The sequence below is a fragment of the Megascapheus bottae genome, chromosome 4 (genome assembly GCF_031878675.1).
Source record: "Megascapheus bottae isolate mThoBot1 chromosome 4, mThoBot2.hap1, whole genome shotgun sequence".
NCBI lineage: Eukaryota > Metazoa > Chordata > Mammalia > Rodentia > Geomyidae > Megascapheus > Megascapheus bottae.
In genome coordinates, this window is record NC_143512.1 from 27,175,596 (window position 1) to 27,247,684 (window position 72,089).

Below are 72,089 nucleotides of genomic sequence, written 5' to 3' on the forward strand. Positions count from 1 at the left end.
AAGAGTTAGGCATTACACTGTGTCTATTACCTGATGAATCATACTGCCTCTTGGAAATGGACTATCTTTCTCATGTCTAACTGTATAAGATTAGGTAATAACACAATAACTTGCACATAGTAAAAGCTAATTAGTACATAGCTTAGGAAGGTATATTGGATGTGCTTTACTTTGAAACAGAATTGGACATCTGCCAAGTCTCACACAATTAACGCTTTTCTTGTACGTGATCTAAAAGATACAACATATTCTTAAGTAAATTTTAAACTATTTTCCTGCTCTCACCTTTGCCATATCTCGTTCCAAAGACAGACTGTCAAAAGAATACTTAGGTTCACAGAGGGAGAAAATACATTCAGAGACAAGTAAAAACAGGAAATGCCAATTTAGTATGATTTCACATTTACAGGTCTCAAAGTCTGATAAGAACCTCAAATTCCCACACTTTAACCAGAGAAAATACTATCTTTGTTTAATCTGTCTTTTATGCTGTGTGTATTTTTTAAAAAGCGGAGTAAAGTGATCTGGTCATTTTATGCTCAATTTAGTCAATGTAAACAATAAAAAGTACTCAATTCAAGTTCAAAATAGAATATGATATAGCCATTTGAGTTGTTCTTATAGACCATCTTAATGAGATTAAATAAGACCTCTCAGAAAAGCACAGAACAAAATCAGCAATAGTAAAATCAGTTTTAAAATAGATTTTAAATTGCTGGAGTACAAATAGCAATAAAGATATAGATTTTAATAAGGTCAAAAATGCTTAAGAGCCAGGCCAGTAGCTCATGCCTGTAAATCAGGAGCCTGAGATCTAAGGATCATGGTTAAAAACTGGCTTGGGGAAGAATGCCCCTGAGACTTAGCTTTAATTAACTACCAAAAAGGCTGAAAGTAGAGTTACTGAGAAAGTGGTAGACTTTTGAGCAGAAAAACTCAGGGACAGCACCAAAGCACTGAGTTCAAGCCCCAAGACCAGCCACCTGGCCCTCTCAAAAATCATCATCATCATCATCATCATAATACTTAAGAGCTTTTATTTCAGATAACTGGGATGTGGCATGGGTGTCTGCTTTTGTTTCTTCAACTCTTCAGTACATCAGTTCTTCCACATTCTACACTTAATCAATGTAACCCAAGCATATTAAGAGCTTATAATTTTAGGGAAAAGTGATTCTCATTGGAAAATGCCAAGCATTTTTCTGCAGCAAGAGAGATTTAATATTCTCCTTATCTAAACTGTTCACTTTAATAGAAAAATTTTGTTGTAAATTCCCCTGACCTATTTGATCATCAAAAGACCAGACAAAACAGCTCCATATAACTAGTTTGGTCCATTGATCATTATAATATCTTACAGATACAAGAATTTCCATTTATGAAATCATAACTGTACCAGATTTATATTTATCTGGCCAATTCTCATAGATGGTTGATTATCACTATGTAACTTTAATCCTGCTCAACATTTCTGAGAAAACCAATTAAAGTTCCACTGTATTAAGTGATGACAACATACAAATAACATTTGTAATATCAAAGAGATACAATTTAATAGTAGATAAAAAAGCAGGAAATGAGTGGGATACATTCCATTGTAATAGAGTATACTCAGACTTAAGAAGGGGGTGAATGTGTTGAAGTACTATGGTGGCAGATGAGGTTGTAAAAACCAGATAGCAAAGGCCTCATTTGTCCTTCTAATATAACAGCAGCAAAAATTGTACCAAGTGTTACATCTGTACCTGCACATTATTTACCATTTTAACTCTTACACCAACTCTTATGAGGAAAGAATGCTCATTATCTCCATCTTATAAAGAAACTGAAATTTCACAAGGTCAAGCAAACTGTGCAAGACCATGGCTGCAAATGGCAGAGTCAGAATCTGGGCTTACAGCATCTGTCTGACTCCAAAACCCATCCTTCCAGCCACTATGAGATTGCTAAGGAATTTGGATTTCAGCCTATAAGTAATGGAAAACAAATGAAGAACCTTAGACCCACATTATTCTTTTCTCACAGCATTCTGTGAGCTATATAATGGAAAGTATGACTGCTGTTTTATATCTGCAGATACCCAGAAAGTTAGGCAATTTCAGACAAGGCAAACAATGGGGTCAAGGCACCCAAATACTTCCCTATCTAGCTGAGGACTCAGGCTGGTTTTACATGGTTGGCACAAATTAGTTTCTGAATACTTGATGTGCTTTCAACAATCATACTGCTTCAGATTCAGAAATTCCAATAACACATTCCCAATTAAATCCTCTTCCCAGCATAACCCTAGTCATTTCTAGCCAAGCAGTTCCTAATTTGTGATATCTAAGAAGTACAGAATACTTTGACAAAGACATAGAGCAGTCATAAATTCCTCCTTGTTGTGCACACTAAACTATAAATGCTCCTGAATATTAATATTGAAATAACAGTACACTAAGAATTCTTTTATTGGTAGTTACTTAATAACATTCTTTGCATTGATTTATAATTCCTGCATTTGAACAAATCAACTTTCCAGTGTACAACCACATTTTATTCATGTCTGATAAATGTTTACACATGCTGTCTCAAGTTTTCCTGGAACAAAAATGTAATATTCAGGTCAAGACTAATAATTAGAAGGATTATTTATTTATAAGAGTGATTTCACCTGGATCAACCTGGACTGTTTCAAAGATGTTTCCTTGTCCATGGAGGGGAAAAAAATGAAATAAATGCAGTTATATTCTGTTAATGTGTGTTCCTTGGATATCCTATTTTTGCATCATACATATTTAATGCCTTACCGAATAAAAATTTCAGCTTCCTGTATGACAGAGATAATAGTCACTTGTTAACTATATACATAATTTGTGTGTGTATGTGTGTTATATGTATGGCTACTTATGTCTAGGGACCTTTTAAAGATAGTATACTATCTCAAAACACACACACACACACACACACACACACACACACACACACCTGCAAAAGAATAAAAAGGGGTAGGAGATAAAACACATGATGCATGTGAAAGAAGGACAGAAGACAAGTTTTCAGCCCTATTAATGGATAAATGGGAACACTTGGGAGACATAATAAACAATATCAGATTATAATCAAAATATAAAGTATTAACACCTAGGAGTTCATAAGTAACTTGTGTAATAAATATATAAATAGAACAAAATTCTAAGTAATGTACACCCTCAAATAGCTTAAGCATGGCTTCCTCATTTCCTTTCTTAAAATTTTTAAAATTTTATTGTTGGGATATGTAGAGAGGGGTTACAGTTACATTCATCGGGTAGTAGGGGCATTACTTCCTGCATTTCGATAACCCTTCTCATGGTTTTGTCCCCATTTCCCTCCTCCACCTGCTCCCAATCATCTTGTTTTCCCCCTTCCCTTCCTATTTCAAATAAATAAATAAACATATATACAATAGACTGGATAACAAAGTCAGATACAGTAACAACATGAGATAAACCATAAGGGTAAAAAAAGAGAAGAGAAATAACATAGTACATTAGAAACAACAATGATACAAGATAAAGCTCTTCTTTTGGCCACAAATAAGAATTTCTTCCAGAGACAGTGCAGAGAATGTAGACAGAAAAGAATAAGCTTCAGTGAATAAATATAACAAACAAGTCCTCATAGCCATTAACTACTAATGTTAAATCATGTTGAAAGAATTAACTTTGACATGACAAGACATAATAAAAATGGAAGTTACCTCTGTAGTCTTCCTCGCAAACACTCCTAACTCTAGTCTAATCATGAGGAAATCATTTACCATTACAGTACAATATTGTAAAACATTTTTAGTGGTGAAAATTAGATATAACTTTAATGTCCATCCACAGGGCAATGGTTCAATAAATTCTAGCATATGCAGACTGTAGAAGATTATCGTGCAGCTAGCTGTTTTAAATAGCATAATGTGCCATTCAATTGGAAATATCCATATGTCATTTTAAATAGTAAGAAAACATGTAAAATGTGGTAGTGTATTTAAAACTCTATGTTTCAGTATTTTTAGAATCCTTCACACCTACTAACATTAATTATCATAAGGTAATGGGATGCTTTTTACCTTTACTCTCCTGATATGCCTTACCTATATATAAACTAAACTAAAATAAATACCAAGGGTGATTGTCATGTTACATTTAGCAAAGGAGTGTTTGGACATAAAAAAAAAAAAAACAAGCCTGAGCTTTAACACCTAACTTAACAGAATCACTGCCTAGCAACATTACTGTAACACAGTAAAACAAGAAGGTATTCTCTTTGGGACCACAGTAACCTACTTTCCATACCCACTAAGTTGTTTATTTTTGTCAGTGACCTACATGAGAGAAATGGGCTCAATAGGTTTGTGTTTGATCCTATGTAGTGAGATTGCCAACTTCCTAGAAGTTGGGCAGAGTTCACATGGTCTGTAATAACTTAGAGTAAGAGCATTTGGAAAATAAAATGAGATTCTGTATCTATAAGCACCAAACTGTACATAGAAAGACAAAAAAAATCAATTCAACTCTGGTAATAAAAAAAAAAATGAGAAAGTCTGAAATGAGCAGTTAAGTCAGCAAGAGTACTCAGGCCAGGCACTGGTGACTCACACCTAATAGTTCGAGTTCCTCGGAAGGCTGGGATCTGAGGATCATAGTTTGGAGCCAGCTGAGGCAGACAAATCCAAGGAACTCCTTATCTCCGATTAACTAGTTAAACAGACAAACAACCTGAAAGTAGAGGCATGGCTCAAGTGGTATAATAGCAATGAGGAAAAAGCCAAGCAACAGTGAAATTTTCTGAATTCAAGAGTTCAAGCCTCAGTATTGATGCAAATCATCATCATCATCATCATCATCATCATCACCACCATCAGGATATTTTAATTGGGCTATGCCTGGAAAGAAAAGGTCGGAAAACAAAGTTTAGTAGAAAATTTTGCAACTATTTCTTCCACATGCAATACCAACAGAAGATGGCCTCACAAGGCCCTAAGTATGATTATCAGCAATTATAGTCAGCTGTATGACAAACACTGACACAGCGTGGCAATACCTACTCCGGAAACTGAGATCTGAGAATCATGGTTCAAAGCCAGCCTGAGCATGAAAGTCTGTGAGACTCTTATGTCCAATTAACCACCAGAAAACCAGAAGTGGTGTGTGGTTCAGCCGGTAGGGTGGTAGGCTTGACCTAAAGAGTTCAGGAACAGAACTCTGGCTCAGAATTCAAGTCTCACCACCAACACAAAAAAAGAAAGAAATATAACCTTATATCTGCATAATTATAGACATACAAAAGAAAAATTTCAATGGAGAAAGGAAGGATAAGCAAAGGTAGGCATAACATTGATTGTGCGTATGTGAAAAATAGAACCAGGTAAGGAGTGACATTGACTAAGATGCATTGTACCCATAAGCCAATTTGTTGAATTAAACCCCTTTTACAAAACCACTTAAAGATTTTTTAAGAGAATTTCTAATTTCTTCATGGACTGAAAGAACAAACAGATGGAAAGCCTCAGGAACTCTTCTATCCAACTTAGTAACACATACCTTACAAGTGAAAGAAATGATGTCCCAGTTGTATTAAAACCACAGAATATGACCAGGCTTGAAGCACACCCGCTTACCTTAGTAAAGTTCTTCTATATAGTAAGTTCTATACATGGAAACTAAAAAACAGCATTTTCTTTCTAGAGCACAAATGAATTCACAAACCAAGTAAAGTGTATCAGTGTGTTTCTGAATACTGCGTTAGAAATACTAAGCAGGCAGCAAGCGATAGATCCTTGAAGTGAGAGGCAGAAACATTATTGTGTTTTCTTTTGTAATGATCCCTGTCACATAACTCCAATATTCTCAGAAAGGAAAAGACAATGTACTAAAGAAAACATTTACTTATTTCCATTTGCTATAGCAATAAGAATAGAATAAAACAGAATACCAGACAGAAGAGAAAATAACATTAACAAAATTGCAAATGTACCTACAGTGACTTAAGGGATACTTTAAAAAAATAATAGGTTCTGAAAAAAACATTACTGTAGACATATTAAGTCCCTTTCAATAAGGTAATAAAAAGAGAGAAGTGAGGAGGAGGGAGAAAAAGGGAGAGTTGGGGGAAAAAAGTGTCAGAAAGGCTCTAGCTTAGTCAACAGTCTCTGTTTCATGTGGTAAGATTCCCTGGCACTTTACACATCTGTCTATAACATGTTAAGGATGCCCACTCTAATACTGTCTGTACTACAACTGTTTTCTTTTACTTTCAGTGAAAATTTACTCATGCTTGTGGTTCTGAGTTTGAGCCAGCTTCCCATATTTTACTTCTGAAAATAGAGGGTATAATCAGATCTTAGACAGTTGTTTTCATTAAAAATTCTTGAAATAGTTGAGATTCTTACCTGGTGCATCCATGGTCTATTTCAGTGGCTTTGAAACTAACTTTGCAATGCCCTTTGGTCAACAGGCTTGTTATAAGGAAGAAGGACATACCAAATTGAAAAGGGAAGCTCTTTGTTGAAGACAAGAATGGTGTGAGGGGCTGGGAGTTTGGCCTAGTAGCAGAGTGCTTGCCCTGCATGCACAAGACCCAGATTTGATTCCTTGGTACCACATACATAGAACAAAGCCAGAGTGGTGCTGTGGCTCAAGTGGTAGAGCTCTAGCCTTGAGAAAGCCCAAGGACAGGCTTACTGCTCTGTGTTTAAGGCCCAGGACTGGGGGGGAGGAATGTGGTGAGGGAAGGGAAGCGAGAGGTTGAAAGAAAGAAATGTGTTCACTCAACTTCTCTACTGGGAGTCCATGAATATCAACCTATAGGATGGGGTACATGTGTTATGAGAGAGTGTGACAGTGACAAAGCTTCAAGTCCCTACCTCAGAGCCTCCTCAGACTCAGAGTGAAAATCAAGGTTACCACACACAAGTAACACTGGCAATCATATCTAGGAACAAAGGTTGAGAAACAGGCCTCAGTTTAAGCTACTAAATGCCCCCTATTTCTACAGTGAGAAAAATAACATCATTTAGCATTTACTTGGTAAAAAAATTATAAAGAAAAAACACATGTAAAGGCAATCAATAGTCTGTAGTAATCCATTATAACCCGATTTTCCTGTTGACTCCAAATATACTCAAATGTGTTGAGAATACTACTAAAAAGAAATCTAAAATCAAAACTGGACTACAATTATAGATCTGTGAATATGCCCCTTATAACATAGACTACCTTGATGAAAACTGATTTCAAGAGGAACAGTCTTCCCCCTCAGAAGTTAAGTATGTATCATATCGCGGAAATCACTTTACTTTCATGGTAAAGAATGAGTAGTAAGAGCAGACTTTAATGATTAATTCACCAAGAACCCAGTTTCAGCCAAGCTATAATCACTAATGTGCCTTGGCCATGTCTAGGCTTACAGGACAACTAAAGAGGTTCTACACACACACCCAAGTTGAAGCCTATTTATGTAAGTGGATTTATGGAAAGTGTGTTCAATGGGAAGAGTGAGAAATATGAAAGTGATATGGAGGAGAGCAAGTCACCTGCTTTTCTCTGAGCCATAGAGAGAGAATGGCGATGAGCCGATGACATCCAAAAGACAGAAGGACATCTGCTAGAGTTTGGATATGGTTTAAGTGTGGTAGAAGCATGGGTCTTATGGTGGAAATACAGGAAGGTGGTAGATTTTCTAAAAGTGGCTTCTAGTGAGAGATGCCTGCATCACTAGTGAAGCTATCTTCAGAAGAGATTAAGGTCGTTCTTGTGGGATTCCTGAGCTCTCCTAATCAAGACGTTACAAGAGTGACACTAACCTCTGAATTGATCCCCAAGTTCCTGTTTGAAGATGACATATCTGCTTCCTACACAGGCCTCCACTGTTATGGTTCACTATGAGGTGACACAGCCAAGGTGGACACTTACTAAAGCCTATACCTGTTCAGACTTCTGGCCTCCAAAACTTTGAGCAAAATAAATATCTTTTTAAAAATTAGCTTTCCTCCATAATTTCATTATTCTAACAACACAATTTATTCTAACAACACAAAACTAATGCAACAACATCCAAACAAGAATTTTATTAACCTAGCCAATATTAATGTAGTGCTTTCTATATGTTCCTTCCATTGGTGTAGGCCACGACAGTACAGAGGTGAAAATCCCCAAGTTCTCATCACTGGTAGGAAAGGGAGCAGTATGCAAATATATTTTAGGTGACAGTGAGTGGGATAAGAGAAATAAAGCAATAATGTAGCAAATGATGATAACTTTAGATACTATAGAAAGAAAAGACACACTCAGAGAGAAAGATTTGAAGTGACATGGCGGGGATGAGTGAACAACTGGGATGAGAAGAAAAATGAGCTGTCCAAGAAACAGAACAAAAGCTGTAAGGCAGGAAAAATCTTGGCCCTCAAAGGACAAAAGGTAGGCAGCATGGCTGGAGTCTACTGAGAGCCTCAACAGAGCACTGAGCGCTGGACTTCCTCTAATACCACAGGAGTTTGTTTCCCTTCTACTTCAGAGTTATGGAAACCCACTGGAGGAATTAAGACAAGAAAGGGAGCTTATTTTACATACTGCTTTAAAAGATCAGTGTGCTGTGAAAAAAAAGGTATATAGCAGGCAAGAGTTCAAAAGAGGTGATTAGAATGGTAATTACAATGCTCTCCCTTTTGGCAGGAAAGAAAATGATAGTGACTTGGGATCAGAGGTGGCAGGAAGAAGGAGACAAGTAAATAGTCTCCACGTTGGTTTTGGAAACAGAACTGCAGTAAGGAAAAATGTGAAAGCAAGAATAATTCCTCCTGGAGTTTAGCTTTGGTAATAAGAACTAGTGGTGGTTTGAGTGAGGAAGACTCAAGAAAAGGCAAGGGAAATCCTGAGGAAAAACTTGAAATACTGAATATAGTTACCCAGAAATACTAGAGGTTTCCAACTTTATTTGTTTATTATTTATTTGCTATTAAGGTCACCCTTTCTGCTGATCTGTAGGTCTAGCCCTGACTTTTTTTTGAGATAAGGTCTTATTTTCGTCTCTCAACGCATGTCTAAGTACAAACCACCCATGCTAGGCTTTCACGTAGCTAGGACAAGAGGTGCACCAACACATTGATCTCTTCATTGAGAAGATGGCTCTAGAACTTTCCTGCCTCAGCTGGGCTGTCATCAAGATCCTTACTATCTCAGCTTCCCAGATTGCTAAGATTGTAGGTATGACAAGTTGAGGTGCCAGGTTGAGGTTTTCGAATTCTTGAGACCTAAGAAAGACATCATTGAACTCTCAGCTCGATACCATGGAGAGAACTATATCTCCCCCAGTGTCTCTATTTTTTCCCAAGGGTTTACAATGTCATTATCTTTTGTATCCTGTGTTCTCACGTACTTCCTCTACTCACCCCATCAACCTTTCACCCATTTTCCTTTTCATCATTTCATTTTTTAAAAACTTTATATTCTTGGCTGGGTGCGGTGGCTCACACCTGTAAGCCTAGCTACTCAGGAGGCTGAGATCTGAGGATCAGTGTTCAAAGCCAGCCCCAGCACAGAAGGACCTGAGATTCTTATCTCCAATTAACCTCTGGAAAATGAGAAGTGGGTCTTGACTCAAAGGTAGGGCGGTAGCCTTGAGCTGAAGAGCCCAGGGACAGCACCCAGGCCAAATTCAAGTCCCATGATTCACAAAATAAATTACATTCTTTCCTGGTGCACTTGTTTATAACACCACTAATATCATTGTATATAATGTTATGTGGTAGGCATACTGATTTCAACAGGGTAAGATTAATTTTTAAGAGATATATTATAATATTAAATTCTGGATTTTTAACAAATGTCATCAGGAAAATGCCATCATAGTATTTAGGATAAGATTCATAGTATCTAAAATGGTTGGATTTCCCCTTTTCCCCTGCTTGTTGAAGACAAGTCTCATTTGCTAAATAATTTCAGATCTTAACTGGAATTGCTGTCACCGAAGTCACATGGTTCTTACATATAATGGAGAGAAAGCACTTCTGATTTTGCTTTCAGCATAATTGTTTTCAAATGCATCTAGAAGTGGTACCAAGCTTTTCATTTAGATATTGCTGGAAGAGTTGATCACTTTTGTTTCATACTCTTCATATGACTGAACAATTTCTTTCCAATAAAAGCAATGACTCATGACAGCTTTGCATGAGCAGTATGGCCTAGTATAATCTGACTTGTCACATTTAATGTAACATTAGCCAAAGACCTAGAAACCCAGGACATCCTCCCCTTCTTTCATTGCCCCCCTCACCTAGCATGTACATAGAACAAATCCCCTCATCCTGGCATTCCCTTAGTGTTTATCTATTATAAGAATAATGTTTAACTTTCTATCTGGCAAATATCATGTAACCCTTTTATTAATTACAATAAAAAATTTTAAAAAAGAATAATGTTTAATAATTTCTAAATGAAAGGATCTAAAACTGCCTTAAATATTAAAAATGAATAAGTGTGATATATCAAGATGTATAGATGATAAGCTGTCCAAGTAGAATTGTAATCATTGCCTGACTTATGGAATTGTAAAACTCTGAACAACACTTTTATGATAACAGTCAAATCATAAAAACTAAAAGGCATTTATATTACATGTTACTTTGGGGGGGGGGAAATCTTGTACCTGTCATAGGCCAGAAACTACAGGTGCTAAGGATAGGGCAGAGAACAAAATGCATGGCCTCCTATCATCAGGTGGCACACGGCCTCGAGGGCATTGTTATATCATTCCACTGCAAGATCAACAAACCCACTTACTGGACCTAACTTATTAGCCTTCAAAATAAATAAAAGCAGGAGAGGGAAGACTGTATTAATCACATTTTGCATTATCTCAGCAAAACACAGTGATCACATCTCCAACAGTAGCGAAGGGTGGGTGTGGCTAGTTAGAGCTTTCATAACTACTCTCTGTTGAAAATTACTACAGCTTTTGCCGTAGAACTAACAAGTATCCCATGAGAAATGCCTTCCACTTCTCATGACTTAAGAACCCCTCAGAATGTCCATTCTGAAAAGGTTCCACTACCTCTTACCAGTGCCACCCTAGAGATGTAAAAATTAATTATTATGGCCTCTAGAGAAACATTCAAACTATACCAAAAGCTTAATAGAAGCTCTATCAGGTGACCCTCATACCAATAAGACCTTCTATCTAAAGGTGCCTGGCACATTATAGGCACTGAGAAAGTATCAGTTATCTAGATCCTCATGTTGTTATACACAAAGTACATTTTACTGCCTTAAGCCATATAGAATTAAGTCTAGATTCCCAAAGGAAGTATGCATCCAGAAAGAAAATACCACCATGCCAATCTCAAGAGACTTGCAAAAGGTACAACTATTTCAATCATTTTTGGTAAGACTAACTTCTCTCATGTAAACCTCAACTGAGAAAAGTTAGGGCACACTGTCACCATAAGGTTAAATTGAGGAATAAATCTAATTTTGGTTAAGGCACATAACCAAGAACAATAATAAAAATAAACTAGAAGCCAAAACAATCACTTGAGAACTAAGGAAGCAAAGAGAAAAGTCAGGCTTGGTAAAGGTGAGTGCTCTAAGCAAAACAACCATGCAAAAGCTAAGGCCAAGGCAACACTAATCAAGACCAAAATCCAACACTGCAGCTACAACCAAAACAAATGCCCCCATTCACAGAAAGAGACAAACCAGATAGGCTTAGAAAATGTTATGACCCCAAAATACCTAAGATAAACTGTAAATGCTCATAAACTACAATGTTCAGTCCACAAAAGCAACAGCGAGGCCACTAAGAATATCCGGGTTGTGAAGTTACTCAGCTCTCTCTGAAGTTAATTTGGAATTCAAAAAGAGTGCTTAATATCATTTAATTGCGTGGTGTCTTGTTCCCAGACAGGAAATTACCTAATTCAAGGACATAGAAACTCATCTTGGCCTTATTCAAAGCTAAGCAAGACAAAATAAAATTTGTAAGAAGTTTCTAATATTTTCAAATTTGACATATAATTGGCTACTTCCATATAGTAGAACTGTATGAGTTACACATGCAATAATTCACAACACAAATCTCTCATAACCAATGAAGGATTATCACAAATTGAGTTTAAGCAAGTGATATAAAAATTAGGTTTATATTTAATGTACTGTTGCAAATTGCACCAATTGCCAGTGTTAACACTGGCAGTAAGTACCACATGCCAAAAAAGCTTTTAAATACCTGGAAGGAGCAATCTCTCCAAAGCTATTTGGGAAAATAACTTTAAAGGGAGCTAGAAACAGAGTTAAAGGAAAAAGAGTGGGTGAGAGAGAAAAAGAGACAGACAGATGACAGAGACAGAGGTAAAGACAGAGAAACAGAGAGTCAGAGACACAGATGACAGAGACAGAGTGAAATTTTCCTCTTGTCATTTAATATTTCACATATGACCAAAAGGCACATACTTTAAAGGAAGCATAGATCTTTGGACTTCTCAACCAAAGGTAAAAGAGAACAAGCTTGCTGGGAGTTTGGCCTAGAGTGCTTGCCTAGCATGCACAAAGACCCGGGTTCAATTCCTCGGTACCACATGCATAGAAAAAAGCTGCAAGTGGCTCTGTGACTCAAGTGGTAGAGTTCTAGCCTTGAGAAAGTCCAAAGACAGTGCTCAGGCCCTGAGTTCAAGCCCAGGACTGGCAAAAAAAAAAAGAGAGAGAGAACAAGCTGTCTTTTCCTCTTCTCTTTTATGCTTCTTCAAGACAAGCAGTGATACGGCTGGAATGATTCATTACAGTTTTCAGGAGCAGCAAATGGCAGCATGGATACATATTAGTACATTTACAATGTACCTGAAAATGAACAGCAATAAAAGCTGATTCTAAAAGAATGTGTCTTGACACCAGCAAAGATTGAATTTTACAATTTCATAAAAGTCTCAATTTCTAGCGATTCCCCTCAGCCACTTTTTACACGTTTTGTTCACAATGCTAGAGATGGGAGCCAAAGGTCTCCTATATGCTAGACAAGTCCTTTGCCACTGAGCTACGTGCTCAGCTCTACAAATTTCATATCAAGTAGGGAAACATTATTTTTGAGTTGACTACAAATGAAAATGTCCAATAAGCCCATCTGAATCTGTTATATGACATTTGATAATAATGCTAAATTATTCCAACCTTATTTCAAAGGGTTAGGTCATTGAACTAATGAAATGCTATTGCAAATGAAATTTTAGATAGCAAATGTACTTATGTCCCCAACATACAAAAGACTGAAGTCGGGAAGTCTTTAGAATTGGAAGACAAATCCATTTCCTCCCTTTTTTAGGTTAAAAGCTACGGTACAAGGCTTAGGTCTGAGTTCAAAAAGCTTTCTAATTTATTAATTTTATGGCCTTAACATCTTTATTAATTTTTTATCCCATAAAGATGAAAGGTCCCTTGGATAGGGAAGGGGGGAAATCAAGATGAGCGGGGGGAGAGGAAGGAGGGAAATGGGGACCATGTCTGGTGAATATAATGTAACCCTTCTATTAATCACAATAAAAAAATTAAGCAGAAAAAAATAAATGAAACGTCCCGGGTGGCACTGTGGCTCAAGGGCTAGAGTGGTAGCCTAGAGCTGAAGAGTTCTGGGACAGGGCCCAGGCCCAGAGTTCAAGTACCATAACTGACAAAAAAACAAAAACAAAAAAAATGGAAGGTCCTTTGCGCAATGCAGAATATAAAGATGAGCTGTATCAGTTTACATGCAGTAAACAAAACAATTCCTCGGGAAAATAATCCAATAATCAACTGATACTAAAGCAAAACTGGATTTTCCCCTCAAAGAGCCCATCAAAGATCACAAATAGATTGAAAATCATTTCCAACATAAAACATTTTATGTTCATCAAAGATAAATTTTATAGGTAATTTTAATATATGTTCCCTGAAAATGGCAGGAATTCTATGCTAAAGCAACCAAAAGCATTGTATAAATTTGAGAGTTTATTGATTAAATGGGTTTTGTGCTGGGTTTGTAAAAAGGGACCTTTACTGTATACAACAGGAATCAATAATTACCTAATCAAGTAGGTCACTACCTCCTGCAGTGATTCTCTAGAATACTGTATTCATGGAGAACAGAGAAAGTATGTAGTTGTGGAATTAACAGAGAACCATCTATGTAAGAGAAACAAGAATTATACCAGAGACTGTAACTGTGAGAACTATAGGATTTGTTTCATCATCTCCCTATGCCTGTCAGATTCTTTTTACTCTTTGCAATATCAAACCTGAAAATTCAAGGGACAACACATTAGGAATTTTGCATTCGATATCACTGCAGATTCAGGAGGAGAAAAGGGAAGAAGATAATTCAAGAAGTTCTTAGGAGCAGACTCTGACGTAGTCCTCTTGACCTGGTAATCCCTAGCAAAGTCAAGCAGATAACTTAAAAAACAACAACAAAAAAAAAAAGTAGCCTGGTGCCAGTGGTTCAGTCTGTATTCCTAGCAACTCAAGAGTCTGAGATCTTAGAACATCAGTATAAGCCAGCCTGGGCAGAAAAGTCGGTGAGGCTCTTATCTCCAAACTACTCAGAAAAGGCTGAAAGTGGTGCTGTGGTGTGGTAAAGCAACTAACCTTGAGCACAAATTGGCTCAGATACAGCACCCAGGTCCTGAGTTCAAGCCCAGAACCAGGGGGCAATATAAAAATTAAGAATATCTTATGAAAAGGATTAGAATAATAATAAATAACTGAATCAATGTGTTTAACCTGAGTATCTTATTTTAAGTTTGAAATTACTTCCTGTGGGAAGTACTACTATTGCTCCTTTTCCCATATAAAGGCATAGATATAAGAAAAATAATGTTGGAGTCATTTGCTTGCACTTCATCAGAGCCTGCAAGTGGTGGAACTAAGATTCATAGATAGGCCATGTAAAAGCCCTCTCCCAGTACGCCACATTTGGGTGAGGGATCAGTTTACACATCTGATCTAGTGTCTCACCTTGTAGGTTAGCTTCCGCCTATCTCATAACTGAAAAAAGCCATTAAGACCACTGTAAATAAGTTACAGTTTTCATATTAGCTTCAGCCTATCTTATAACTGAAAAAAGCCATTAAGACCATGGTAAACAAGTTACAGTTTTCATATTAGCTTCAGCCTATCTCATAACTGAAAAAAGCCATTAAGACCACTGTAAATAAGTTACAGTTTTCATATTAACCATGAACTATGACATTTGCAGAATTCTTAACCAATGGCTAAGCAACCCGAAAGTTCACTCTTTAAATGTGAGAGCACTTCAGTCATCATTTAAAATGTTAAGAAAAAAAAATGGATCGTCAAATTTGGAGAATGCAATCCATTACTGCTTTGCACTTCCAAGTTTTAGAATCTTGATAGTGAAGTAACAGCTCCAGAATAATGTGCATAGAATCAGAGCCTGATGTGGTATAATATTGCCATTTGCAAAACACATAAAACTGTCCCCTTGGATTAAAATGTCTTTGAACCGACCAAGCAGTAATACTTTGTTCTAAGAATAAAGCTGGTGTTTAAGAATTTAATCAAGGCAAGAAAAAGATAACTATGTAATATGAGTCATTAATCAATTGATGTCCTTCCTACTCAAACACCAAATAGTAGGATAAACAAGGTAACAGGACATAAAATAAAACCATATCTAGATAAAATTACTGTTATCTTCCATATATATTATTACGCATTAGTAGTTGTTGTAACAATAGATTCTGTTTAAAAAAAGAACAATTTGCCTTGTTTTACTACCTGTTATTGATGTATCTCACATTTCTATGACATCAGTGCTCTGAGTGATCATTTTCAATATTAATAAACACTGGTCTGGCCTACCATCACCTTATGAAGCAAATAATGCATAGTGTCTTCTATGAATGAATCAAGTACTCTCTACAGGATAAAAAATGTAAAGATGGATATGGAGCAAAGAAAGATTCCTGTCTTTAAGAGGTTTATACATTTTCAAAGATGAACACTTCAAAAGTTATTTGAGTGAATTTCAACTAATTAGGACAATCTGAGCCTACCATATACCTTGCAGGGAGGGGGGTCAGTATATTTAAAAGGGAGGATTAAAAAAAGAAGATGAATAAAAAGTATTTAAAGAGTTGAGATTAGATATTTTTAGAGGAAATAGAAGATAACTGTAATTTAACTACATTAGAAAAGTTGCTGGGGGTGTCAGTACGTTCCATCTCTATAACAAATTTATTAAATGGGGTTAGCTTAGCCTGAAAAACCATGAAGACAACTTTTAGTGATAGAATGATTCGACTCTGCTGAGAACATTTACCAAATCTAAAACTCTGAAAAATCAAATGCATAAATACTGACTCACATATTGATAGCAACAATGGCAAAAAGTTATTTGTAGTAAGAAGAGCCAACCAAATAGTACTGTGGACCTTGGAACTCGGGGAAGAGAATACCATGTCATTCCAATCATTTTAAACTTACGGCAGCAATGTAAATATATCAGAAACTTTATTTTAGAGTGTTCCATCATTGTTTTAACCACACTTACTCAATAAGTCTTTAGGAAAAAATGTCTTATTAGAAATACATGGTGTGATCATTTGGATCATTACATGGTTAGTGAAGAATAGAAAACTGGCCTAGGTGTCACAGCAAGTAATAATGCAGTACTATTGCCTCACTTCTAGGTTCCCAGGCTTCACCAAGACATGGTTGGATGATACTAAAATACTGACTATGAATGTTTCTCATAAAAGTATTCAACTTCAAGGGGCCATTCTTAAGAGACCATTATAAGTACCTAAAGAATTGCTAAATGATATAGAAATAAGAGTAGAGCCTATCAAAGAGGTCATTTAGAAAACAAGTATGGAGGGAGTGGGGAGGGATCACTGATGGAATTTCTGGAAGACAAAAACTAGATTGCAGCTCATGCCTTTAGTCCTAGCTATTCGAGAGGCTGAGATCTGAAGATTTTGGTTCAAAGTCAACCCTGGTAGGAAAATCTGTGAGATTCTTATTTCCAATTAGCCACCAAAAAGTGCAGCTGTTGCTCACGTGGTAGAGTGCTAGCTAGTCTTGAGGGGGGAAAAAAAGCTAGAGGACAGTGTTCAGATCCTGAGTTTAAGCCCCAGGACTGGCAAACACACACACACACAAAAATCTAGATTACAGTAAAATATTATTCATTAGTTCCATTGACTCATATTAACAACATAGCGAAAAGGCTTACTACTCCATGTCCTGAGCATTATAGTAGGCTCTGAATATAACCAAAGTAATTGAAATGATACCTACTATTTATAAATCACAACTGTTCCATTGACTAAAAGTGCATATTATCTGATGAATAATAAAAATAAATCATACTATCAGAATTGGATGATTACTTGACTTATGTGTACAAAAGTACTTACCAAAGCAGACACAAAAATAAAAACATCAAGTTGATTCTGCCATCTGAGTACTCATTAAAAACGTATATAACAGAATCCACTTTTATAAATATACAGCTTGGCTGAAACAAAACCAGAAAGAGTAAACTATTGTTTAGAATTCATCATCCTTAATGATACACATTCAATCTGAGTCAATTCACCCTACCCATGGGGTGGGGGGGTTTTGGAGGGGAATCCTTATTTCCTTCTTTAAATTCCTGAATCCAACAGAACCACCAATGGGCCCAGGTGGTTTTGATTTGAGTATCTCATCAAGAAAGTTGGATTTTACCTTAATTGGGATTTTATCTAACTCAAATATTGCCAATGCCATTTATTATTTTTATTTAGAAGAAAAATAGATTCAGAGAAAACTTGGACTGTCTGTGCTCCTGGGGTTTGGAATTCACAATCCAAGTAAGAAATTCTTGAGATATAATGGAAAAATGAAAATAGCTCAGAATTTCAAAATTGCTAAAGCCCAGGGAGGAAAAGTTTTTATCTTATAAAAAAATGTTTAACTTAAGCAATGTTCTCTCAAGTTTACAGCAAAACTGTCCTCTGTTTCTGATAAGAATGCAAGTTAGTATTATCTGAAGCTTAAAAGAAATAAAAGTAAAGACTCAAAACTTAAATTTTAGCTTTGTGACTTTTTCCTAGTTAGCTTCCAAGCTTTCAAAGATTTTGAAAAAAATAAAATAAAAGTAGTTTCGATAGCATCCTATAATCATAGAAGTCTCATGAATCACTAAACTAGCTTAGATAATAAATTATGATTAATATCATTCGAAGCCCTACCAACCTAAAAGACAAAATTTTGGAATAGGAAAAGAAAATTTCAAATGCTTAATTGCAAAAAAGGGAAAAAGAAATAATATTCTGATTGAAAGAACAGACTAAATTTGGATTAAAATTATATGTATCTTTTCATCACAATTTGGTTTCACTGTTGGTGGAGACAGGAGACAGTGGAGAATAGTGTTCCCTGGGAACATTCAATGTCAGCCCATCTCACTAGTGGGGAAAGACACACACACACACACACACACACACACACACACACACACACATTTTCCTGTCCTGGAAATCTTTGCCTCTGAAAGAACCAATGACATGATCCCGTTTCACTTACACTTCAATTGAACTTGCAAATGAAATTTGCAGAGTAGGGTGATCAATTGTATTTCTTGGCTTGGTTCAACCTCAGAGCTTCACGTCCAAAATGCTGACTGTGTAAACTTGCTGAAAGGAATCTGAGCCCTTTTTAAAGCAAGTTCTGTCCTGATCAGGTTCCTTCCTCCTCTCAGCCCCATCAAAATGAATACCAGCTCAACTACAGGGTGGAGTTAGTCCCTATGATTGGTAATCACTTAGCCAAAATGAAACCATACAAAAATTAAATCCTTGTGACTCTTTGCTTGTGAGTACAGCAACTAGGGATAGTAACAGAATAAAAATGTCTTGTGTCTATTTTGTGCCAAGCACCATGTTAGATTATAAATATAATGAAGACATAATTATTCACATTGCCTGTATGGTCGACAAGCTAACGTGCCAAATACTTTTCTATGTGTTAGACATGCAGCAGCAAACCCTATATATCCTTTTGAAGGTTATGTTGCAGTGAGCATAAATAAGCAGTCTTTTAAAAAAAAATCAATAAGAAAAGGCTAATGATGTAGCTCCACACTAGAGTATTAGTATAAAATACATGAGGCTTTGGGTTGATTTCCTAACATTAAAAAAGAAAAGAAAAATAAAAGCAATATGAAAAGCAATAAAAGCATGTGGGTCACACATATAATCCTAGCTACTCGGTAGGCAGAGGTATCCAGGAGATCACAGCACAAAACCAACCTGGGCAGAAAAGTCCATGAAAGAACATCTCCAAAATAACTAACAAAAAACTGGTATAGCTAGTATAAAGTGGGAAGTGGGTAGGAAAAGCCTGGGCTGGATATGTCTTGACATTCAAATAAGATTATCAGGGAAGTTCTTCCACCAAGTAGGTACCATTAAACAATGGTGAATAGTATCTGTGAAGTAAAGGTAACAAAAAGAGAATAAACTAGAGCTGATACCTTTGACAGAAAGTAATTGAGGCATTGGAAGAGCCAGAGAAAAATGTTCTGCAGTATACTTGCCAATAGAGAATCAGCAAGGAGATCATGTAACAAGAGAGTTTTAGGAGATGAGATCCCAAAGGAAAGAGGCAGTCAAGTCATGTGAACCCTTCCAAGGCATTGTGAAGCTGTGGGCATTTATTCACAGTTAACTGGGAAGCCAACAGTTTTAGAGAAATGAGGGACACAATTTGACTTCAAAATATGTTAGAATGTGTATGTGTTTATCTTCTGTGATCAGAATGAGGAGACTGCTAACAATATTCTCTCGCAACTGCCAAGAGGTAGTGAGAGTCAGAACTTGAATGTACTCAGAGTTATTTGATCATATGCAACAGGAAACCACTCTATCAGAAAAGAAAAAAGAAGACAAAAGAATATTGTGGAATCTCAAAATTGGGAAAGAACACAATGGGCCAGACTTGGGAAACAGGACAGAAACAAGATCAGGAACTTACTATCAAGACAATATAGATTTTCAGCTGTTGCTTTTGAACCACACTGCTCAAGGTTCAATCAGCTAGGTCAGTGCAACTTTCCAAGCACAGATCACTTTCCCATTTCCAGACCTATACCTACCAGTAGACAGGGATAACTCTGGGACTTGTTAATAGAGTACAAGTTGCTTCATTTGCTACCCTCAGGTCTCTAGGACTGTGCTTCAGAGAAGACTGATAAACCCCTAAAAGGGAATTTGGATGATAATGGGAAGGAATAATGAATGCTAGAAGAGCTAACCTAGGAAGTTCTTCTCTATAAACTATTTGCTATGTAGTAGATGAAGGCAGAATTAAAAATAAAGCACATCTGAGAATTAAACCTTTTCATGAATAAACCCATAATTTTCAGTAAAGAAGTGTCAGTGTCTTGTTCTTTTTATCATAATTTTTATTTTTTATTGTGATTAATAGAAGGGTTACATTATAGTCACCAGATAGAAGGTGCATAACTTCACAAACATTGATACCCTTTCTCATGTCATGGTCCCCATTTCCCTCCCATCCTCCCTCCACTCATCAGTGTCTTGTTCTTATATTAACTTCCTTAAAATATAAATGAAATGTTGACGTTCACCAGTCTACCATGAAGTTTAAAAAGGCCCTAAATATGCGGCTACTGTGTTTTGGAAAATATTTAAGCTGGGCACAGATGGCACATGCCTATAATCCTATCTACTAAGGAGACTGAAAACAGAGGCATAAGTCTATGAGAATCTTCTCTCCAATTAACTACCCAAAAGCTGGAAGTGAAACTGTGTCTCAAGTGGGAGAACACTAGCCTTAAGCAAAAAAAGCTCAGGGACAGAAGCCAGTCTTATATATATAGTACTATATATATAGTATAAATATATATAATGTATATATATATACACACATATATATGTATATGTACATGCACACACATATAATACACAACATATATAGCATAATATATAGCATATATAAACATATAATGCATAAATTTGTATGTATATACCTATATATGAATTAGGTATGTGTGTACGTATATATGCATACACATATATCTTTTTAAGCCTATATAATATAATATATTCAGAGCACTTTCCTTTCAGAAGAGTCAAAGAAAGGTTATATGAATAATATAACACTTGTTTATGTAGCATTATTACATTCTTAAACATTTGAATATAAGTCCACACGTCTCATCTTAAGTCATTTCTTTTATTCTTTATACATAGTGCCTTGCCTTGGAATAAAAAAAGAGGCAACATGACATCTGCTTGTCCTTTTAGTAACAGGCTATGCAAACCAGACAGATTGTGTCTTCAGGGAACAAGCTGGTAACAATGCACTTTTAGACCACACGAGCAGTTGCATCCTCAAAATTATCAATTCTGTCAACCCAAGATGTTGTATCTTCCCTTTCTTTTTTTTCAAAAGAAGCTTAAATTCCAGGTCCTTATGTGAAATGTCTTGATTTTAAATGCTGGAAACTCTAGAACTTCATGGTTCGTTGTTTGTTTGTTTTGTTTGTTGCCTTATTTCTGTTTGTTAAACAGTGAGCTAGAAATGTTTTGTTTTGTATTTTTTAAATATTTGAGCAGTGCATGGGTCAAATAAAACACCAAGCTCTCACCTCTGACCTCCAAATATCTTCAAGGTGAAATCAAACACCAATCACTGGATCCCTTCATTCCTTCCTTTTCCTATCTCTGACAACACCACAATTCTCATGGGAATCAGATGAAGCCTATGACACAGGTGTATGATTCTCTGACAATTCCCTTTATACTCCAACAGCAAGCAACATAATGACTGCTTTTAGAATGATTTCAAGGTAACATTTTCCATTGAAGATAGGGAAGTGTCCTGGCTTGCTGCTCCCTGTGTGATGTCCAGAATTGCAATGAAAGCGTTGTGAAACCGGTTAAGGGTGAGACGGCCAGGCAGACTGACGAGGGACACATGAACTCATCTAAATGAGGCACTTAAGCAATGAAGTAACTGACTCAAAGGAAAAAATGTTCTGCTGAAATAGCTCAGTGGGGATTAAAAATAAATGCCATGAGTAAAAAGGAAGCCCTTCTTAATTACTCAGGCCTCACCTTTCCAGCCCACTTTCCTAGGTCTTTCAGCTTCCTGGCTTTGTTACTTTAAGTCAATTAAGCATCATGAATTCCAGGCTTCATGTGAAATGCAATGGGCATGAGCTACATATGTTTGACTTTCCTAAAGCAATTGAAAATACATTTTCACTCAGATAATTTACTGGAATTGACTCAGATAATTGGTTATTCAGTGCCGATTTATGTAAATATTTTAAAAGATATTTCTAAGTGACCTGTTCTAGACAATTGTACTTCATCTTGCATTTTTCACTTCCAAGTGTAGAGGCTTTATTCAAACTTTACAGGAAAGACACAGGCTTTTCTATCCCTTGTTAACAATCTATAGAACTACTATGCAAACCCACTTCCGGTGACTGGAAAACCACAAGCACTGGAGGGACTAACAGGATACTTCCCTGAGAAAAAAAGCTTTCTATCCTTTTAAAACTTCTAGAAACATTAACCAATTAATTGATAGGTGAAGTTGACCGTTTTAAAAGTGAAAATTGAAGCAAAAGATATTTTAAAGCGTTTTCTACAAAGAGATTCAGTGTCTGAATTAGAATTTGGGCCTTCCTAATAGCAGTTCAGAGATTCAACTCACGTAAACATTAGAAAGGTCAGCTGTTCATCAGTTTTCCAACTACTGCAAATGTATCCCTATTAAGTTTATTTTGCAAAAGTTCCAAGGTGCTGAACACTCATCCATTGCCACTAATAATTAACAATCCCAAACAACCTAAATACAGAGGATTTTTTGTAGACATTTTGAAACTGTAGACTATCTTAGGATCAGAGAATGTGGAAGTGGTAATAGGCAAAAGGCAGGCTAGGAGAAAAAAACATCAAGCTCAAAATTTCCCCAATATCACCCCATCCCTGCTCAAACAAGTTTGCAACAGTAAGAAAAGAGTGTGTTTTTAAAACAGGACTTGGTGCTTTCAGAAAATGGCCAGAAATTATAAAACAAGCAAAGTAATACTACTGGTCTAATGTTGGAAAGACTAAAATGAATGATACCTTATTTTACCTAGCAAACTGATTTGAACACAGCTATCCACTCAAATATTAATGACCTAACATTATATCTAATGTATATTATGTAAAAAAATAAGCTACATATTGTGAAGGTAGGGACAGAAGGTAGGAAAAAATGAGAGAAACCAAAGGAAGAAGTAACATTGATGAAGAAGCACTGGAATTGTAACTCCCTTCTCTAACTGCTTAACCATAGTAAATATTTTTTAAAGTTCAAGGACAAAAAAAACTTACCCAAGTTCCTCACCTACCTTTGAGTTTTTGTCTCTTGAATTCTTTCTGCACATCCCACATGAAAGCAATCACAAACCTAATTTCAACAATACTATTTATTGTAGGACTTGGAAACTAAACAGCTACCAACTGAAAAAAAATCTCCCACACACTCTTACATGCTAGTTTCTACATGGTTATGTTTAACCTGATGGGGATGCATAATGAGCCACAAGGCATATAGACACACAGGACTCTAGCAAGTTTTAAGTCTCTATTGAGACACAGTTAATATGAAAGATATGGTAGTAGTAAATCTTTTTAAAATACTATCAATATAGAAGAGAAAGCTCAGCGTGGTGGCTCATGCCTGTAATCCTAGTTACTCAGGAGGCTGAAATCTGAGGATCGTGGTTCAAAGCCAGCCCAGGCAGTAAAAAATGTGAGACTTTTATCTCCAATTAATCACCAGAAAACAGGAAGTTGGGCTGTGGCTCCAGGGGCAGGGAGCTCAGGGACAGCACCCAGGCCCAGAGTTCAAGTCCCATGATCCATTATATATATATATATATACATATATATATATGAAAGAAACTATTTGAAAGAACAAAACTTGTTTTGACATTGAGTAAAAAATTTTCTTAAATGAAACACAAAAAGTGTAAAAAGAGAAATAGATTATGAAGTTAATAAAAATTGGACATTTTGGTCTCTAAAGGACAGCATGAAGACAAGAAAAAGTGCAGTCATAAAATATAAGAATTACTTGCAGAACAAATATTTGCCCAAGTGTTTATATACAAAGAATTAATTTTAAAAAATAGATAACAATTAAAGAAGCAGATGCATCAATTCCTGTTTTAAATGAGCATCAGGTTTGAATGAACAATCACAGAAGATAAGCAAATGACCAATAGGCATAAGCAAGATGGTGACTGTCACTAGCATCAAGAGCAATGCTAGTTCAGACCACAAGAGTTACTACTAAGTATCTAATCAAATAGCTAACATTAAACAGACTTGCAGTAATAATTGTTGTCAAGGATAGAAGCAAGCTGAACTCTACTACATTTCTAGAAAGAATACAACATAACACAGCCAAGTTGCAAAACAGTGTGTCAGTATCTTACAAAATTAAATGTACACTTAGTATATGACTCAACAAACCTACTCCTATGCATTTACCCAACATAAAGGAAAGCATATTTCCACAGTCCATAAGAGTCCATAGTATCATCATTCATAATCACCAAAAATGAGCAACCTAAATGTTCATCAGCTGGTGACTACATACCAATTCTAGGTGAATGCATACACAATACTACTTTTTCAATAATGCAGAAAATGATTGATATATTCAATAAATCTCCAAAGCTTTATATTAAGCAAAACAATCCAGACTCAAAATACTACTTATGATTCCATTCCATTTTCCTCTTTCTGTCCCTACCCTCAAGTGATGTAGTTAATTTCTGACATTCTGAAAAAGGCAAAACTAGACAAAAACATGAGAAGTGGTATCAATGTGTGAGAAGTAATACACCTGCTATCTGGCAAATATAACTATAATACTTCAATATTTTACAATAACAAATAAATTAAATTAAAAAAGGCAAAACTAGGTAGAACCAGGATACAGGAATTAATTTAAAAAAAAAAAGCAAACGGTCCTAGGGGCGTTCTAGGATTACAGAATGTCCTAACATCTCAGTTGCTGTTGAGGTCATACAGCTATACACAATTAGCACAATTTACACAGCTGTATATTAAGTGAATGGACTTTATATAAGTTATGCCTCAGTAAAGCTGAGGAAATAGTAGCTCTCAGAGTCTTTATTTCCTGTTTGCTCTATAAACTCCTGTTCTTTGAAATAATCTGAGTACTTTGAAGTTTCATAATAGACTTGAGGTTTCTTTACAGAAGAAACAACATTAAGCATTTTATACCTGTGATTTGTTTTGATATTATTTCAAGCTAGTAAGACATACCAGAAACTGAACAATGATTTGACTTCATTGTGTTTGGAGCACTGAATTTAGGAGAGGGAAAACTTCACATACTCTTCTATGTGATGCAATTCAACAAGCATTCCCTGAGCATCTGCTGCCTTGGAGTATGACAATCAAATGGTGAGTTCAGTGGAGCGACCCTGCACAACTTACTTAACCTTACTGTGCTTCTTTTACCTTAGCTATAAAGTGGGAATGATGGCTATCCCTATCTCCCAGGTTGTTCTGAGGATTCAGTGAACTAATAGATTAACGGCATTTAGAAATGCCTAGCACAGAATCACCCCACCTTTATTGTGAGGTACTGAAACTACAAAGGGATTAGACAGGTCTTGGTTTTTTCAATTTGTTTTGATGAGCTCATAGCTCAATAGAGAGATGGATAACAATCTAATAACAACTGTGGAAAGAAACACAACCAGAGATTGTAAAGTACCATGAACAGGTGCATGAACAATTTTTGGAGGTGACGAGGGGAGCTTGCTAAGAAACGCAACATGCAACCAAGTCTTAGAGGAAAAGAAGTAGCTCTTCAACCAGCACAGAATGCTGAGAATTATCAAGATCATGTGGTAAAGGCTGTAGACTGCACTATATATTTTCCACAGTTCATTTCTCTAGTGATGATTGCAATAATTCCATAAGACAGGTACAACAGTAGATATCTTACACATGAGGAAACTAAATCTCAAAGATTGTGAATCACTTGTCTGGGGGGTCACAAAACTAGGACTGTATGTCCCACAAGCTCATACCCAAACCTAGCCTTTCTGAATGAAACCTGCACAGGAAAAAAAAACTGTAGAAAAGCAACTGGTAAGTTTGGAGAAAGAGTGAAGAGTTCCGTGACTGCCACAGAGATACACTTAGAAAGATGAGTGCTTTGTCAGACAAGAAAGCCCTCCACTCTACTCCCAGGTAGGAAGGCTTAAAAGTTCTACTGCATCAATAGATTTCATTCAGTTAAAATATGGTTTTCCTTTGCCACACCTTGGCATCGGTGGCAGATATTTGTGATCCCCATGTGTCAGAAATCCTGAGTTTATTAGAAAGACAGATGTTTGGGGTACTATGCAAGCCAGTGGAATCAGAAGGCCTTTGATCCGGATTTTATAATTGCATTTTTAACCACTTCCACAAATTTATTTTGTTTTGCTAGTCCTGGGCTTGATCTCAGGGCCTGAGCACTGTCCTTGGGTTTTCTCAAGGCTAGAGCTCTACCACTTGAGTCACAGCACCACTTCCAGCTTTTTTTCTCTGTAAGTGGTACTGAAGAATCGACCCTGGGTCTTTGTGCATGCAAGGCAAGCACTCTACCAATAGGCCAAACCTCCAGCCCCAAGTGGTTTTGTTTTGTTTTTTAAATTTAATTCTATTTTCAAGGTACATAAGGTAGTGAGTACATTTCATCTCAAATATTGTTACCCCCCTCTTACTTTTTTTCTCCCTCTTTCCCTTTGCCCAACCTCCCCACCCCTCAAGTTGTAAAGTTCATTTCCAACGTATTGTCTTGTGAGTATTGCTATCACATTGATTCACCTGCCCTGCTTCTTCAAGAGCCACCAGTTTCTTAGATATGAGAATCTTCTCAACAATTAGATTGTGATTTAGTTTGGAGAAAGAGAAAAAAATAAATTCTGCCACATATTGTGGTTACTATTGGTCCTTAGTCTATATTCAGAGAAACAGGATTTTAGAATATCCCATCCAAATTTCCTCTCCGTTTTTTACTATACTTCTTTTGTGTTTATCTCCAGACAACTTTTTCTAGGTTTACTGCACCTTAAAACAACCTTCTATTTATTTACTGTCTAAAAATTTTGTACCTTTGCTGAGAAGTAATGGTCAAGCTGTTTTGTGTTTTTTTTATTTTTTTAAATATGCTTGTTGTTGAAAAAAATTGTACTTTAAAAAGGTTTTATTTTTCTTTGAAGTCTGGAATTGCTCCTGGAAATTTTAGGAGGGCCTAAGTGGCTATGTTCATAATATATGAAATAGAGGGATTAATGATAGATAACATAAGGTATAAAAATAAACTTACTATTCTTGTGGTATGATACATCTGTTAGGAAGATATTTCAACATTTTCTTCACTACATTGTTTTCAAACGAGGCTGCCATTTCTGGAGTCATCAAGGCTTGACAATGCAGGGTTCTAAGTCACAATGATCTCCTTATTTAGAATTTAAAGAATCCAAATGTGCTGGTCTCTTGCACAGACATGCTCTGCAAGCCCCTCCTTGCTGGCACTCCTGCAGAGAAAGAGCTGTGTGCAACTGGCTGCCAAGGCTTCAGCTCCCTGGCGCTGGCACTAATGAAAGTCACTCCAGCTGAAAGGTGTCTTTTGAACTCTTGGTGAGAATAACCATGCAAGAAAATGACTGTAAACTCCCCATGCTTTGTACCTGGGTTGTCATACTTTCAAAGCATTAATCCTCGATCCTTTGCAAAACCCTTACAAAGTCTTTTTTAATGGGAATCCATTAACCTGAATTCATTCTGGGCTTTTCATTGTAGACAGTTATTTCATCACTATGTTCATTATTCTCACATAATTCAAATAAGTAAAGGGGCAACAGTATTCACTCTCATATGGACAGGTCTGTAGGCTGAGGGTTCCCTAGAGGCAATAAACTTACTTTGATTTGATGCATTTTTAGATGATGAAAATAGACATTTAAAATCCCACATCTTTGCCCTGAAATATCAATTCTAGGACAAAAACAACAATAACAACACTTACCATTTCCATTTCTAGCATAGTTATAAAGAAACATGTTGGGCAGCACAAAGGACAATGTCTGAAGGATTCCATAAACCCAGCTCCATGCAAAATGGTAACCATGCAGGCACTGGCTCTGCTCATTGTAATAAGAATGGCTTACCCTTATTGGGCACTTTCTACATAGAAAGTTAGTTCTTAACTTTCCATGAGGCGAATGTTATAAATAGTTAAAGTATGGAAATAAAGAAACTAAGGAGCGGTTAGTTCTCCTATCCAAAATTATTCAGTTAGATGGTTCTCTCAGGAGCTATTGACTCAGTCAGTGGTAAAATCTAGACAGCAGGCCACAATAGCAAAGAAGCATGTGCCTAGCCTGGATTCAAGGTGCTGGGATAGTAGGCTAAGACAGAGTAAGCTCAGTGTCAGTGACAAACTGGAATGTTAGGCTGGTAAACTGAGGCAGAAAATAAACAGGGTAAGGAAAGGAAGGAGAGGATCCAAGAGAGACCTAAGATAGTGTTTTCTCCTCGGATACCAAATATAACTGGTGTGTAGTTGATCTCCTGCTGGATTGAAAAAAATAAGACTAATTTATCAATGCACTTTTAAGGCTGAGTAGGACTGTGGACAAGGAAGAGGCTGAGCCTGCAAAAAGGGCCCAGGGAAATAAGAAGACCATTTACTGCTATAGATCTCACAGTCAGCAAGCCCAGATCTTAGAGACTGAAGGTGACTTATGAAGATCTTGTTCTACCAAAAAGTGCCAATAAATATGTGGGCATTACCTATAAACTTCATGGTCAGTGTAAGTCACTCAATAGCGCAAACAATGAAACAAAATTGAAGCCCAGTTTCTTTCTTTCTTTCTTTCTTTCTTTCTTTCTTTCTTTCTTTCTTTCTTTCTTTCTTTCTTTCTTTCTTATTTCCCTGTCTTTCTGTCTTTTTTTTTTGCCAGTACTGAGGTTTGAACTCAGGACCAGGGCACTCTTCCTGAGCTTTGTTTACTCAAGATTAGCACTTTGCCATTTCAGACACAGTACAACTTCTGGCTTTATGTTTATGTGGTACTGAGAAATCAAACCCAGGGCTTCATGTAAGCACTCTACCACTAAGTCATACTGCCAGCCACAAGTTATTATTATTATTATTATTATTATTATTATTATTATGACTTGTCCCATTTATTTAGGATCAGCCAGTCCTGTGGGAAGACTCAGTTGTTTACGTCACCTCTACCAATCTTTAAAAATTACTCCAGGGTCTCACATCAAACTTACAACATCAGAATGGCAGGAGATGAGGCACAGGACATTGTAATTTTTTTTTAAGTATTCTGCAGAATTTTGATGATTTGTATGACTCATTTGCATGAATAAATGTTAATGGCTGTGAACAGGAGTCTACTGGTGGAAACAGTCTCTCAACAACAATGTCACTCTTCAGAGCACTAGTGTGAAGTTGTTGCTTCATTTTATGAAATTTGGGTGCTTTAGGGTACCAGCCAGATACAGCTAGCTCTTCACCCAGACAGTATAGGCCACGTGGATTCAGAAACCTTTTCAGTAGATGGTAATGGAAAAGGATCTTAAACTTTGGCCTTCAAATGAGACAATCTGGGGACGATGTAGTCAACTGTACAAGCAGGAAACAGGATGCTAAGGGTTAAATGAACTGGAAATAACAAGGATGAGTAATGACAGCATACACTTCCCAAAAGTAATGACAGTTGCTCAGAAGCAAAGGTTAGTTCCTTTGGTTTGTTCTTTTCCCTTTTGTCCTTTTATCTTCTCTGATCTTTTTCTGTGTGATAGGATTAAGAAAGTAGAGAGCTGACTTTAAAGTCTGGGACTGATTTTTCTCAAGAATCACAGTTTAAATGATTTTTGATGTGCTTGGGATTTAATACAGAGTTTGGTACTCACTAGGCAAGAATGCTACCACTTGAGCCACAACTTCTACCCTTTTTACTTTGCTACTTTCAGATAGGGTCTCATGCTTTTGGCCAGAGCAAGACTTACAACATGATCCTTCTATCTTTGCCTTCGTAACTGTGACTGGAATTATAGATGTTTGTCACCATACCCAGCCCCAAATAATAGATACTTTTTTTTTTTTACAAAACCTTAGAACTACTGGGTCTTTACTTGCTATTTACAGGTATTATTTCATTTGATGAGCAACTGTGAGTCGTTAGGATAAAGGACATCTCTAATGATTTACTCTAAAAATCTAGTTTATTATCTTTATATGTCACTATATAATGAGGTTTCCTACTTAGAAGCTATTCCCGTCCCCACTTAGGGCCAATTCACAGGGTATTTACTTGAATAATACCATCAAGGATTGTGATTTGTTAAAAGATGAGGTTACTGATTTAAAAAAAAGTTTGATCTTTCATTGTGACCCAAGTACCAACAAATCCATTCTGACATTCTCCTTAATAATAGCTTCAATCTACATTATCAGTTTAACTGGCTATATATTGGCCACGAAGATGGCTAGATGATTGGAACAACCTCACCATCTATATTTTTTCTGAAAATAATCTAAATTTCTGGGCCCCAAAATGAATAAATAGAAGATGGGCTTTTCTTAAGGAATGAAACTATGTAATGACATTTCTGGAAAAAAATGTTAAATGAATCCATGTCAAGAACACAAGGACAAATACATGAGAAAGGTTATCAATGTGTGAGAAGTAACGCACCTACTATCTGGTGAAAATAACTGTAACCCCTCTATACATTATAATAAAAATATTTTACAAACAAAAATAGTCAATAGCATTGAAGCTCAAAAAAAAAGGAACACAGGGAAAAGGCAGGAACAACTAAAGTCCCTTCTGGTAAAGAATATAATGATTAGATCATAGGTAGGAGAAACAATATAATATTATTATGGCCCCCAGTGTATTATCTTGGAATTTAGAAAAAAGTTTATGATTTTCTACATGTTCAAACAAGGAATATGCCACCTTTCAAAAAACTGCAGTGTCAAGCAACATATGGTCAAATGACAGGATGATAAAGAACCTTTAATGAGGGAAACCCCTACCAAATATATCTGTAAATCAGTAATTCCTAAAGCTATGTGGCTACATTTTTCTCAGAATGCTATCCTTGTCAAAATGGCTGACACAAGACACCGTTTAAATGCAACCATTTCACCCTTCTGTTGCACAACTGCATTGGCCTTGAAGTAAAGCCCTAAAAAACAGGCAGACATGCCTCCCCTGACATCCACTCCTAACTTTTGTTTTTTTTTTTTTTTTTCAGGACAAGAAGGGCCTTGCAAGAAGAAAACAAGCTTTGGGATATATTAGATAATTTAAACCTGTGAAAGAATGACTTCTGTAGCATAGTTAGTTCATAAGAGCTAACAGCCAATAGAAAGTAATATGCAATCCTCTGAAGTGCTTGTTGTAATAGACAAGTCCAAACAATCCATAAAGAACCAATGTCACATAATTGAAAAATAAAACATGTAAACATGCTGGCAGCATCTTCCAGCCTGAATTCTTGCCCAGGTTCTACACAGTAGAGTAAGAAAAAAGGCAAGATTTTAAGTATGATGTCTGGAGTTCAATATGTATCTCACTTTACCTAACTTTACCTCTCTCATTCTTTTCCTGTTTGTAGCCATAAATGGAAATGATCACTATGTCTCCCTTGCAAAATTACTATGAGGATTCCTTAGTAACAATAATATTTTTACTATATAAGTGTTTGCTGCTTTTAGGAAACTAGCAGGACAGTCAAACTTTTTATAGTATTTTTATAGTTTTTCTTGATGTAGGATGAAGAAAACATAGCTAGATTGACTCTTGAATAGAAAAAGAAGTCACTCTATTGTAAAAGACATGCAGGACTGCCTAAAACCCTCTAAAATTTCATCAATTTCCTTGTAGATAACCAGGGTCCCCTAACTGGTTTTCATAGTCATATAACCAAACCATTTCTAATGCCCCTCTTCTCAATGCCAAAACCTTTGGGAACTTTTAAAGTATAGAGGGTGGATCAACATGACTACATTATTAGTCAGAGAACAAACATTCCAAGGAAGCGATTTTGTTTTCTCCTGAAGATTAAATTCATTCCCACCTGTGGAGACAAATGGGCTCCAGGGATCTTTCTCTCTCTATATTTAACAATGAGATAACTAAGTAGCAGAATCAACAATAATCAGAAGGCAGGTGCAAGGAACCAACCCAACTTTCTTACAAATATTGTTTTTCCTTAAGGGAACTAAGACACGCCTTTAATGTAACAGCTCTGTAACTTGAAGCACGAGGAAGGAAGATTTCCAGCCACGAGTCAGTTCCTTATGGCAAACAGCTCACACTCTGGCTTTAGTGGAAAATGGACTCGAGAACACAAACTTTTTTAGCGTGGTCACCCTGGCAAAAATTTGGGGGCCCAACTTTGAATAATTTCTTTGCTCAGTCTTTAAAATCTTGACAATTCTCTTCCATTTCCATCTATCTCTGCCATTTTTACCATCTCTGACTTAGGTTCTCAAGGGCCCCAAAAGTAGTCTTCTCAACTCTCCAAAACCATAGACAAACAACTATCAAGTGACAGTATCAGCCTGGAGATCCAGAGTCATGCTTTCACCCAAAATGCAAGGTAAGCTCCCTGTGGTCACCTACCCTGCTCTTAAGGTTCTTCAAAATCTAGCCACACCCAACAAATGGGCCTCGTTAGCCCGTCAGACTGGCTTCCTCACCAGCCTCCCATGAACAGACAAGACACGCCTCTACACAGCTCCCTTGTTCGTCCACATCATCACTCATTCCTATATGGAATGGCCCTATTCTCCAAATCCAAATCCAAACTATCCTCATTCTCCAGGACCTGGCGTTAGCCTTTCTCACTTCACACTGCCCAAGGAACCTTTTGTCACTTCCAGTGATGTTATCCTTTAACAGATTAGCTGCATCTTATTCAGTGTTTGTCTTATAGGCGCACTAGACTTTTCTTCATAACTAGATAAGAAGTAAAAAAGCTGATCTTCGTGTCTTAAGTGATCTCAAACACATCTAATTAGAGACTGTGTTTTTCTTTGAATTTGAATAATTGAAAATTTCACTACCACTACCAATGGAAATTCCTTGGTGAAATCAGTTTTCCATCATCAATCTTTACATTGTATTAATTCAGAATTTCAGTATAAGAAGACACATCAGTGAAACATCTTGAAGGTAATAGTAAATGTCTGAGAAAAAAATTGTCAGTGATTGGGGAGATTTGGTTTCCAGGCCTAACCGTGATCCTGATTTGGCCACACAATATCTATTCAAAATGTAGGTGTTTGGACTGCATGACTTCTGTGGTCTCTCCTGCTCCTGCTGTTTCTTCTAAAGTTATCCTACTTTGGTTTTCTATGGCAGGTAGAAGCTAAGAACAGCCTCTGGAAGGCTTCTCTCTTTTCTTTTCTTTCTTTTGTTCTTTTGTGTGTGTGTGTGTGTGTGTGTGTGTGTGTGTGTGTGTGTGTGTGTGTGGCTCATGGGGCTTGAACTCTGGGCCTGGGCACTGTCCCTGAACTCTATAGCTCAAGGCTACCACCCTACCCCTTGAGCCACAGTCCCACTCCCCTTTTCTAGTGATTAATCTCTTGGTCTTTAGTGCCCAGCCTGGCTTTGAACCACAATTCTCAGATCTCAGCCTCCTGAGTAGCTACGATTACAGGCGTGAGCCACTAAGCTAGGCTAAAGGCCTTCTCTTTATAATCACAATGTTAGCTGGGGAAGTTGGTATCTAGGTGTTCTTGTTTATCTGATTGTGTTAGTGATTGTCTAATCAAGTATGAAATAGTGAAATAGGCAATCGGATAATTTCCATTCTTTGAAAATTCCCATCTATCTGTTGAATCAAATCAATGATCTATCTTGAATTTTGTTATCATGAAGCTACATGATGAAGCTATATGAAAACTGAAAAGAAACCCAATTTCAATTTGAACAGGAAAGAGTCTAAGGATGCATATTAAATGTCACACTGTAGAACTGAAATAATTTTATTCATAAATCCTAAGAAGCAAATATGTCTTCTACTTTCTAGCCAAATGTATATTTTAAGCAATAAGAAAGACTGTGTGCTATAAGTCCCTTAGATCTTTATTTTTTCTTTTATATTTTCCTGGGGATAGGTGAGTTTCTCTGAAGTGGGGAGGGCAGGGGGTAGTGAATGGAAAGAAATGTTAAAAGCACCTGTCAAACAATACTTCCTAAAGAAATGCATATTGTTCAAAATAATTCTTCTTTTTAAGGGAGAGAAGGAATATACGAGAAGGAAATAATGTCAAAAAGAGGTCTTCCAAAGATCAAAAAAGAATGGTAAATGTGTTGGGAATATTAATTACATTGTGACTTGCTTTGGTCATTTCTTTACTTCAGTCTTCCTTCATTTACACTTTTGGTGCTAATCTACACTTTTAATCTAACAGAACCACACAGTGTCTGACCATCGAGCTTAAAGACAGCTGAGATCTAGTTAGGATATCCACTGACTGGGCATTATGATAAGCAAACGGGACTCTGAAAGGCACATGGGATCCACTAGGCAGGAACCATTTTTAGTCCTGGATCACAGATGTAGAAATGATCCAGCTGTGTCTGACTAGCTCCTGATCTAGTACCTTCTACTCTACATCTACACTAAAACTGACACTGACATGTAACACAGCAAATGGTAATGGAGTCCAATAAGAGCCCTGTGGCCTCTGCTCTTCTCACACATGTCTTCACCACAGTGAAACTAGGGACCTGCCCACCAGAATAATCTGACAATTAGCAAAACTAGGCTGGGTATGTGATCTCATCATAAAGAGCCTGTTCTGTGGAGTTAGGTCATGGCTTCAGTTTTCAGTAGCATGTAAAATTGCTGTGTCTAAAACTCTTCAGCATGTGGCATAGATCAACTAGAAGAAGGCCACAGGGGAACCAAAACAAAACATTCTCTGCAGGTCTCCAGAATCACACACACACACACACACACACACACACACACACACACACACACACACACACACACATGCACTGGGGGGTGGGGGTGGAGGGAGAGAGAGTCCATTGTCATAGAAGTTCCCTCAGAGAGTCTATTACTTTTAAATAAAAATGATGTTCATACCTATCGGGAAAAGGGAACAAAAGGAAAACAAATGTTAAGAATCCTCTTTTAGAAAGTAAAAGCCTCAGGAACTGAAGAAAAAGACTAAGTAGCACCATGACTGTTTGGTTGTTCTGAGCTGAGCAACTGCCAGAACTAAGAGAAGCCCTGAGGGGCCTTAAGGTCACAGGCACACAGAAGTGTGAAGCTTTGAGTCCCTGGGGAGGATACTGAGCTCAAGGGGAAAAGGCCCACCTGCTCTAACCTCAGACTGCAGCCCCACTTGAAGACCTGTTTGGAGTCACAATACTAGTGAGGAAGACTTGTTTACACATTCTGTGCTATCTTTTGTCTTTTACTTAAAAAGTTGTTTGTTTTAGCCTAAACCCTTTAGGAGGCTCTAAAGAAAAGATATGCCCCCAAAGATGCGTGAAGATAAAGCTCTGGTAGTGCTTTTATAATCATTATCTTAGAAAGTTGGAAAGAGAAAAAGAATTATCTCTCATCAACACCTCATTAAGGATTACAGCCTGGGCATTGTGGTTTTGCAAGGAACCCTAATATTTAATCCTCACAAGAGCTCTTAAGATAGTATTAACTTCTTTTACAGAAACTGGACAACACTGATTTCCTGAGTATCACACAGCTAGTCTGTGGGAGCCAGAACTAACTAAAGAGGATTGTTTCTTTGCAAAGCAAGCAATAAGAAAAAATTCCTGAGAAGATGAAAATGTAACATCTTTATTTATTGCCTGAGTATTTCAATAGGAATTATGAGGACAAGTCAATCATTTTAAGTTTTAAAAAAAAGGCAGGTAGCAAAAAGTAAGATAATGTTGGCCCCTCTCTCTTAATTTCATAGTTCCTTTCATTTGAGTCAATTGTTGCTAATAATTTGCCAAGAAAAGTGACACAGCTTTCCTGGTGGTGCATACCTCTTAATCCTTACTTATTCAGGAAACTGAGATTTAGTGATTGAGGTTTGAAACCAGGCTGGGCAAGAAAATCAGTGAGAGTCATATCAACAATTAACCATAAAAAGTCAGAAGTAGAGCTGTGAGAGAAGAAGAAAAAGAAGAAGAAGAAGAAGAAGAAGAAGAAGAAGAAGAAGAAGAAGAAGAAGAAGAAGAAGAAGAAGAAGCAGCAGCAGCAGCAGCAGCAGCAGCAGCAGCAGCTAAGAGGCAGCACCCATTCCAGAGTTCAAGTCCCAATGACACACATAAAAAAAATACACATACACAAACATATTCACACAAATGTACATTGGGCCCTCTTTCCTTCCCTCTTCCTTTTTAAGAATTATTTGCCTGTTAATGATTTCTTTTGTAAGAAGTGCTATTAGCATAAATTAGCTGTATAAACAAGCAGCTGTATTTAAAACACACTCACATACACATACACATACACACACACACACACACACACACACACACACACACAAAATGACAGGTTGGTCTTTCTTCACATGTAGCCTATTTTAGAAATTTCTCATATTGGCATATAGATTCATCTCAAGTCTTTCATCAGTTGTGAAAAGAATTTATGGATGCCTGTTAATTTTTAACTAGTCTTCTATGATTTAGATATTCAGTTAAATTGTTTCCAATCATTTATTACTGAAAACTAGCTTGTATAAATAGCCTTGTAATTCTTCTGTTACACTTTGGGGGGGTAGTCTTAGAAGTAAAGTTATTTGATTAAAAGCATAGAGAATAGATGTATTTAAAATCTTCACAGAATCCAGTTGCTTGCAGGAGAGTGTGCACAAGTTTACAAACCTTAAAAATTACACCTGTGCCTTCTTTGAGAATCACATATTTCTTTGAGAGCAGATAAAGAAATCTAATTTATTCAAGTCCAGATGTGACATTCCCAAAGCACAGGAAGACTTTTGCAGCTCACTATACTTCCCTAGATGCTGACTCAAAGTCTCTAATGGTTAATTCCATGATTTGGGCAGAGTAGGAAAATGGAATAATCCCTGCAAAGAAACATTTGGCTTGGACTAATCATCTCAGGCCACCTAAGTATTGTCAGAACCGCCCTGGGGTAGCTGGTAACCACACCTGCCTGGTGCTCAGCAGCATCTTGGGGAAGACTGTGGGCAGGATTAGCTCACCAAGATAGATTCAAAATCTATAGGTCCCTACCTACTGGGGAAAGATCATGAAAAAGGGGGAACTAAACAGGAGAAACAGACAGGGGAGAAATTGAGCAGAACAAGTGTTTACTAAATAAAGGGAAAATAAAATACTTTGTGGTTTTATTTTCCAGTATGAAACCACTCTCTCCCCTCCCCCCCTCTGTCTCTCCCTCCCCCCTCTTGTCTCTCTGTCTCACTGTCTCTCTCTCCCTCCCTCCCCCCTGTGTCTCTGTCTGTCTCTGTCTCTCTCTCTCTCTCTCTCTCTCTCTCTCTCTCTCTCTCTCTCTCTCTCTCTCTCTCTCTCTCTCTCTCTCTCTCCCCCCCCTCCAGTAAGAAACTTTTCTGAAAGTATATAAATCCTCTCTAGATTTGCACACTAACCTCTTCCTCAAGTGGTGCAGTCATATCAAATTTTTAGGATGCAAGCAGACATTCCAGGCTTCAAAAGCTGTCTTTGCTTTGCTTACTTGAATCTGCTAGGTCTTGAGTCTACCATCCTTCCAGAATACATTTATGAAATGCTCCTCTTCTTCCTAGGAATCATTCTGTGGAGGTGATGACTTTTAACATCCTGGGGGGAAAAAAGCAAGCTGGCAGTTGTAGTTTGGAGAAAACAAAGAGAGTGTGGCTGACAAGAGAGGGAATTTGTCTCTGGAGAAGATGCTGCTGCCCCAGTGGCAGTCATATTAATGATCAGCTGTAGCTTGTATTTATTTTTGAACTGTGCACAGATATTACATGACTAAAACAAGAAATAAATGTGCACTGGGCTTAATATCTGACAAAGACTTTGAAATGAGGTGGTTGTGCTATAGAACTGGGTGTTTTCATATCTGAGGAAGCTTCCAGCAAACAACAGAATGGTTTCTTTCTTTTTAGTTTTTTTTAATCTCTTTATTTTATGGTAGAATTAACATAAATAATTTAAAGTGGGATATGATATATTTTCTTGATACACTAACAGAAAACGACATTACACGAATAGTCTTCACTTTGGGATATTTGTCATAAGCAATAATCATTTTTAATACCTTGTCTACCCCTTCCCTCATTCAGTATTTACTTTCTGTTTATTTTGTTGAACTTTGAATTTGCCTTCCTAAGGAATGACATTTGAGTTCTCCCTTGAATCTTCCTTATTTCAGTTAATATTTGTATATACTTGCATATCACCCCTACATATTTACTTGTAAGTTCATAATCTGAATCTACCTTTCACATATAAGGGAAAACATGCATCCTTTGTTTCTCTGGGCCTGATTTATTTAACTTAACATAATTTTTCTAGGTCTTTCTGTTTTTACAAATGCTACAATATTCCACTGTGTGTATACCATGTTTTCTTGGTTCATTCATCCACTGAGGGATGTCTGGATACTTGGCTCTGGTAAATAGTGCTGCAAGGAACATGATTTCTTTAATGATCACTTATGCTTTTGCTAGTTAGCAATCAACAGTACAGTGTCATGAGACATTATTGGGAGTGGTTCGTCTCTGTGTTGTATGCATTCAGATGTTTGAAGATGTTTTAAGGCTTGGTATGTTATTATAAAAATTATGAGTCTGACCAAGTGATTTCAGATAACTTGATTGGATGTATCAGGTCTAAAACACCTTCCAAATCAATGTCACAGGCAGTTGGAGGATATTGAGTAGTGTACTGGTGTGCTATCCACATTCTCTCAGTTGCATGTAAAAGTTAATTTTATTTGCCATGATTACCTGTACTCCTCTGAAATCCCTTCAAGTCACTAACTCACTTTCAAGCATCATCCAGTATCACTCAGATGTACCCTCTTCCATTCCCATTGATTGAATGTGATTAAATGATTGATTGATTTCTGATTATGTTATCATCTGGACAGAGAAAAAATAATTTGGAAGTCATCTACAAATCACATGGCAGGGCCCATTTAGCTCAGTGTTGGTTTCTGTAATTTATTTCTCATGCTTCACCATGCCACCAACTCTCAGCCTGTAATTATCCTGTATTTCCAGTAGGAAGTTTTCACAGGCAAGGACGAACAACAATGTAAGAAAATTAAAAGCCCTAAGAAAATATAGAATCTAAAGCAAAAGAAATAATTAAGCTGAAATTCCAAAGTGTTCTAAGAAGATTAATCTCACTTTTTGGCAAAGTGGGTAAAGTAAATGCATTCACACTTGTGTGTGTACATTATTGTATATCTTGAAAAATGTTAAAATAAAATAATCAAATGAATCAACTGAATTGATCACTTATTAATCTAGAGCATTTCCCCCCACCCCCACCCCATGGAGAATTCCCACATTATCTGAGACAAAAGAATGTCAAAGGAAGCATTAATTAATTTTAATTAATTCAAATTAGCAAATGCAATTATTAAAACATTTTATTTTAGAGCTTTTAAATTCATTTATCTAATCTTTGCTTTCATCGGAAATATAAACACAACTACATAGACATAAAAATTTATGACTCTATAGACATATGTTTTATTATATAGATTAATATGTATCTATGACATACAAACCCTCAGCCTAATCTTAATTATGTTCTAAAATCTAAGTGCCAGTGATTGTATATAGATTCCCTTCCTGAATACTTGTATGTTAAACACATCATTGGAAATATGATGTAAAAATCCATGTTAATAAATTCCTCAATAAAAAAATGGTCTGACCTATGGCCACCTAATCTTTGACAAGGGAGCCAAAAAAATAGAATGGAGGAAAGACAGCCTCTTCAACAAGTTGTGCTGGCAGAACTGGTTAAGCACCTGCAGAAAACTAAAGTTGGATCCTTCTTTGTCACCTTGCACTAGAATTAACTCCAAATGGATCAAAGACCTGGAGGTAAAAGCTGACACACTGAAAACTTTACAGGAAGGAATAGGAGATACACTAGGCCTCCTTGGCACAGGTTGAAACTTTCTTAATAAGGACCAAGAATCACAACAAATCAGAGAAAGGCTGGATAAGTGGGACTGCATTAAACTGCAGAGCTTTTGTATGGCAAAGGACATAGCTAGTAAACTAATCAGGAAGCCTACAGAGTGGGAGAAGATCTTCACCAACCAAACAACGGACAAAGGCCTCATATCTAAAATATATCAACAACTCAAAAAATTGAATCACTCCAAAACTAACCTCCAAAGTAACAACCATCCCATTAAAAGATGGGCCAAAGACTTAAAGAGAGTCTTCTCTGAAGAAGAAACAAAAATGGCCTATAGACATATGAAGAAATGCTCAACATCTCTGGTCATAAAAGAAATGCAAATCAAAACAACTCTAAGATTCCACCTCACTCCAGTTAGAATGGCCAGGATCAGGAAAACAAATAACAACAGATGCTGGAGGGGATGTGGCCAGGAGGGATCACTACTACACTGTTGGTGGGAGTGCAAACTCGTTCAACCACTATGGAAAGCAGTGTGGCAGTGCCTCAAAAGGCTAAACATAGAACTCCCCTATGACCCAGCAATCCCACTACTTGGCATTTACCCAACCATCCAGAAACAAGGACATACTAAATCCACTAGCACAACAATGTTCATTGCAGCACTATTCACCATAGCAAAGATATGGAACCAACCTAGATGTCCCTCAGTTGATGAGTGGATGAACAAGTTGTGGTATTTGTACACAATGGTATTCTATGCTGCTGTCAGAAAGAATGACATCGCCCCATTTGTTAGGAAATGGAAAGACTTAGAAAAGATCATATTAAGTGAAGTAAGAAAGACTCAAAGGAACTTAGGCTCAATGGTTTCCCTCATTCGTCATAATCAGTAGAAACCTTGGGCTCTACTAGCAGAGATCTGCAATAGAGCAAAATCTTGATACATAAGGCCATATAATGTGAAGCTAATTGACAGGACCTCCAGGATATTGAAACAAAAGCCATATAATGAATGATTGTTGTCCTTAATGTACTATGTTGTCTCTCATCTCCTTTGCTGTCCCTTGGTTATCTCATATTGGTATAGTATCTCACTTTGTTATCTGATATATTGAATTTATTTGTATTTGGATATTTGAAATTTGATAGGGAAGGGGGGAAAACCAAGACGGGTGGGGGGTGTGGGGGGGGGAGGGAAATGGGTACCAAGACATGTGAAAGGGTATCAATGTATGTGAATTAATGCACCTTCTATCTGGCAAATATCATGTAACCCTTTTACTGATTACAATAAAAAATAAAATAAAAAAATGGTCTGAGTTCACTGAAAGAGATTCATGTAATTCGGCATTTGCACATAAGACTATTGTTTAGCGAGGTGCAAGTGACTTATGCTTCTAATCCTAACTACTCAGGAGGCTGAGATCTAAGGATTGTGGTTTGAAGCCAACCCAGAGCAGGAGAGTCTGTGAGGCTCTTACATTCTTATCTCTAATTAATAGCAAAAAGCCAGAAGTAGAACTGTGGCTCAAGAGGCAGGGTGCTGGTCCTGAGCAACCAAACTCAGAGAGTGTCCAGGCCCTGAGTTCAACTCTTTAAGATCAGCACATGCACACATGCAACGCACACAGATACGCAAATATAGACTCATTATAATAATATCCAACAATATATATACCAGGGTAAAGACATCTTATTTTTGTGAATAAATGTTCTCATTCAAACTAATATGTAGTTTCTTATTATTCTATTTCTTACTCTCCTTTATAGTATCTAGAGAAGCTTGAAATTCAAGGGTATTGTTAACTCAAAGACACATTATAAATGAGTTCTACTTAACATATTAATGTTAAATTCATAACTATCCCCTAAACTGCCCCAATCTGGTAGAACCTGAAAATTCTAGCTTCCCAGGTTTGACAGGTTTGACAAGTTCTGCAGGGACTTGGTATATATTGCATATCTAGTTAAGTTCCTGAAACTACAAATAGAAGTTTGTTGTAATTTGGAAATGCAACAATAGATTGATTCTTGCCTTTTTACTTAGATGGTATTGCTTACAACCTTGTTATTTTCACCCCAGGAAAATACCCATACATAGTATGAAGGGTGTTTGTCATTTAGGGATCACAATTTTGTTTTTAAGAATAAATGTCTCCATTTTAAATTATAAGTACTCATTCATTTTTCAAGAACTAGTTTAAATGTCACCTCCACTGAATTCCTTGGCACAGTTAGCTGAACTTTTTCTGTATGTACCACACAACATTATCATCATGTAATAATTTGTCATATACCTGTCATGTTTCATTGACTGTAAATTTTGAAAAGGCAAAGAATAAAGACAGAGTATTTTTCTTTTTGTTGTTTGACTAGATTGAGAGAGGAGGGGGCAAGTCAGTTTGTTTTGTTTTGGTTTGCTGCTGCCTCCTCCTCCTCCTCCTCCTCCTCCTCCTCCTCCTCCTCCTCCTCCTCCTCCTCCTCCTCCTCCTCCTCCTTCTTCTTCTTCTTCTTCTTCTTCTTCTTCTTCTTCTTCTTCTTCTTCCAGTGGAATAGAATTCTCCCTAATAAAGTAAGTATTCTTTTGACTGTTTAAAAAATATATGGTTTTTGCTGGGTATTTTGGAAATAGTCTAGAGGACATTTTGACCTGGACTGGCCTCAAAAAACAATCCTTCAGATTTTAGCATGCTGAATAGGCATGATTACAGATGTGAGCCACCAGTGCCTGGATCCAATGAATTACGTCTTTGATATAATTAGTTGGAAGTGGTTTCAGTGCTTGCAAGCAACAAATTGTACCTGATACAATGAATAGAAATGATGCAGATTCTAAATGACTTATCCAAAAGCCTATCAAGAACATGAACAGTTAGTCTGCTCCTGGACCTCATTATGTCTCTTCTAATTTACCTCAGAACCGAGGTAAATAATCTGAGAAGTTCCAATCCCCTTTCAAATATGCACCCCACTTTCCATATCTATCTCCTAGTTAGTCCTAATATATTTTTTCTATGAAAGCCACCTAGTGGGTTTCAAAACTCCTTCACATTCATCCCTGTCTGCTTCTCATTTAGCCACCCACTCTCTCTGTCATAAAAGCCTTGGCACATTTTAGTACTGGGATAAGATTGTTCAATTCAGCTATATGTTCTTAGCCTACTCTCAGCTATTTCTTTTACTTCTGGCTTGCTAGCAACCAGAAGAGGAAGCCTAATAACCATGTTTTACTTAACACATTTACAGTTTTTACTATACATTAGGCATTGTTCTAGGTGTTTTACACATTTAAATCACTATAAAATTTATAAAAAGTATCAGTGGCTCATACCTGTAATCTGAGCTGCTCAGGAGGCTGAAATATAAGGATTATGATTTGAAGCCAGCACATTTAGAAAAATACATGAAAATTAATCTCTAATTATTTTTTTTCACAGTCCTGGGTCTTGAACTCAGGGCCTGAGTACTGTTTTCTCAAGGCTAGCATTCTACCACTTTGTGTATGGTAACAAGAAATCAAACCCAGGGCTTTGTGCACACTAGGCAAGCAAGAATAGAAATCTTCCATGGGATAAGAAAAACTAAGAAGGGCTGGGACTTTGGCCTAGTGGTTAAAGTGCTTGCCTAGCATGCATGAAGACCCGGGTTCGATTCCTCGGTACCACATACATAGAAAAAAAAAAAGCCAGAAGTGGTACTGAGGCTCAAGTGGTAGAGCTCTTGCCTTGAGAAAGTCCAAGGACAGTGCTCAGGCCCTGAGCTCAAGCCCAGGACTGGCAAAAAAGAAAAGAAAAACTAAGAAAAAGCAGGCAGAAAGACCTTTAGGATCTTGCTCAGTCTTAGAGTCTATGAGCAGAAGAATCAGGTTTCAAATGTAAGCAGCCTAGCTTATGTTTGTACTCTGGACCACCAAGCCATGGCTTCATGAGGATAGGTTTATTACATGACCAATTAAAAGGAAAGGGCTGATTATATTTTAATCTGCAGCTGCAGCTAGCAGGGTACACTACCATGGAGATGAAATTAGTCCCCACATCTCAAAAGATCTAAAAACATCCAGTCAGCTTCATGAGTGCCCCAGGCCTCCACTGTCTTATACCATGGGAACAAGCCAAAACAATTCTACAGTGGCTTCTGTATTGAGAAAATTTTAATGATCTTTGGAAGGCGATATGCTTATGAGGCCTAGACTAGACATGTCAATTAGCTCAAAAGTTTGAACTGTAAATCTAGTACTCAACTTCTACCCCTGCCCTGAATTCAATGTTTCAACACCTCTGGGGAGGGAAGGAAGTATGGCAAAACTCACACACAGTGTTGTGTTCCATGGCTGACTTCTAACTTCTCCATGTTTGTCCAACAGATGAAGGAGCAAATCCCTATTTGTAATTACAGATAATGGATAGAGGCCAGGTGGTCAAATCCCTCCTGGACATAATGTTGCTCTTTTTTCTCAATGGCTGTTAAGCCATTCATCATAAAACATTCTTTACAATATTTTTATTGTCCTTTTGATGTTTCAAATACTAATTAAATATTACTGTAGTTAAAATAGCAGTACTGTATGACATGCACATTTTTTATTTTCTTTCCTGAGTACATAAGAAATTTGCAAAGGAAAAAAGAAAAAAAATCCACATACTGGATATCTTAATTGACCTATGAAGTCTTACTTATAATAATTTCCTCTCACACAGAATACTACAATCTAAACAGATGGTTCTTGGCTACATGAACACTAAACACCTTCTGCTTTGACAGAAAACTTGTGATACCGTGACCCAGAGAAAAAGTATTCATGCCCGTTTTCTAATGTTCTAAAACCAGGGTGAATTATAACTGAAGGTTAATAGTGAATATCAGTGAGAAGTAGAATTATAAGTTAATCTAACTTCTTCATTAGCTTTTTCTTATTCAACAAATTTTCCACAAACAGGATGTTTATTTTACAAATAAGCAAGGGATCATTCTTATATAGAAGCTCTATCTATATCATTTTATGGATCATAATAAAAGGTCAGTAGTGTTTTATTTGTAGGATCATAGTGATATACTGTATTTTTGTAATTTTGAATTAATAATCCATGAAAAATGATCACACCATTCTATTCTTGAGCTTGAAAGTAGTAAAGGAGGATAAATTTACTAAAACATCTATAAGATAAATTTTTTCTTCATTGTATATTTATATCCACATGGTAGAAGTAAATAATCATTTTTACCCAAGAAGGCTGATGTCAAAGGGCCAAGCGTGGGAATGACAGGCTCCTTGCTCTTGTTCATGACTGGCATTATTCTTCCCCAGGCCTTGATTTTCTCAGCTACAAAATGGAGATAATAATGCTTCTATTACAGGGCTAGGCTATGAAAACCACAAGGGTAAGGCGTGGCACAAAATAGCCAACTAATAAATGTCTACTTACACATTGTAAGAGCTTGCTATTAGGGCTTCTTTGTGTCAGCCTTTGCAAGGTATTAAAGCAAATAAAAAAGAAAATGAAGATTTCAGTGTTTTTCCCTCCAAGTGGCTGAAGCCCAGAGAAGACAAGGGTTCAAACATTTATATGGTAGTAGAGAACTTTTATAGGGACTAGACATATTTATTTACATTTGAATTATGTTTAACAAACCCACTTAAATTTTACTGTAGAGTTCTCATTTTTTCCTAATCAGTTCTTCTGGGCAAGGCTGAATTGAGTGAGCCAGGTCTTCAGTAGTTGATCCATTCAGGTGAGTGCTAATTCTGTCCATTCTCCCTGGGGTATTTTTGGGGCCTAATTGTTTAAAGCAAGTCTCTTGTACCTTTATGATACATGTCAGCCCCTCAGCAAAATCTTCCTCCACCAATCACTTCCATGCTCTTCTCCAGGACAAGAACATTTCCTATGCCTGCAAGGCTCTGTAGTTCTGTCAACTCACAGGGGCTTGTGAGTTTATGTCATTACTCCCATTCTAGGTTCCTGCTACCTCTCTGGGCCCACCTCAGAAAATGTCACCTGGATTCTTTGACTAGTCAGACTCCATACTCCTCTCAAGAAGCTCTGTCATTCTTCTTTCTATTCTGAGTGGAAGAAAGGAAAAGGCAGAAAGTGTTACCTGTTTGACAAGGATGTAACTGTCTATTTACCCTTTGGCTACTCTTGCCAAGAGCACCTTATTTTAGAGCATAAAAGCTTTATGAGGATGACTTCCCACAATAATTGTCCCATCTAGGAACATATGTCTTTCATTCTCTACAGAGTCCTAAGTTTGGAAATATACAGCTTGGAAAAGATTATTTCATATGTCTTCCTTGACACCTCTAAAACATGATACCAGAGCTAAATCTGGGTAACACACACACACACACACACACACACACACACACACACACACACACCCCAAGTACTAATTCAAAATATTTATCCCCTACATAATTCAGGGACTATGACAGGTCAAAAGGGGAGAGCATGCCTAACCAAATGGAAATCTAAGGGAGGCTGTAATGGGGAAGAGTCCATGAGAGCTGAGTCTGTAAGAGGATCCAGAGCTCCACAAACAGACAAGGCAGTAATTCCATGCAAAGGGAACAACATGTTCAGAGCCCCAATTTTAGATGACTTAGACGATAAATGTCTCTAATTGTCTAAGCAATATAGACTAGGTTTCAATTTGCAAATAGAATAAGCATCAACAAAATTGTACCTAATTTAAGTCTTGCATCTAATAGATGAAGGTTCTAGGGACCCACATACTCACCTTAAAGCTAATATTGGAAAAATTGAAACTTAAAACTTAGTCTATTACTTACAACTATAGCCATAAACTCCTGCTGCAACTTATTCACAAACTTTGAACTGAAATGAAGCATGAACTATATCAAAACTCGTAACATGCTTAGAATTCTTTATCAAGGTTAAGAAACGTCAACTACTTACCAATGATGGCAGTGATATTTTTTTAAAGAAAAGATATTAGTTTCTCAGAAATTATCTCAATTATGCTTACTCATGGAAAGCATGTTTTATATGCATACATTAATGTCAGAATGTTATACTTACATTGCTCCTTTAATACTCTCCTCAAAGTATGTACTTTTCCTTATAATCACTTTATAGATGAGGAAACAAAAAGCTAAATAAATGGCCTTTAGTTACATGGCTAATAAATGGAAGGTGGGTAGTGGGTAGGCAAACCTATTATGTATATGTGTTTTAATCAATACAACTGCATGTCTCTTCATACCATTATTCAGTCTGTAGCTGTATTATAAGTAGATTTGGCAAAAATGCACAAATATATGTGTTAAGGTTTGTGCAGTGTGGTTCATTTTAGTAAAGACTAGAAATAACAAAAAAAACTTTAATAGGGAATTGTTTTATTAAACTATTAAATTTATTAAATTAATAATTACTAAACGTTTAAAATAAATGAGACAAGACATTTTGTGGTGATGCGAAACAACCTCCAAGAAACAAAGCATGATAAAGTTAAAAATAATAATAATTGAGATGTATATATTATGTCCCAATTGACTTTCTACTGTGTGTCTATATATTGAAAAAAATCTCCCAATAGATTATATGGAAAGTTTCTGTAAGGACATTAGCAAGAAATCTATGGCAAATGTTTCTGAGGAAAGGAAGGGAGACAGAAGAATTAGGGTTATAACATGGAAATATAATTGAGTTTCCACTGTATACCATTTTATTGTAATCGTTTTACCATGTACAAACAAAGATAATTCACTCTACACACTACTTACATTTTTTTAAATATCAACTTACGGGATTTGTTTTAATCCCAAGATAAATTTTTCAACCACAAGAATCATATAAGAAGTATTTCCAAACACTCAATGTCTACCTACCAAAAAGCTCTTCATTAAATCATACTTCTTAACTCCCTGCCAATGTATTGATTAATTTCTGACTCATCAGAGGAAACAAATAGCCAGATGTGTAACTAAACCTGATGGCAGCTGGTCCACAGGAGTTCAGGTCAAGGAATGTGGGTAGCAGCCAAAAGGAAGGCACTGGTATACCAAAGAGGTAATTGCTCTTACATTTCATATCTGTATTGCTATAATTCATAAGTTGAAAACTAAGTGGTCAACAGTAGAAGCTAGCAAAGAGAGCACTGAGAGAATAGTACAGAAAAAAAGAGCACTTTTTTTTTTAAAATAGGAAAGGGAAGAGGGAAAAACAAGATGGTTGGAAGGGGTGGGGGGGAGGGAAATGGGGACAAAAACATGAGAAGGGGTATCAGTGTGTGAGAAGTAATGTACTTACTACATGGCGAATGTAACCCCTCTATACATTATCCCAACAATAAGAAATAAAATTTTTTAAAAAGAAAAAAAAACACATATTCACACAAAAGGACCTAGCAACTATTATGGAAAAAATGGATAATTACATATATTAGGGAGATACAATTGTGAATTAATTTTTAAGTGTTAGTTTATGTTTTTTACTAACCTTTATTTAAAGGTTTATAAGTTTAATCTAAATAAAAAGGGGAAATAATGAGGTATCCAAATGAAATTAATTCAGTTATTGAACTAGAGATTTAGAAAATGTGATACATACATATATATATATATATATATATATATATATATATATACAATGGAATTCTACATAGCCACCAGACAAGATAAAATAATGGCATTTGCAAGGAAGTGGATGAATCTAGAGGGAATCATGTTGAGTGAGACAGGTCAAGACCAAAGGAACAAAAGGCGGATGGAACATGCGGCTATTAGATCCAAACAGTACAAGAGCGAGGACTCAATATTTGCATACCCAATGCTATGGACGTGATATTGGAAATATAAGCATAACTACATAGACATAAAAACCTATGACTCTACAAAACCTAGATACATAAGGCCATATAGTATGAAGCTAAATGAAAGGACCTCTAGGATATAGAAACAAAAGCCATATAATGAGTGATTCTTGTCCTTAATGTACTATGTTATCTCTCATCTCTTTTGCTGTCCCTTGGTTATCTCATATTGTTACAGTATCTCACTTTGTTATCTGATATATTGGAAATATTTGTATTTGGTTATTTGAAATTGGATAGGGAAGGGGGGAAAACAAGGTGATGGGTAGGGGTGGGGGGAAGGAAAATGGGGACCAAGACATGAGAAAGGGTATCAATGTATGTGAATTAATGCACCTTCTATCTGGCGAATATAATTTAACCCTTCTATTAATTACAATAAAAGCATATTAAAAAACCTATGACTCTATAGACTTAATGTTTTATTTCATAAATTAATATGTATCTATGATATACAAAACCTTAGCCTAATTTTGATTATGTTCTAAAAACTAAGTGCCACTTTAATAAAAAAAAAAATTCACTGATCTGGGTGCCAGTTGCCTGTAAGCCTAGCTATTCAGGAGGCTGAGATCTGAGAATTATAGTGGCTTTGAAGCCACCAGCAGCAGAAAAGCCCATGAGAGTTTTATCAACATTTAAGTGGAGGGGCCGGGAGTTTGGCCTAGTGGTAGAGTGCTTGCCTAGCATGCATGAAGACCCGGGTTCGATTCCTCGGTACCACATACATAGAAAAAAGCCGGAAGTGGTGCTGAGGCTCAAGTGGTAGAGCTCTAGCCTTGAGAAAGTCCAAGGACAGTGCTCAGGCCCTGAGCTCAAGCCCAGGACTGGCGGGGGAAAAAAAAAAAAAAAAGAGGAAGATTAACAACAACAACAAAAAAAAACATTTAAGTGGAGCTGGTAGAGCACTAGCCTGGAGCTAACAAGCCCAGAAACTCTAAGTTCAAGTCCCAGGGCCAGCCCACGTGCGCAAGCGCGCACGCACACACACACACACACACACACACACACACACACACACACCACTGAATAGTCTTATCACCCAGCAAATTCTCATGACATAGTACATGCTTTCAATCACAGAGAGTGACTTCCTAAATTTCTGCCTTAAATTCTGTAGCTACTAATTACTTAATTCCAGAAACTGTGTGGTAAGGATGGCTCTGAAATTATTTTCCTCACTGAAAGGTTTGCTTTGACTATTGTCTTCTGTTTACATGCAAAGGAACTTTAAGAACCCAGACCACAAGCCCAACCCCTGAGGGCTATCAAGAAATGTCTCTTAATTCAGAGGGAAATTTTTCAGATTTCATCTGTTTGTTCTTTTTGATATTTGCATTCATTGCCTAGGGGAAAGGAGAGGGATTCTTACTTTTACTCAATATTTATCACTTTGTCATATGTTGCTTAGAGCAATATGTTTAGGCAAATATTAAAGAACATTAGGTAGAATATTAAAAGGCTTTCTCCATTTTCGAACAGAAAGTAGTTAGTACGACAAACTGTTATTTGATCTTCTCCTTTGTGCTTTTAGTCTCAGGCTGTTGCCTTGGGGTGATCGTAATTTCCAACATTGGTTAAAAGTTAGGATTTCCAATTCAGAAAAAGTAATCCTGAAACAGCTGGTTCTATCTGAAAACAAACCATCCTGACCTAGGGCGGGATTGTCTGAGCAGTCTGGACTCTCACTTGAGAGGTGGAAGAGGACCCTGTGCCCAGTGTCCACTGCTCTAGAGACTGTTTGCCATGGAAATAATAGATTATTTCTCTAATTAGAGAAATAAGACAAATGCCAGTTCTCCTTAGCTTGTTTTCAGTATTGATGCTCAAATCAAATGGATTTAATGTTACTATCGCCCAAAGGGGGGGGGTCTTTTAGTTTTTATTCACAAGGAAATTAGACAGTTCAGTCACCTTAAAGGGATCATTTAACCCAGGAAATCAACATGCAGGCACTTGGCCAGGGTATAAAGCAATCTGGCAGTAGGGTCAAAAGCAATCTTTCCAAAAAGCATTACTTCTTTTCCTCTCTCCTCCACATTGCTCCAAACCTTCCCCTTTTGCACAGTGAAACTTAATAGTGCTAAAACTCTATTTCATTTCCTTTTCCAGATTTCACTTTAATTCAAGTTTAAGGGGAATTGCTTTTATTCTCTTCGGTTGGCCAATTGGTGGCAGTTTATAGAAGCAGAACCAAAACTGAATTGGAGATCTAGAAAACTGGATTTGAGTTTCCAAAGTCACAAATTAACCATGTAATTATTAACAAGCTAGATATTTCTCCAGGTCTCTATTTCTTCACCTCTACTGGGGGTGAACTGCATGATTTCTAGGGTATTGCTACCATTAAACTCAAAATGTTCTGTATCTAGAAGGAAAAATCCCCATGAATGTTGCCAAGAAATACTAGTACAGAAGGTCTATAACTTTACCTCTCATCTTTAAATGAAATTACTGTAGAGTTCCTGAAACCTGATAGTACCTATTTACCACCCTTGATTTCTCAAAAGTAAATAATTTGATGAAAAGCATGACTCTTAGAATGAACAACATAGATGAAAAGAAATGTCTAAAAATAAAAGATGAACCTATACTGGGAAAAGCTGACTAAAATCCAGGGAAAGAATTCCTGCAGTAGGAATTCCTTACATTCTTAAAAGACCAAAGTAAACAAAGAGGAAGGAAAAATTCAGGTGCTCATTTCAGCAGAGCATTTCCTTCTTGGCAGCCCATATTTTGGGGATAAGCATTCATTTCACCAGTTCTGCAGCCTCAAGTACAGGATATACAGGGTTAATTTATTTTCTAACTCTGCATTGGATTATCCAGTAAGTAGGGATAAATCATAAGTGCTGTACATTGGATGGGAGTTAAGGAGAGGTCAAGGATACATGGCTGTAGATCCTAAATGAGTCCTGATTTTGACCTCGTGCGAAAACACCCCTGCAACCAAAGAACTTCTAAGTCTTGGGAGACCCAGTTTCCTACAAACCTCACTTGACTCACCTCTGCAGCATTTTACTTTCTCCATCACCATTATCTTTCTCTGGACCTTTCATTTCCATGACATCCTAGATTTCCTCCACCTCCTCAACTGCTTCTTCTCAGAATCATTAGGTGAATCTCTCTCCTCTTTGTCCCTTCAGTAGCAAGTATGCCCTTGGCCTACAAGATTCCTGTTCAGTGTCATTCCACCTATATAGTAATCTCCAAATCTACTTTCCTAGTCCCACGTGTTATCTGGACCCCAAATTTCTAATGGCCTGTCATATAATGGCCTTCACACTAATGTAGAACTGATATCTTAAATTTAGTGTATTCAGGGTCGGGAGTTTGGCCTAGTGGTAAGAGTGCTTGCCTAGCATGCACGAAGACCCGGGTTCGACTCCTTGGTACCACATACATAGAAAAAAAAAAGCTGGAAGTGGTGCTGTGACTCAAGTAGCAGAGTGCTAGCCGTGCTCAGGCCCTGAGGTCAAGCCCCATGACTAACCAAAAAAAAATTTAGTGTATTCAGAAACTACATTTCTATTCTCACAAATACAGTCCTCTTCCCATTATCCTTACCTCGATCACAGAATCTTCAGTCACTCACTCAAACAAAAACCTGGAATCAGTTTTGATTCTAAACGTTTCCTCACCTGGAGTGGGCACCACCCAGCCTCTTGTGACCGCTATGCTTCCTGCATTCAAAGAAGTTTTCATAATCTGTGCCTTTTTCTCTTGAAATGAAATCAAGACCTCCTTTTTCCAGCCTCCCTTATGGCCATACGAAAAGCAGAGCTATAAAATATTCTCTTTTTGTAAAGTTGGAAGAAGTGGTATGCAGGTTTGGGATGGGCTGGAAAGTAAGTTCCCAGTAGCCGGTGACCAGCCAACAGTAGTCATTTGAGATACAATTTAAGGTCCATTTGTGCAGTCTTCACTGAAGGAGTTCCGTGAGTGTAGTGTGAGTGTAGTTTCCAGCTGGTATGTTTTAGAAGTCTCATTCTCTGGTGCTCTTGGAAAGCCTGCTGCCTATAGAATGCCCCTTCCATAGTTCCTTTTCTCTTTCACTTAGCTGAGGCTGTTCCTTTCCCTGCAGCTCACAAGCCTGCTGTGTAAGTCATCCCACATTCATGTAGCCAATTACTTAGCTTCATCTTCCGCATTTACAGAATATTCTCCCTCATCTCCATTGCCTTGGTGCTGGCTTCCTCGCCTGCCTTTGTCCCAGGTTCCTTGGCTTCAGGGCACTATGCAATGGGACCCTCCATTATAGCTCATTCTGTCATCCTCTGTACCGAATAGATGCTGTACCACAGTACTGCCTTACTCCTCAGGAGTTACTTGCTTCTATCACTGTTCTCTCCATCAGTCTGGGGGTTAAGGCAGTGTGGTTGAGTAGAAGGAGAACAGGGGTTGCTATCATGAATTGACTGATTGCTATTTATTTATGTGGACATCTCCCTGATTAGGCATATATTCTTTGAAGACAATAAGTCATTATTTTCTTTTGTTAAATCGATGCTATCTGTGGTGGTTTAATTTTTTTGTTTTGTTTTGTTTGGTTTGGTCAGTTTTGGGACTTGAATTCTGGGCCTGGGCGCTGTCCCTGAGCTCTTCAGCTCAAGGCTATCACCCTACCCGTGGAACCACAGCAACACTTCTGGTTTTCCAGTGGTTAATTGGAGGTAAAAGTCTCACAGACTTTAATGCCGAAGCTGGCTTTGAACTGTAATTCTCAAATCTCAGCCTCCTGAGCAGCACTCAGCTGGTGGTTGATTTTTGTATGTCAATTTTGCTAGGTCATGTATCTAAATAATTGATCAAATTGTAGTTGTTTACGTGAAGATATTTTTAGAAGAGTAGCATTTAAATCAGTAGACTATGAATAACGTAGATTACTATTTAGAATGTTGCTGGGCCACATTGGATCAGTGGAAACCTGTACTAGAAAATAGACTGAGGAAGAGAGAATTCTACCTTCAGATTGAACAATGACTACCTCCAGATGCATTCAGTACCAGCTCTTCTCAAGTCTCCTGTCTGCCTTGCACATGTAGGACTTGTCAGTCTCCCAAATTCCATAAGCCAATTCCTTAAAATAAATATAGGTATACAAATGATGCTATTGAGTATGTGTTTATGTGTATAATATATAACGTATTATTCACATATGATATTTGTATATATACATGTTAAATATATCTTACTGATTTCTACATTGGTGTATGTATGTGTTTATAATCCTATAGGAACCATTTTTTTTCCTGGACAGCCTAAACAATTAACACAAATTTCCTGTATTAGCCCAGATATACATTTCCATAGGAATGTATAAAGTAACTGCACCATGAATGAATGGCCCTAGAAGCGAATGTTAGGTAGGCTGACATGACAAATGCTAAGGAATATGAGCATAAGGCCAAGAGGAATGGAAAAAGCTCAGGCAGGGGTGGGACAGCTCAGCACTGAGGAGTTCCACCGCTTTTACAGTTTTCCTAAACGCTGCCCAGGACAGATACTGCCCATTAGTAATGGATACCGCATAATGCCAGAGGTTCTTTTAGCTGAATCTCTAGGAGAACAGGGTTCAGACAAGGTAATGATGAAGAAACTCCCAAGCAATGAGTCAGTGCCCAGTAAATGCTGCTGCCTGACTAAAATGATGACAGGATTGTTATCTAGGCATGCAGTAGGTTCAGTGGCCCTGACCCTCTGTTCTTCCCACACTGAGCTGTCCCTTGGCTGATGGGACCTGCCACCCTGCCTACTTCTCTCATTCTCTCCCTGGCACCTTTATGCCAGGAGAGGTCCTTTATCTCAATTGCTAGCTGGGGTAATGTGCTGGATGCTTTGAGCAGTGTCCAGGCAGGGCTACATTTAAAAGCCCTTTCACTCCAGTCTGTGCAAATACAGGAACTGTGTAAGCAAGGGGTTTTTTTTTTTTGGTAAGGGAAAACTATAAAACGTGGACAGCAAATTACATTGCTGTTTTACCCCTCCCAGTGAAAAATGGCAGGCAGCTAAGTGGTTTGGAGCTCAGTCAGTGTTCCAGATTAAAGGGAGTCAAATCTAAACCTCATATTACTTCAAGAGCATAACAAAGATATAACTTTAAATAGTCCCCATAACTGATGGGGGAAAGAAGCTGGCTGTCATTTGTCATTGCTATTTTTGCATTTTGTAGATAGATAGGTTTCCGGATCTTTTTAAGCACAGGTATGCCCATGTTAAAGTAGGCTAATTGAGGAAATCCAGTCTTGCAAAACAGTTGAGCTAGCAAGTGATTCTTCACATCACAAAGATATATTCACTTCAAAAGCAATTCTGACTGTCTCTGTGATTGTAATGGTTTAAAAGTTTACCACAGAAGTGTTTCTAATGAGCCATCAGGTAAGTGTCTCCCATACTGAAGGTCCCTGGTAATTATTTAAAGAATATAATCTACCATATCTACATTGCATTATTTAAAACCTGTATTTGTTATAAATCTATATTGGGCCCAGGATTTACTATACTTACACAAGTGCTTCTTCCTATTAGACCGAATGGTTAAAGGAAAAATGAAAAGCAAATAAAGACTATATCAAGTTCAAGATTGCTTGGGAATCAAAATACAACTCTTTGAACTCGTGTTTTCTTACACAGCATTAACTTTAAAATGAAAGAATAAGAACTTGATGTTATAGAAACCTTAACTAGACCATTTGTTCTCCCTACAAAAATATATACAAAGCACTGCCCTAAAGAGGGCAGAAAATGAAGGTCATGTTTCCTCTCCAAAATACTGAAGAAATAAGGAATATATATATATGAACTCCTTAAGAAATAAAGTCAAAAATGTTATAAATAAGTGCCATGTTGAAGGTCACAGACAGAAAGTATAACAGGAAAGGGGAACCATATGTTCTGGAGTAGTGAGAGATAAGAAAACTGATTTAGTATTGACAGAAAATAGCACAAAAGAGCGTAAGGCAAGAATCTGTACCCAGGTTGGCTTTACACAAGCTGAGCAAAAGGCTTAAAATTGGGGGGGGGGGGAAATAGCAGAAAATGTAGATGTATAAAAATAGACACAAAATTAGAGAACTATCAACAAATAGCAAACAGTGGGAAGAAACGCAACATACAAAACCAACAGGAAAAAGTTAGAACTCATAAGAGACCAAACAGCAATAGCAAAGCCAAGCCAAGCTGGCTCTCAGAGTCCTATTGTTCAAGCTGACCCTATCAGCAACATTTATTCTGAAATGATATAGTGTACTATAACTTGTCAGGGTCCAAAGTACCAGCTTGCCTGTGACATTTAAACTTGTTTTAATGACAGGCCTAGTTTGGAACTCACAGTGCAGTTTTTCATCTTTTCTCTTCATTAACCTGCCAGCATTAGCAGTTTTCCAATATAAAGTGCTTAACAAAGCATGAACAGGAATAGAAGTGTTCTAGTCTATTCTTACCCTCATTACACTCTTATAAGGTGCTGTCTCATAGATAAGACTAACACAACCCCTGACTCCACTGAATTCTCTCCAGCTGTTGGACATTTTCTCCAAGATCACACTGAGATCACTACGTGCTAGTTCATAGTCAAATGTAAGGAGACGCCCTTTGAGAAAAATCTGCAGGCTAATTCGCCTAAAATTAAACTTTTAGGGGCCACAGCAAGGACCAAATAACTCATTCTTTGGCAGGCTGAGAGGATAAAACAGGTTTTAAAACATTCAAGGTTAAACCAGGCATTGGTGACTCATGCCTATAATCCTGTCAACTCAGGGTGCTGAAATCCAGAGGATCACAGTTCAAAGCCAGTCTCAGCAAAACCAAAAATTACATGAGGCTTTGAGTTCAAACTCTAGCAAAAACAAATCAAAACACAACAAAAATAAAAACATAGCTGGTGGGTAAAAGTTGGATGTTTAATTACATAGAACTTCACACTTTAACCTTTTTTTTCCCACTTACCTTATCCCATGTTTTAAATGCTTTACAATAGAAGAGTTTTCAAAACAATAAAATATCAATTTGTCTTATGATAACACTATACCTTACAGGGTAAAAGTCTCAAGCATATAGCTTTTATACACATACACACAAAATTTATCAGCCCAGCTCAGATTACAGACGAGCTCTAGCATCCCTCAAGGTTATAAAATGTACATACCTTCCATGATTTTTCCATAATATTGAAGTTTATCTAATAATAATTTTAAATTTGAAGTTTCCCCAATGAAAATTTTGGCCAGGAGTTTGACCTAGTAGTAGAGTGCTTGCCTAGCCTCCATGAAGACCTGGGTTCAATTCCTTGGTACCACGTACATAAAGAAAACCAGAAATGGTGCTGTGGCTCAAGTGGTAATAGCTGTGAGAAAGCTCCAGGACAATAAGCAGGCCCTGAGCTCAAGCCCCAGGGCTGGCAAAAATAAATAAATAAATTTAAGGAAGCTGAAAAAGCACAAAAAACAATTCCCAGAAAGAAAACTTGACACCTTTCTTTTCTTTTGCCAGCCTCAGTACCATTTCTAGCTTTTTCTGCATATGTGATACTGAGGACTCAAACCCAGAGCTTCGCGCATGCTAGGCAAGCACTCTACCACTAGGCCACACTCCTGGCACCCTTCACACCTTATAAGAAAGAGCAGGTGTTTGAAACAAACGGGATTTAATTTACCCTGAGCAGGTAGGTCTTTGTTCCCCTGTAGAATACATAACATAAATCACAGACAATAAAACACCATTTGTGAAAATCAGCTACAAATACAATAAGCTATAGACAGTATCAAGAGGCTTTATCACCATAGGTTTTCCCCACAGTCAGGGTCTGAGGGACATTCCACAATTAGCAAAGACTAGCATGCTTAGCTGAGTGCTGGTGGCTCACTCTTGTAATACTAGTTACTCAGGAGGCTGAGATCTAAAGATCACAGTTCAAAGCCAGGCTTAGTGGAAAATTCCATGAGACTCTTACCTCCAATTAAGTAGTGAAAAGATGGAAGTGGAGCTGTGGCTCAAGTGGTAGAGTACCAGCCTTGAGTAAAAAGCTAAGCAAGTGCACAAGGCCCTGAGTTCATGCCCCAATTCTGGTACATACACACACATACAAACTGACATTCTTAAACATAATCACCAATTTAATTGACAATACAAAAATGAAATCTTCATGATGGGCCTTGGCTGCTTATTTTTGCCATCTATCAACAGATGTCTGCAATACTCTGATGACAACTTTGTATGTAAACATCTTAGATAAAGATTAGAGATGCTGAGATCATAGGGTTGCTAACATTTCCCATTTCCTGACATAATTTCTGTTCAGCTTTTGATCATGTGAAAGACAAAAATAAGTAAGAGAACCAAGACCAATTTCCAACTACTACCTGGTCAATAACAAAGAAATCTAGAAGCAAGCCAGGCGTCAGGAGCTTGCACTTGTGATCCTAGCTATTCAGCAAAGAAAGGAGGGAAAGAAAGGAAGAGAGAAATGGGGAAGGAAGGAACGAAGGAAGGAAGGAAGGAAGGAAGGAGAAAGGGAGGGAAGGGAGGGAGAGAGGAGGAAAGGGGTGGGGGAAAGAGAGGGAAAGACGAAATCTAAACTTAAAATGAAAATACTGTTCTTTTGTCAGCCTTCGTGTTTTCATTTTCATGGTCAACAACATACAAATATATGTCATTTAAAATCCTTAAATAGTTAACTTCATCCTTAACAAGTAACGAAGTTAAACTACTCCCTGTCATTCCTTGGGGATAAACTATGATGGCTGCTACATTAGCTTTCCCACAGGGGAACGTGTAAATGGATCATGTACCACTAGGGAGGACTTTACTCTCCTGCAAATACACATTTTCTTAGATTCCAAAAGTTTCTCAAAAGCATATCAGAAGAGGAGGGAAAATGATGAATCTCAACTCCAGCTTTTTCATGAACTACTTGTGTGAATTTTCCTAACTTCTCTGTGCCTCGGTTTGGATACTTGTATATTGAAAATGGCATATAACTATCTCCCAGGACTGTTAAAAGGATTAAATAAGACATGTAAAGTGCTTATTATAATTCTAAATAAGTGATTCATCAGGATTTTATGCTAAAGTACACTTGGATGTCTTCATATAATGAGTTTGAATAATATATCTGATATTTAGTTGACCTAGCAAAATAAGAAACTGTATCACTTCAGGCATTTTTCCTAGAAATCAGACCCTTGCTTGAATATTTCAATCAGGAAGGTTTTGAAGAATTGTTCTTTTAAGATCAGTGGTCATGGAGATGTATAGAAAATACCAAGATGAGTTAAACTGCATTTTAATTGCAACCACGGATTCATTCAGTCCACAGACAGGGAGCTGTACCACTTGAGTTAGTGACTGATCCTTTATAGCCCTGCCTTGACCATGTCATTTGCTCTAGTCTATCCTATAGAAGGAGTCACAAACTCGGTGAATGGTGCCCTTCATCTTGGGGCAATTCCTAGACAGGGATTCACATAAAGATTAGCAGCCCTCGTCACTGCAGCATCTGTGTAATGAATGGGACGAAGTGGGGATACACCACATCACATGCACAGTGCAGCCTGAGCCATACTCATCCCCTTCCTTCCTATAAAACACTCTAAGAGAACGTCTTTTCCAGGAAAAAAGATAAGAAAGCTTATAGGAAATCCAGTAACTATGGCTCATATCTATAATCCTAGCTACTATGGAAGCTGAGATGTGAAGATCTCAGTTTAAAGCCAGTCCAGACAAACAAATCCAAGATAATTATATTTGTGATCGGAGAACAAAATCCTAAAAATCAGAGGTGTGGCTCAACCAAATTTGAGCAGAAAAAGCTAAGCAAGGTTGTGAGGGCTTAAGCTCAGATAGTAGTACCTAGTATTGGTAAACACACACGTGTGCATGCATATACACGCGCGCTCACGCACGCGCGCACCCACACACACACCCCAAATGTTTATGAAAGAGAGGCTAGTGGAGCAACCTCCCCAGCTGGCAGCAGGACTGCAATGGATACTCATTGCTTCCCTCCTCTATTACTCATTCTGGATTCTTATCTTCAACTATCAACCTCTATGGGTCTGGGTAGCTTCACTGATGAGGTGACCTAGAGGTTATCCCTAAGAAGACTGCCTCCCTTAATCATCAGGCCCTTCTCAAATCATGACCATTGTATTTTTCCACTTACTCCCAAAATGGGCCAAAAGGGTATTTAAAAATAAATCCCCAGTGGCTCACCTAAGTACCAGTTTGGTTTTGTTTCCCTTCCCCCCCCCCATGTAACCCTCTGTGAAAGAGTAGCCTCACTGTTTTCTTATCAGGGACAATTACCCTTGCCCAGATGTGATTATCTTTCTTGACTACTTGGCCCCAGGAACTTGAAGTGATGTGGTGGTAGCTGTACTGTAAAGTTTAATAGGACTATCATGCTGGCCTTGATGGGAGGTCTCTTCCTCTGGGAAAGAGGATCTCTAAGCCCATATACCTCCAAGCGGTGCTAAACCCGAAGTTCAAATTATCCGAACAGACCACTGGACTCATCAGTTTCTGGGGCTACTAAGCCTTCCAACCTTAATCTCTGGATCCATGAGTTGTGAATCCTGGACACACGTACTGTGTAGTTGTTTTAGGGGATTTGCTGACCTTAATTATGTCCCCCCCTATAGGTTATTATTTCTTCATCTATGCCTTCACAAGGTTATTTCTTCACCCTATTAAATAGGTGGCTTCTGTGTGGTATAGTGACTAATAAGACTGCTTGAGCCTATAGTTATGTGCTCACTGCCACACCTCCATCCATACCAGATAGAGGGAGAGTAAGAGAGTGCAATTCCTTGATTGTACCTATCCTGCTGATGAATCAAAACTCTAAAATTGTCAGATAGTGGTTTTTGATGGCTCCCCCATGCAAAGGTAAGCAATCCCACACAGAGAACATACCCTGATACCAGTATGAAAAGGCATATTGTCATCAATGGCTGGCTGTTTTTCTTGAAACATGAAGACATACAAAAGATTCAACAGTGCTTTTTACTGCTAGCATGTGGGACTCTAGCAGTAGCAGCTGCAGTAAAGGCTTGAGCCCTGGGAAGGAGGGCTTCTGTTCTTGGGCCCATGCCCAGTCTCCATCACCGCCACCAAGGCTATTTTGCATGTAGCCCTGTTATCTCAGTGTGAGGATGGCCAATAGAACTTTAGTTGCTATAAGCTAATCTATTCTATGTGATTATACTGTCATTATGCCTATTCCATGATGTTCTCTGAGAGAGATAGAAGAGATAGAAATAGAGATAGAGATAGAGAGATACAAGTTATCTTCTTTCCATGTGGTACTCCTTATCTGGTATCTTCCAATATTTGTTCTTCTGGTATCCTGTTTTATCAGGCTATGACTTTATATATGTGCTCTCCCTTCCAGTACAATATGCAACAAGGGCATTACCCCAAACTACCCATTGAGATGACTTTCCCACATCACTTTTATGAGGGCAGCTTCTGAGTATCTGTAGTGCATCATCCAAGTCTCTACTTGGCTTGCAGCCATCTGTGAATTAAGCTTGGGCTGTTCTCTTCTGTTAGGTAGCCAAATGACTCCTTTTAGGTAGCCAAAAGGACCCTAAAATGTTATTTGTGATTTAAGAATGAACTACCATGGGTGTTGGGAGTGTGGCCTAGTGGTAAGCATGCTTGCCTCGTAAGCATGCTTGCCTCGCATGCATGAAGACCTGAGTTCAAGTCCTTAGTACCACATACACAGAAAAAGCCAGAAGTGGTGCTGTGGCTCAAGTGGTAGAGTGCTAGCCTTGAGAAAGACTAAGGACAGTGCCTAGGCCCTGACCTCAAACCCCAGGACTGGGAGAGAGAGAGAGAGAGAGAGAGAGAGAGAGAGAGAGAGAGAGAGAGAGAGAGAGAGAGAGAGAGAGAGAGAGAGAGAGAGAGAGAGCGTGCTACCATGAGCTGTATTAATGTGTTGCTTTTATTTATATTTCATTATTGCTGAGCTCATCAGACTTGACACGCAGTTTATGATAGACAATTCTAGGTGCAGTGTAACTTGATATTCCATAATCAGAGCTCCATGAGATTTACTGAATTATGTATTATCATCCACTACAGATAGCATGGCTACTGTGGTTCTCATTGACTTGATATTTGACTTGGTATTGACTTGATATTTGAATGCTCTCTCCCAAAGTCATAAGTTAAAGCCCTAGCTCACAGGCTGTATATGTAGATGGAGTTTGTAGGTAATTAAGGTGAAATGTGAGCCCTTGACCCAATAGGACATAGAAATGACAGAAACATCTTCATGGGACGTGTCCTTGAGAGTAGAGTTCCAGTTTTCCCCTTGCAAGCACACATTCTTTGAGGACACAATGAAAGAGTACCCACATGCAAGCCAGGAAGACACTACATATCCAAAACCAAACCTGTTGGACCCTTATCTACCTCCATTTAGAAGAGTGAGAAACTAAATGCCAGTTTTGTTTAAACTACCAAGTCCTACTAAGAAATAGAAAGACATCCCATGCTCTTGGCTAGGAAGAATCAACATAGTGAAAATGGCTATACTCCCAAAATTGATATACAAATTCAATGCAATTCCCATCAAAATCCCAAAGACATTCTTTATGGAAATTGAAGATACAATCCAAAGATTCATATGGAACAAGAAAAGACCTAGAATAGCCAAAACAATTCTAGACAAAAAGAGCAATGCTGGTGGTATTACAATACCAGACTTCAAACTCTACTATAGAGCCATAGTAACAAAAACTGCTTGGTATTGGCACAAAAACAGACCAGAAGATCAGTGGAACAGAATAGGAGACCCAGAAATAGAACCACATACCTATAGGCAACTTGTATTTGACAAAGGAGCCAAAGATATACAGTGGAACAAACACAGTCTATTCAATTATTGGTGCTGGCAAAACTGGGCAGCCACATGCAGAAAACTAAAAATTGACCCTAGCCTTTCGCCATGCACAAGCATTGACTCAAAGTGGATCAAAGACCGCAACGTCAGACCGGAAACCATGAAATTGCTACATGATAATGTAGGAGAGACACTGGAACTCATAGGCACAGGCAACAGATTCCTGAACAGAATCCCAGGGTCACAACAGACTGGAGAGAGACTCGATAAATGTGACTACCTAAAAATAAAAAGTTTCTGTACAGATAAAAACATAGTTGCAAAAGTAGAGAGACAGCCAACCAACTGGGAAAAGATATTCACCAACAATACATCTGACAAATGCTTAATATCTAGTATCTACAGGGAACTCAAGAAACTAATCCCCTGAAAACCCAATAAACCATTCACCAAATGGGCAAGGGAACTAAAGAGAGACCTATCAGAAGAAGAGATTAAAATGGCAGAAAAGCATATGAGAAAATGTTCATCATCTATGGTCATAAAGGAAATGCAAATAAAAACAACCCTAAGATACCACCTTACCCCAACAAGAATGGCTAAGATTTTGAACTCAGACAATGACAGTTGCTGGTGGGGTTGTGGAGAAAAAGGAACCCTACTACACTGCTGGTGGGAATGTAGACTAGCTCAGCCACCCTGGAAAGCAGTGTGGAGGTTCCTTAAAGAACTGAAAATAGACCTTCCCTATGATCCCACCATACCACTTCTGGGCATCTATCTTGAACAGCATGACCCAGGATATTATAAAGACACCTGCTCAGCTATGTTCATCTCTGCACTATTCACAATAGCCAGGCGATGGAAACAATCCAGATGCCCTGCTGCAGATGAATGGATACAGAAAATGTGGTATATATACACAATGGACTTCTACATAGCCAACAGACAAGATAAAATAATGGCATTCGCAGAGAAGTGGATGAATCTAGAGCAAATCATGTTGAATGAGACAAGTCAAGACCTAAGGAACATAAGGCGCATGGTATCCTTAATATGCAGTTATTAAATCCAAAGAGTACAAGAGCGAGGACTCAATAACTGCATACCCAAAGCTACGGACATGATAATGGAAATATAAACATAACTATATAGACATAAAAACATATGACTCTATAGACATAAGGTTTTATTTCATAAATTGATATGTTTCTATGACATACAAATCTTAGCCTAATTTTGATTAAGTTCTAAATACTAAGTCCCAGAGATTGTAATTAGAGATTCCCTCCTTGAACAATTGTTTGTTAAACTTGTCATTTAAAATATGATGTAAACATAAGCCATATAATGAATGATTGTTGTTCTTAAGGTACTATGTTATCTCTCATCAATTTTGCTGTCCCTTGGTTATCTCATATTGTTACACTATCTCACTTTGTTACCTGATATATCGGATACATTTGTATTTGGTTATCTGAAATTGGATAGGGAACGGGGGAAAACAAGATGAGGGGTGGAGGTGGGGGAGAGGGAAATGGGGACCAAGACATGTGAAAGGGTATCAATGTATGGGAATTAATGCACCATCTATCTGGCAAATATCATGTAACCCTTCTATTAATTACAATAAAAATATATGAAAAATGGTTTAAAAAATAATACACTCACTATCTGAAGAATGTACCAATGTACCTGTTATCACTCTACACATCACCCCAACAGTAAAATACAATTAAAAAAAAATTACCAAGTCCTTTGTACTTGGCAATCCCAGAGTCTCTCCACAAACTGCACATGGCATCCTGTCCCCCTATCACCGCCTTTCCTATCTATAATTGACTTCATCACATGAAACAAACTGCAAATCACTTATACAACAGACTGGAACCTTATGATCTGAAGCAATATTCCTAAAGGTAGAATATACTTCCACCAGAATTTGGAGAGGCCTAGCAGCTGTCGCATTTCCTTGGTAATAGGAGACAAGATTACAAGAATTATTTTTGTTTTGTTTTGTTTTGTAGGGATGACTCCGGATGACTCAAATCAATAGACTCAGAGATCTTTTACAGTTGTAACAAGCACTGGAATCTTCATAAGGTTATCTCTCATGATCTATTATTGCCAACCATTCCAACATACAGTTAAATTAGCATGGCATCTTTGATACCAAAGATGACGATGATATCCTACAGAATGCCCAGATGACTTGTCCCTTCATTATATTATCTCAGAGAGTATGGGCTTAGAACAATTGCCATATCGGCTAGGGATGGAAAAGAATACACAAAGATAATGTGCATATACCGTGTCCCTATGGTTGGGTTTCAATAAAGATACTTCAACTGCAACAGCAGCTAAAATTGGATTCTTTGGTGGAATTTTCAGTTAGACCATTCTCATTCTCCAGAATGTGTTTCAAACTAGATGGTTAAATGGGAAATTATAGATAACGACTGTCTGCTTCCTTCAAGCCTGTAATAGGTCTGTGACCTTTCTATTGCTTCTAGGATATATTGTTTTTCCATTGCTCTCAGGAGTAGGGCTGAGGAGAATTTTGGAGGCTTCCACTTGACCTTTCTCACTATACTCTCACTTCATAGGCCAAAGTACCAATGTGGTGCTATGAAAATACCTGCCAATGATACCTTCAGAGCATCAACACAGAATGGACATATAGACTAAGTAGGAGTCAGCTCTGAGTCAGTACTGAGTCAGTTCTGAGTCCATTCATTATTGACTTTCATATACCACTCCTTCCTTTGTTCCTCACAATTCTAAGCCAGGAGTTTATTTTCTTTTGATTTTCTAAAGGATGTATGTTATTTGTGAAGAGGACTTTCACTGTGGAAGACCAAAGCCATTATTAACTTGAACCTTGTATCCATTAGCCCTTAAAATGTTTGAGCATCCCCCACTTTCTGTGTTGTCAGCAGAGTAAACAACCTTTAGTCTTTTGGGGGAGAACTTGAAGAAACACTGCCTTAACATTGTTCATTCTATTGCAGGAGGAGGTAGAGTGGAGCTTCTTCCTCAAGACTGAGTCTTTCTTTAATTAATGGTTCTAGATGTGAGAATTATCTCAAGATTTCAAAAGGAGTTCTGGAGTTGAGTTTCTATCTTTCCTTCAATAAACCCAGTTGTATTTGACTAGATCTCAGCCACTGGGCTGGTAGCAGGAAGTGAAAGCCCATCTCCTGAAGGGAAGAGTTTTGCAATTCAAAAGTCTTTAAATTGCCTTTAGGTGAAGACAGAGTATGATCTCCAACCAAAAGAAAAGGCTACTTCTGTGAGAGTTCAGTACATTAATCCAGAGTTTGTGAGGTCAAGATTTGTGTGTGTGTGTGTGTGTGTGTGTGTGTGTGTGTGTGTGTGTGTGTGTGTGTATGTGTTTGTATTGTTTTTCCATTACTTAGAATTGAATCCTGGGCTTCTTTTCCATACATTCTCCACCGCTTGAACTATGTATGCCACCAGCCCCTTCCATGTGTTCCAAGCCTATAGTCTTGTTCTTTTTCTAATCTGGCATTGAAATTTCCCTGGGCTAAAATTCTAACCGTTTCCAGAGTTATGTTGTTTATAAAACTAAATCCTGTCAGCATTTTCTGTCTTCTAGGCGCAGAAGGCAACAGGCAGTTTAATTATTGTTAAGGAGACCAGCTTAACTTACACATTTCAGATGTTTTTGTCTTTCTTCTTGGCATTAATGACACTCAATAACAGAAATCCAATCCCATTGTCTTTATAATTAGTATTTTGATCCCTTAAGAGGCTATCCCAGCCAATCCATTCTTTCCTATAGATTTCTATCCCAAATCACCACCAATGAAAATTGTGTTTAGTTGCCTGCTTCATAATAATGATTTTCTACCATTGCTAGCCTCTGCGATGACCTAGCTCTAAAATTCCATGTTAAAATCAGCTCTCATAGAGCCCTTAGATATTTTTAAATCATCTGTACCAAACCTCTTAAGGTCAAAGTTGCCAAAAACAGATTCTAAAGATTTATCTTAGGAAGCTGTTTGAGGAAATCCCTTAAGATCACACTATTGAACCAGTTAAGTAGATGTGGCCAAAGAAAATGGTTAATCTACACTAGAATTACAAAAATAAATAAATAAATAAATAACCTAAATGCTTGTGCCCATTCACACACACACACACACACACACACACACACACACACACACACACACACACATATTTAACTCTGACATTGCTAGGATAGCCCTTCCTCAAAGCAATAAAATTGAGCCTTCATTCCCAATGTCTGAGCCAGTCCACACATAGGAAGTACATATAGAAAAAAAAAAAACCACACAACTTGTATAACTAAAACCAGCTTCCTAAGAGGGACTCTGTTTAGGTCCCTTCAGGCACCAATTTCTCTAGTTATTGGGAAAATTAATGACTTGATTCTCAAGGACATATCCAGCAAAGCATCATAGTAACAACATTGAATTAATACATGATACACATAAATTAGAGCCCTACAACACAACACAGGTTTTTAAAGAGAAGACTCAGAGTAAGATTAAACAGAATAATGTCTCTTACTTTTTAAGGGCTGAGAGTGATAGAGTACCTAGGAGGGAAGGAAGGAAGATTGGTTGGGAGGGAAGGAGATTGGAGTGGACCTCGGGGCATTGCATTATTAGATATATAAGATATTTCTAAGAAAGATAAAGGAGTCCACCCTCCAATATGCAATAAGAGATGCACACAAATGATTTCAATCAAGGATAAATGACAAGGTTGAGAATTTACCCTTGCCACAATGAACCCAAAATATAACATCTAACATAGATAAACGTAGGTTCACAATATTGAATTGCATAAACATAGACTAGAGAAAACTTGATATGACAACCTATCATGCAGAAAATATAGAGGAGGACGAGTTGTTTCCAAGGTTAATATTTGTCAAGAGTATAAGGCAACCTCTAAGAAAGCAAACACATTCTTAGTCTCTATTAATAGAAATATACTGTTACCAGCAGATGTTATGGTTCTGCCATAGTTCCCATAATGGATAGCCACATCTAGAGAGATGTTCATTTCTGAGCATTGTATTTTTTTAAAGGACACCAATTTAACATTAGACTAAGTCTTGAGAATAGCAATACAAAATCTGGAAATAATGTATTATAAGGGGTGAAACTTTATGAGATAAAAAGGGTCTAAATTAAATATATTTGACCTATGTTTCTTCAAAAAGAAGGACTAAGATTTGTAGATAAAAACTACAGAGAGTATTCCAACCAAATAGAGCAAGAAACTTACAAAGGTCTCAATAGTAGAAATAATGTGCCTGCTGAAAACTACAAACTAATAAAATACAGACTCTTCTATCTCATATCTAGATATGGCAATCTCTAAAACTCTGTCTCAAGAACTCCCAATAAAGTGATTCATCTGTGTGAATCTAAGTAAAATGCTACCTCCTCAGAGCCTAGAAATCAGTTCAGAAGTTGCGGGTAAAGAGTCCTTCATTTCACTCAAATTCTCAGAACCCAAAGGAAGGAGACATTGTTTTTGCTTAAAATATAATGGGGACTGGGGTTGTGGTCTAGTGGTAGAACGCCTGCCTAACATGCACAAAGACCAGGGTTCGATTCTTTGGTACCACATACATAGAAAAAGCAGGAAGTAGTGCTGTTAGAGCTCTAGCTTTGAGAAAGCCCAAGGATAGTGCTCGGGACCCGAATTCAAGCCTCAGGACTGGTAAAAAATAAATAAATAAAATATTCTGAAAGTCATTACTTATTCAAAAAAGCAACATATATACTCACACACATATAATACATACATATATACATAATACATGTACATATATATACACATACAATCAGTATTGGTGGAAAATCTTGTTGAAATTTGGAGTGTAGCAAAACACTTGAGGAAACTCTTGGATAATAAAATGAGTTTATTTGGTAGTCTCATTTTACTTATGTTTTCCTGACTTATTTTTTCCTGTGAGTTCATAAAAAACAATTTCAAAACTCAACTGCTCTACGTGAGGTAACCAGGGGCAAATTGGTTGACTTACGAACCCTTCTTAAAGGAATATCTACTTAAAGATGATTCTTTAAAAAAAACAAAAACATGTTATGGAATATTTTTGGTAGAAAACATTTTAGAATGCTATTAATAGAGGAAAGTAGTTTGAGGATTTCTTTTTTTAGGACATTAGTGTCAGATTAAATAGGTACTCAGAGGACTTCGGTGACATTTAAAAGTTTATTGTCTGTATTTGAATCAAAGTCCAACAAAGGTAATTAAAGTATATGCTATTTGGTATAATTAAAGTTGTTAAAAATATAATCAAGATATTACCGATTAACTTTACATCTGAATCAAAGATTGGAATAAAAAGTGTTTAAGGTTAATTTGTGTGTTTACCAGTTCAGGAGCTACACCATAGTTCGGTATAGCAAAGAGAACAGTAAAAATATGCTTCTGGTAACTAAAGCATACCTATCCTCCTTCAAATATTGACCTCAAATTAACACACACCTGAAATGTTTGCTTATGCTCATGATCCCTTTGGGTTCTAGTTTTCTTAGTTACTGTTAAAATACAATCTATTCTCGGAAGAAAGAACACTATTTTAGTAAAACATATTTGTGACTAGTACAATAAATTGTCTAAAAGATGCTAGCCAGAAGCAACTACAAACTAAAAAGATTATATCATCTTAATCTGTGCTAATGGAAATACAATCTGTGTTAATGGAAGTATAATTATGTAACTAAAAAAATACAACCCAGAAAGGGATATGTCCATGTAATGCGAAAGAGGTGAGGCATTAAAGCAAATGAAAGACAGGTGGGAGTCCTTAGCAATAATAGTAATAATAATAATAATAAGCAAAATGAGAGGAAGAATCCTCAGCTGAAAGAAAGATGCCTGCCATGAAAGTCAAGTCTTAAGGGCTTCAAATATACACATATGTTTTTTTGTCAAAAATTTAAATGTATCTGGGCACGGTGACTCATGCCTGTAATCCTAGCTACTCAGGAGGCTGAGATCTGAGGATCACAGTTCAAAGCCAGCCCCAGCTTTACAGACCATGAGACTCTTACCTTCAATTAGCGACTAGAAAACAGGAAGTGGCACTGTGGCTCAAAGGGTAGGGCACTAGCCTTGAGCTGAAGAACTCAGGGACAGCACCCAGGCCCAGAGTTTGAGCGCCATGCACCACACACACACACACACACACACACACACACACACACACACACACACACACACACACGCAAATTAAATATATGTACCTTTTCAACCAGCTAACCTATTTACTTAGGAGAAAAGTTGTTTTGGTTTTCATGACACTTACCATTTGCTGAAAATGTTGGCTTCTTTATAATCCATCTTAAAGACTTGAAGGGAAGCACTGGGACATGTTTGATGTCTGACTCACCGGATCTGAAGAGCTCCCTTGCCAACAGAGTTCATGTGATGCTCATATTTGCTGCGAAAGTGTCATGTAGCGTGAAATCTTTACTTTTTTGGTTCTAAGCATTCTCCACTAATCAATGCATACCCCCACTTTATTTATTGAATTTACTATGCAAATCAAATAATAATAGTAAAAACAGCTTTCATCTACCTATGTATTCACTTCCATGCCATCCTCTGTGTATCTTCCCTGAAAGTAACCACTATCGGGAGATATGTGATTATAATTCCTATGCTTACTTGTAAATGTTAGTTATAAAAATGATATTGAACCATTTAATCTCCTGAAATTCTGTTCTTTTTTCACTCACCATTTGATATCAAAGATTCATCTGTTTGGCCAGCCTAGATGTAGCTCAAAACCAGCCTAAGCAAACAATTCTGAAGAGATTCTTATCTCCAATTAACCAGCAAAAAGCTGGAAGTAGAGGTATGGCTCAAGTGGTAGAGTACTATGAGTGGAAAAAGCTGAACAAAAGCACAAGATCCTGAGTTCAAGTCCTGGTACCAGAACAATAACAACAACAACAACAACAAAGTGTCTGGATTAAAAAAAAACAAAAGGTTGAGGATGTTCTTTACCTAACTAGTGGTAGAGAAATTGTCTTAGTTCAATACAAAGTGTGCCAAAAACCAAAACAAAGAGAAAAGAAGAAAGGGTGGTGGGGTGAGGGGAGGGAGTGTTAGAAGTTGTTATACTAAACACACCGTAGTCTTAACCTGCTATACTTCCCAGACAGCATCCTCAGCGCCTTCTTCCCTCTACTGTATCCTTGGCGTTGTTCCCATTCGTTATCACCATACTCACTTCTTCAGGGAATGGAAAGTGCCAAGCAAACACTTCCAACCCCAGACCAGGCTTCGGGCTCCACAATCCCATTCCAGATCCACATCTGAACACCTGCTGCCCAGAAACTTCTTACCATGTCTGATTTCCTCAACCCTCTCCTGGCAGCTGGTGCCATTCTCGCCACAGATTTCTCACAGACTCCAGAGATAATCTGCAAAAACATCAACACCACATCACACAACCAATCCACACTTTTATCAGTTCTAATTTGCTTCCATCAGTCCCAGCTCTCCTGTTGTTGCGGAAGAAATAGCCCCCACCCCTCTCTACCCCCCATCTGCCCCCCCTGCCCCCCCCCCGCTGTGGCCTGCTAGTTCTTTCAGGTACAGGCAAATTCCACCCCTCCCTCACCTTTCAGGGATCTTGATCCAGTTTGGCTGCTTCCTGGACCCCCAACTGGTTCACTTTTTTAAATAAATCAAAACAAAATTCCCTCCCTATTTCTTATTTTCCCCTTCATAGCCAGATATCTTGAACTAATGGAAAAACCATTTTAACTCCATGTTACATCGTGCTTTTTTTTTTTTTTTTTTTGTCAGTACTGGGGCTTGAACTCAGGGTCTGAGCACTGTTCCTTAGTTTATATACTTAAAATTGGTGCTCTATCACGTGAGCCATACCTCCACTTTCAGCTTTTTGTTGGTTAAACAGAGAGAAGAGCCCTAAGTTACTTTCTTACCTGAGCTGGCTTCCAACAGTAATCTTCAGATCTCAGCCTGTGAGGAACCAGGACTACAGGCGTGGTGTGAGTCAGTAGTTAGTATCTGACTTCACATCCATGTCTTACCTCCTGCCTACTCTTGCATCAAGTCTAGGACCATTTCTGTTTCAAGTGATTGACAAAAC

The 72,089-nt window shown here is 37.5% G+C and overlaps 1 long non-coding RNA gene across 1 annotated transcript; it reads right to left on the reverse strand.

The window, feature by feature from the left end:
• Window positions 1-4,761: 4,761 nt before the first annotated feature.
• Window positions 4,762-37,923, reverse strand: LOC150064192 (uncharacterized). Its single transcript, XR_016535132.1, has 4 exons — window positions 37,743-37,923; window positions 27,429-27,639; window positions 17,414-17,514; window positions 4,762-4,897 (listed from the first exon to the last, which is right to left on the reverse strand). It is a non-coding gene; the product is annotated as an uncharacterized LOC150064192 (long non-coding RNA).
• Between the last annotated feature and the right edge of the window lie 34,166 nt (window positions 37,924-72,089).